This window comes from Aquarana catesbeiana, linkage group LG09 (assembly GCF_042186555.1).
Source record: "Aquarana catesbeiana isolate 2022-GZ linkage group LG09, ASM4218655v1, whole genome shotgun sequence".
Lineage (NCBI taxonomy): Eukaryota > Metazoa > Chordata > Amphibia > Anura > Ranidae > Aquarana > Aquarana catesbeiana.
The window spans coordinates 27,338,066-27,399,013 of record NC_133332.1 but is presented as its reverse complement, the minus strand read 5'-3'; the positions used below and the strand labels follow the sequence as shown (position 1 = coordinate 27,399,013).

General features: G+C 45.2%; 1 protein-coding gene across 1 annotated transcript; it reads right to left on the bottom strand.

The window, feature by feature from the left end:
• Window positions 1–6,250: 6,250 nt before the first annotated feature.
• LOC141107133 (carbohydrate sulfotransferase 6-like) lies at window positions 6,251–26,840 on the bottom strand. Its single transcript, XM_073597884.1, has 2 exons — window positions 26,789–26,840; window positions 6,251–9,029 (listed from the first exon to the last, which is right to left on the bottom strand). The coding sequence occupies exon 2, from the start codon at window positions 9,026–9,028 to the stop codon at window positions 7,895–7,897; it is 1,134 nt and encodes a 377-aa protein (XP_073453985.1). The 5' UTR covers window position 9,029; window positions 26,789–26,840; the 3' UTR covers window positions 6,251–7,894.
• Between the last annotated feature and the right edge of the window lie 34,108 nt (window positions 26,841–60,948).

Below are 60,948 nucleotides of genomic sequence, written 5' to 3'. Positions count from 1 at the left end.
GGAAGGGAAATTCCCTCCTGTAAGATTTATCCTGGCAAAAAGGGGTGTCCACGGAAGCGTTATCACCAAATCCTAGGTTCCATGACAACCCAAAATTTTCAAAATCCAATTGTCACAGGGGTAGAAAGCGAGGTGAACTCTTCTGAACAGGGGCACGGATCGCAAAACAAATGTTACCGGAGTGTTAACCCCTCCCTATGCTATCCAGAAAGCTTCAAAATTATTTTTGTTGGCTGAAGTTACACTTAAGGATCCTTTCACATGGGGCTGTCCGTTTTCACGGACTTTGCTCAGTAAGGATCCATCCATTGATCCCCACTGAGCCGGCGGATGACAGGTCCATCTCCCTTCACTGTGCAGAGATGGACCTGTCAGAGCTCGCTCTCCTCTATAAGGGATCGGATGAAAACATATCCGCCTGTCCGTTTCATCCTATTCGCCAGACGGATCGAAAATTGGGTTTCCATCCATCTGGATTTAGCGGATCGGATGTCAGCGGACATGTCTTCATTGACATCCATCGCCCCATAGAGGTACATGGAGCGTCCGTTCAGGTCCGCCTGAAAAACTGACAGGCGGACCTGAACGGTCTGCATGTGTGAAAGAGCCCTAAAAAAATGTGCAAATAAAGGTGAAATTACTGCGCTAAACCACTATAGTGTCAAAGTTAAAACAGAAAGCAGCTAACACTCAAACAAAGTCCAAATGAAATAAAAATATACAGTGTAGCGCTATAAACAAGGAAACATGAACTGTGATGTCCTGTGGAAAAGTAATAAATACACAAAAAAGTCCAATGTTCACTGAAGGGGACTGGAAAATAATAATTCAAAGATATGTCCATCCCATGCTTGATGGTAAATCTTCAATTGGACACAATACGAACACAAACAATATGCAAATAACTGTGCAATTGTTAAGAAATCCTCTGTGGGAAGAATAAGGTGGGTACTCTTACCGGATATGGTGGACCCACTTACCGTTTGGTAGCGGGTCAGTGTGGGTTATGTGGACCTAGTGCCACAGGGTTACAGTTGGTTAGAAGATGGTCACTCTATGAGGGATATTTCCACTCCTCATCCGTGTTGGTCAGGCCAGAGAACCCTGGTTCTTTATGAAGTAAAGAACTTCCACCCCCGGGGGGGGCCATCTAAAGGTTGTTGTTGCACACAAAAAGGACTCAATCGGACCGGGATAGAAACAAAAGCAAATGGAAGGACTCCATATGGTGTAGGTAAAAAAAAAACGGAAAGGCATTTATTATAAAAAGAACAGTACATCAAATCAATGAGTACAGATACTGGTGATCACAAAATGTATATAAAAATAGATAAAAAAAAAGCAATGTGGGGAGAAAGCATAGCGAGACCGCCGCGTTCCGTCCTCAAAGGCTTCTACTGGGACTGTAGAAGTCTTTGAGGACGAAACGTGTGGGGCTCGCCATGCTTTTTTTATGCTCAAATGCCTTTGTAAGGCTTGATTCACACCTATGCATTTTTAGTGCTTTTTGCATTTTGAAGATTTTCACTACAGTCTATTTAACATGGTTTCCTATGGAACATGTTCTGTAGTGCAAATCTGCAATATGCAAAAAGCACTAAAAATGCATAGGTGTGAATCAGGCCTAAGGGACTCTTGGGTTTGGGTCATCAAAAAGAGGAACCTACCACATTAGGCCACCCTTTTAGATCCTGATACAAGGAGACAATTCCTGATTTACTGCCACTATTCCAGAGGGAGCCGAAAATGAGTCACTTTGAAGAAGTGTAGCGTAACAATCTTTTTGCTATATTTCCAGATGTGACCAACATGGTGGCGACCAACTCTGCCTCCAATACTTTGATCCCTGAAAGGAGGAGCTGCATTGGCAGTGTCTGGATTAACACTGTGCTTCAAAGTTGTTTTTTAAACCACAGGGGCCAGACTTGGCTACAGGCAGCACCTGAACCACATGGTTGCTGACTACATCGGGTCCAAGGCTAATGCAGACACCCTCAGAAGTGAGGACCTCATGGGCTATTGGGCATTTAGGCTGGACCAACTTGCACAGTATGCACTGTGGATTCCGGTTTGCTCTGTGTGTTGTCTGAGAGGGTCTTCTTCAGCCTTGAAGGAGGTTTTGTTATGGGAAGGTAAAACCACCTATCCTCTGAGAGTGTGGACTGGCTCACTTTCATTGAAATGAACCAGTCTTGGAATACCAATGACTACAAAACCCTTGGAGTGAATGCTACAAAAAAACTTTTAAGCCTGATTCACCCCACTTAATGTTCACAATGTTTCCTAACAGGGTAAATCCTGCCTTCAGCCTAAGGCTGGGTTCACACTGGTGCGAATTGGATGCAGGTCTATGACCGGCTCTCTGTGGAGCCAGTTCACATATCTCCGCAGCGGCTCCAGTGCGATTTGCACAGAAACGCTGTTCGTCTTTTGGTCTGTTTCAGGTCCGAATTCAGCCAAAAATTCGGGCTGAAATTGGACCTGAAATGGTGAACGAGGACGCACCGGACCCCTGCTGTGAGCCGCATGCGGCTTAGATGTGAACCCAGCCTAAAAGTTTGCAGCACTCTGCACTCTGACACTAAATATTTATGGCTATTGCCTCTTAGATATACATTTAAGCCTTTGAAGTCTCTAAAAATATTGTGTACAATACAGTTTTTTTAAAGCAGAAGTAAACTCATTGATTTAACAGTTTCAAAAAAGATTCCCGGCATGTGTCCTGTACAATGTCTGCAGTCTCTGACCATCTCCTGTAGAATGTCTGCAGTCTCTGACCATCTCCTGTACTATGTGTGCAGTCTCTAAACCATCTCCCGCAGTATGTCTGCAGTCTCTGACCATCTCCTGTAGTATGTCTGCAGTCTCTAACCGTCTCCTGTAGTATGTCTGCAGTCTCTGACCATCTCCTGTAGTTTGTCTGCAGTCTCGAAACCATCTCCTGTAGTATGTTTGCATTCTCTGACCATCTCCCGCAGTATGTCTGCAGTCTCTGACTGTCTCCTGTAGTATGTCTGCATTCTCTGACCATCTCCTGCAGTATGTCTGCAGTCTCTGACCGTCTCCTGTACTATGTCTGCAGTCTCTGACCATCTCCTGTAGTATGTTTGCATTCTCTGACCATCTCCTGCAGTATGTCTGCAGTCTCTGACCATCTCCTGTAGTATGTCTGCAGTCACTGACCGTCTCCTGTACTATGTATGCAGTCTCTGACCATCTCCTGTAGTATGTTTGCATTCTCTGACCATCTCCTGCAGTATGTCTGCAGTCTCTGACCATCTCCTGTACCATGTCTGCAGTCTCTGACCATCTCCTGTAGTATGTCTGCAGTCTCTGACCGTCTCCTGTAGTATGTCAGCAGTCTCTGACTGTCTCCTGTACCACGTCTTCAGTCTCTGACCATCTCCTGTAGTATGTCTGCAGTCTCTGACTGTCTTCTGTACCATGTCTGCAGTCTCTGACCGTCTCCTGTAGTATGTCTGCAGTCTCTGACCATCTCCTGTAGTATGTCTTCAGTCTCTAACCGTCTCCTGTAGTATGTCTGCAGTCTCTGACCATCTCCTGTAGTTTGTCTGCAGTCTCGAAACCATCTCCTGTAGTATGTTTGCATTCTCTGACCATCTCCCGCAGTATGTCTGCAGTCTCTGACTGTCTCCTGTAGTATGTCTGCATTCTCTGACCATCTCCTGCAGTATGTCTGCAGTCTCTGACCGTCTCCTGTACTATGTCTGCAGTCTCTGACCATCTCCTGTAGTATGTTTGCATTCTCTGACCATCTCCTGCAGTATGTCTGCAGTCTCTGACCATCTCCTGTAGTATGTCTGCAGTCACTGACCGTCTCCTGTACTATGTATGCAGTCTCTGACCATCTCCTGTAGTATGTTTGCATTCTCTGACCATCTCCTGCAGTATGTCTGCAGTCTCTGACCATCTCCTGTACCATGTCTGCAGTCTCTGACCATCTCCTGTAGTATGTCTGCAGTCTCTGACCGTCTCCTGTAGTATGTCAGCAGTCTCTGACTGTCTCCTGTACCACGTCTTCAGTCTCTGACCATCTCCTGTAGTATGTCTGCAGTCTCTGACTGTCTTCTGTACCATGTCTGCAGTCTCTGACCGTCTCCTGTAGTATGTCTGCAGTCTCTGACCATCTCCTGTAGTATGTCTTCAGTCTCTCACCATCCCCTGTAGTATTTCTTCAGTCTCTGACCATCTCTTGTATCATGTCTGCAGTCTCTGACCATCGCCTATAGTATGTTTTCAGTCTCTGACCATCTCCTCTAGTATGTCTGCATTCTCTGACCATATCCTGTAGTATGTTTTCAGTCTCTGACCATCTCCTGTAGTATGTTTTCAGTCTCTGGCCATCTCCTGTAGTATGTTTTCAGTCTCTGACCATCTCTTCTGGGACATCTGCAGTCATTTACAGCTTTCTGTAGCATTATAGTCACTGGATATTATGTGTGGCCTCTTGGTGACATCAGGTTCCCTATATCAGGTAAGCTGACCACCACTTCTGTACTTTGGCCATAGTAAAAAGTAATAGGTGTGGACATAGAAAGCTGTATAGATCAAGTGTACTTATCTTTCCTGCACTCCCCACCACCCTAAGCAACCAATGTAATAAATCCTGCAGAGCATTGCACCCACGACCAGTGTGTCAAGGGTGCAATGCACATACTTTTGTAATGTATTCTCCCAGCCTCAGGTCTTTACAGAGGTACAAACCTGCTGTTATGGAGCTGCTGGAAATGCAGCTAAACTACGACTTGAAGAGGGAGGCGGGATCCCCAGCACGCTTTCCATAGACCCTGCCGTTGTGGGAGATGGGACAGATGAGATGGGTAGGGGGTTGCAATGAATGATCACGAACCATAATGACCAGCACCGCTATTGAAGCCCCCCGAAACTGCCGGGTTTGGGGATGTTGTAACTATGCAATCATGCTTCATGTTAGATGTAACATAAAAACATGGTTCAAAAAGTGGTCTTCACTTTTAATGCCGTTACTATAATGTCCTTCCTCTAACATAAAATTCCACTTATAGGTATTTGTGGGCACCTCCCAGGCAGGAACTTAGGTCTTGGTAAATGCTCAGGGGCCCACCAACAAAGCTGTATACTCATACAGCAAATTGGGGGATTGAACAATGGATTTGTAGGCGTTTAATGTCTGATGAGGCCATGCCAGTACAGACAAAGCAGATGGGGTGGCTTTTCTGTGTCTTTTGCAATCCTTATCAATGCCAATTGAAGAGATAGTGGGGCCAAAGCTGCTATATTGCTCAGGGCCCTATTCTACTTTAACCTATTTCCAGGTGTAGGTACGTTGTCTATGATCCCCTGTAAAGCCACTCACTCTAAACCTTGGGAGCTCCATGATGCTAAATGCCTACCAGGTTCATGGTTTCTTGTTTGGGCCCACCTCTTAACCCCTTATTACCTATAATATTGGCTCATCACTGTAATGGGAAACCTTACTAACTAGTAGTAGATACCACTTGCTGACTGCCGTTTGTAAATATGCAGCCTTTCAGTGAGTCGGTACATCAATCTCATTGCTGTAGCTGCAGCCATGAGCTTGGTGTCATTCTTTATAGCCGGTGATCGGCTCTTTAGTAAAAGTGATCCAGACAGCTCAATAGCCACCCAATCACTTTTATGGTACCAAGAAGAGCCACCCTCCTCCTGCCGCCACCTGCTGTAGTTCCTGGGCTCTCCCATTCTTCCAGGCAGCCTGGGACCATGGTAAATATGCAGGACAGCTTCACATAGAGGAGATGGAGGAACCTCAGTTCCCTGACCTCCTTTGTGACTAATGAAGCCAGAAGAGACGATAATTCCGCAAGCAGGACCTGTGCTTGATTAGCCATTTGTAGGGGAGATATTGGGGCCTATAAGACCCCTGATTACTCCATAAGAAAGTCCTTTTACCTGCCCAAAGTTATTGCAATAGGTGGCTTGTTAAGCCCCCTTGTGATAGCGTAAAAGTTGAAAAAAAAAAATGTTGAAAAATTTTAATAAATAAATACATTTTAATAAAATAAAAGAAATTTAAAAAAAATTAAAAGCACTGTGTCCCCCGGTGCTTACACCCAAATTAGGTACCCCTGCGAATGTCAGAGTAAGAACAATAATTCTAGGACCATAATTCAGGATCAACTCTACACTGATAACCACTAAAGGCTTTTAGAAATAAGAATTAAAACATTTATTTATCATTTTACAATAACAATCATAAAATAAAACACAGTTGTAGTTCACTCACATTCACCATCAGAACTGAGGGCCGCTGGCTGCTGCAGTGTCTGTGCCGCCATTTTAAAGCATCCTCTATGAAAAATTTTAGGAACCCTGCTTTGTCGCCATTTTTAGGGTGCACGCAATTTTGAATTTTGAACTGTCTGGCGTCTGTTTACTTGACGCAACATCCACTTTTATATTTTTACTAAACAATTGGGTATTATATTGTTTCTTTGTGCACTATAATTCATTCAGCCCTCCACCACACTGAACACGACTTTGAAATCGTGCAAGTTCATCTGAGCTCGCACGATTTCAAAGCCGCATTTCAGCGCGAGTTCGGGGGGCGAACCAATTGGGACGCTCCTATTGCCTGCAATAGGCTCCGATCGGACATGAAATTTTACCTGTCAAATCACATGTCAAAACGCACCGATGTGAACGGGGCTTAGTGTATTTTTCCTGAAAATTTGCATTTGATAATTTGCTGTTATGTTATCTTATGACATAAAAAATTGCAGCAATCACTAATTACTTCGTCAGGGCCTCTTCTTCTTGGGGGTTAAAAGTAACTTTTATATAAAAAAAAATGCTGATTTTAACATGTGTGAAAAATTAAAAAAATTGCCCAGGCAATAAGTGCTTAACTGCTTCCCGTATGCTGTACAGTGAAATGAGGAATGGGCAGGAGCACTCTCAACTGGGAGGACGTCATATGATGTCCTCCTATTCTTGCCACAAATGCAAGGCCAGGCGATCGGTGGTGGGTTGTGTCCCTTGGACATAGCGCATCACTGATCATCGTAAAGAGCCTATGATGTAGGCTCTTTAACATGTGATCAGCTGTGTCCAATCACAGCTGATCACAAAAGTAAACAGGAAATACCAGTTATCGGTAGTCCTCTCTCCACGCTGACAGCATGTGAACACAGGAGAGCCGGTAAGCGACATTCCTCAGCAGGGGCATCAGCACTAACAATCAGGGCACTTATGATCAGTGCACCCCCATTAGTGCCCACCAGTGCTGCCAATCAGTGCCCATCAGTGATGCCTGTCAGTGCCCCCTAATGAGTGCCACCTATCAGTGCTGCATATCAGTGCCCATTAGCGCTGCATATTAGTGTGCATCAGTGCAGCCTATCAGCGCACATCAGTGAAGGAGAAAAATTACTTATTTACAAAATTTTATAACAGAAACTAAAAAAAAACTTTTTTTTTTTTTTTTTTTTTTTTTACATTTTTGGTCTTTTTTTATTTGTGGGGTAAAACAATCCAGTGGTAATTAAATACCACCAAAAGAAAGCTCTATCTGTCTAAAAAAAAATGCAATTGTCATTCAAAGTGTGATAGCGCTGTAAGCTGAAAATTTGCCTGGGCAGGAAGAGGGTGAAAGTGCTCGGTAGACAAGTGGTTAACAAAAACTTCAGATTTACAAACATTGAAAACCGCTTTTAGAATGATACTAACATGTTAAAATGTATGCAATGTTTTAGCTAAGGCCCCAAAGCCAACTGAATTTTTCTCACTCAAGTCTTTGGGTACCATTGGACAAAAGCAATAATCAGAACATATCTAAGCAGGCTTCTTTTTTTGCATTCTGTGTAATACTTTTCTAGCCCACAAAAGGGCTGCATCTATTAGGTACACACAAATGCTAATTAATGTCTTTTAAATCTGTCATCACATTGAAGTTTAGATCACGCTGCTCTTTCATAGTCCTGACTGGTATGTATCCAAAAACTTCCATGGCCTTCTTACATTGTTCTTGAATTTCCAACGCTACATTGTGTTTGAGGCCACCTCTCCATTTTTGAATGACCTGTTTGGAAATTTCTACGAAGTTCATGAAGCTACCTTGTTTTGGTTGGCTTTGGTGAGTGGCATTGTACAACCATCTCTTAAGGCCTTCTGTAAGGCTGAGACCCGCAAATTTGTAAATCTTCTCAACCGTTGACAAGGGTTCACTTGCCAGATCTTCATACCTTACCAGCATATAAAATCCTGGCAAAGATATGTCCGCTTTTTTGCTAAACTCATTAATCGCAACCTGAGCCGTGCAGATATTGGCCATAACATTGGTGACATTGGGCGCATCTAGTTTGTTTTCCCAGTTTTCTGTGTCTCTGACCACTATGAGATCCTCATTACTTAAAAGGTTAAAGTTTAGCCTTGAAAAAGCCACAGCTCGAGGGTCTCTTACTAGGTGGAGAATCCTAAGGTCAAGCTTGTCATCCTGAAGCAGCGGAAGAAGAACACCAAGGTCTAATACTCGAACAGTTTTTAGTACTACATGTTTGTGGATTTTACAGGATTGGGTCATCTTTTCCAAGGGGACATAACCACAGCGTTGGAAACATGAGGGTCGATCATACTCTGCATCCATGGTAAAAGCTTTGCAGGCTGGTGGTGAACATAAAGCCCGACTCTCCGACCAAAAGGGAAGATCAGTTATGTATCGCCCATTTCTGGGAAGGTATTTGTGTAGAGGAGACATTTCACAGTTAAAAAGTGAGTGGAGAAGATCTCGTACAGGGGAGTGGAGAAGACTTGCATTACCCTGAGGAAATTTATTCCAAACCATCCTTGCTGGCTCATAGACATAGAAAACATTGGGGTGATGGTTAAATATCTGGCCAAGGAAAGAAGAGCCAGAGCGCCAAGATGTTAGGATGAGTATGTGGATTTGTTTCTCCTTTCTGTCATCCATGTTTGATCTCAGATATAAAAGCCAAGTGAACACAAGAACAGAACCAATCATAAGTTGATGGAGTCTGATCCGAAGGGCCATTCTATTAGAAATAAGAGAAGATGTTAAAAACACATTAAAATAAAATACAATTAGATTACTCTCCTGCACAGTTCCTCCAAAATCATACATCCCTAGCAAAAAAAAATTACTATAAATCGCTAAGCATGCATATGGTGAACGCTGCTAAGCTTTGCATACCGAATCATTGGCGTTCTAAAAATGCTCCGACAATCAGGGAATGGTTGGCAAGGGTCTCGAACATAAAAAAACATGGAAGGATTAATCCATATTTCTCAAGATAGCATGCACAAATTCACATTCACTTGGGCATGTTGAAACCATTTTTCAACATCTGACAGATACAGCCAATACGTTCCATAAAATGGTCCCGCAGAAGTGAACCCGGACCTCCTTAGTGAACTGGAGGATTTTGGGGCAGTTGGGGGGCGGGGTCACACGAGAATGTTCCACTAACTTCCCCTCTTCTCCCACGCCTCTCCGCCATCACACTCATACCTATGTCCCACCCCCCTCGCCCTCTCCCCCTTCCCCCCCTCCCCCCCATTCTTTTTTTTTTTTTTACTCAACCTATTTCTTTCTTTTTACTTTTTCATATTTGGTTTTACCCTATCCCTCTCTCTTTTGTTGGTCAATTGCCCTGGATTTGACTGAAACCTTCACAATACCTCTCACCCCTTCCCTCCCTATGTTTAGTCTGCTGTCAATATGTACGCTATCTCAGGTTACAATACGCTCACATTTCTGACCTGGAGCGAACGCCTAAGCTACCTCCCACGTTTGGCTCCCTGTAGTGGGGGGGGGGAATGAAAGGGAGACCCTTCACCTAACGATGCCATGTTTTATGCACAAGTTTGGTCCCTGGCAGATTCATCCCAGGTTGTTCTACTAAATTGTATCCTAAGACTGTAAACCCATTCTGTTGTTGAGAATGTGACTTTATTGACTCTCTTGTACTGTTTTCATATGTACACCATTTTCTTACAGAATAAAATAAAAAACTTTTATGGAAAAAAAAATAAAATACAATTAGCACACATATCAGTGGTCCCAAAACCCAACAAGAAACCCAACCAGAATCCTTCCTTGTGCTCAAGCTACAGGCCCATTTCGCTACTCAATACTGACCTTCCATTTGTCCCATATCATCCATCTTGATCAAGTGGGCTTTATGCATGGTAGAGAGGCTAGGGACAATACCAGAAGAGCACTTAATCTCATCCATTACTGCTCTACTTCCTCAACTCTCTTGCTCCTGTTGTCCACAGACAAAGCATTTGATAGGGTCAACTGGAGCTTCCTGACACTCGCACTACAACACATTGGAATAGGCAAAAGTATGCTACACTGAATGCCTTATACTCCCCCTGACTGTTTGTTTGAAAGTAAATAGGACCCTTTCCTCAAGATTCACTCTAGCAAACAGGATTCGGCAAGGCTGCCTGCTTTCCCCACTTATCTTTATATTATCCCTTGAACAGCTCCTTAGACACATACAGAAAAACCCAGATATTAACGGAGTGAATATCCACAGGACATTCGGACTATGCGGATGACATACACTTCTTTGAAACCAGCGATCCTCCATACTCTACTCAATTTCCCTCTGGTGCCAGTAATAGGTAGCTTTGCATCCCCTCCTGGATGTCAAGTACCTACATTTCATCCTTGCTTATCTTCCAACATCTTTTGGCTGATGGACACTAGACTTTAAAGGGCTCTTGGAAAACCACCCAAACTATCTAAACCAGGCTGGCAAGAATTCCAGCTCAGACATTTTCTTCTGGCTATACAACACAGGGGAGAGACACCTTCTGCACCCTCAACTTTTAAGCAATCCTGATCCTACCTCTCTGAGAAACAGCCTTTCATTAGACACAAATCATCCCAAACAGGAGGGGAAGAGAAGAAGCAAGGGCTTATAGAATGACAGAAACATGTCATTAATAAAGTAAAGTATAAACACTTTATTCTTAAATATAAAACATGGTAGTTAACTATGGTTACTAGTGCCGGACTTGCTCAAGAGTGTTATAGCTAGTCACAATGGACTGGCCAAACATTTACACATACATGTGGGACATATACAACATAAAACATATGTATCAAAAAATTGCGGACGCCAGGTATATTCGTATAGGTTGTACTCGCTCGGACAATGCCGAGTACTCAGCAAATGCTGTAAGAAGAACAATCAAGCACCAACCCCCTGGAGGCTCGAGCCATGGGGAAAGATGGGTAAGGGAAGGGAAGGAAAGAGGCCGGGGGTGCTGGTCAATCCAGGATCCCACAGAAAAACTATAGTTTGACCAATGACACGAAAGCAAGTAGTCCCTCAGAAAAACATCCAGCAAAGTCTAAGGTATCAATTACTTGAATAATGCTTTGTTATGAAAGTATCCTTATATGACAAAACCCCAATATGGAGTTAACCTGGCATCTTAAACTTACCTTAAGTAATTGTATTGTAACTGGGAAATGAGTGCTAGCAGGGTTGAAGGTTTTGCTCAGTGCACAGTGTGCCACATGTATGCAAAATTGGTGCAACAGCTCCAGGATGGATACCGCTGTGACAGATGTGAGCAGGTTGCCCTTCTGGAAGCTCGCATTAGAGATCTGGAGGAGCAAGTTGCAACACTGGGCAGAAAGGACAACCTTGAAGGGGGTCCTCTGCTCGCTGAGCAGGTGGTCAGTAGGGTTGATGTGGAGGGTGGAGGGGCAAGTCAGGATTATCAGATAGGAAGATGGGTTAATGTAGTTAGAGGGAGTGGAAGGGGCTCGCAGAAAAGGAAGGCCAGTCCTGTGTTTGTGCATCAAAACAAATTTGCCAAGTTGGGTGAAGATGTGGAGGTGGCAAACACAGAGGTGGCAGCCCTAGATGTCACTGCTACCCCTAACAGCCGGGAGAGCAGCCCATCTAGTAGAGGTGGGGAGGGGAGTGCAGGTAGGCCTAGACAGTTGATGGTTATAGGGGATTCTATAATCAGAAGGACTGATAGAATAATTTGTCGCCAGGATCGCCTCAACCGAATGGTTTGCTGTCTCCCTGGTGCTAGGGTTCGGCATGTGGTGGACCGGGTGGATAAATTACTGGGAGGGGCTGGGCATGACCCAGCTGTCTTGGTCCACGTTGGAACCAATGACAGTATACATGGAAGGTGGAGGCTCCTTAAGAATCAATTTAAAGAACTAGGCTGCAAGTTGAAGGGAAGGACCTCCAAGGTGATATTCTCTGAAATATTGCCTGTGCCATGCACAACACAGGAAAGGCAGTGGGTGATTAGAGAGCTGAATGCATGGCTCAAGACCTGGTGTAGGGAGGAGGGATTTGGGTTTCTAGAGCACTGGGCTGACTTTTCATTGGGGTGCAACCTATATGCTAAAGACGGTTTGCACTTGAATGGAAGGGGGTCTGCTGTGCTGGGGGAGAGGTTTATAGTAAGGCTGGAGGAGTATTTAAACTAGGATTGAGGGGGGAGGGTGAACTAGAATTACATCAAGAAGACAGGTCAGTTAGGGGTCAGACATTAATGGAGGGTGGAATGGGGACAGATGGGGGGAGGGTTATGGCAGGTGTCAAGAAATTTCCCATGTTGCAAACAGCCATTGGAAACTGTAGTGCCATTTGTACTACTAAAAAATATATGAAAAACACCAGACCAAAATGTAATAATGCATTAAAGTGTTTGTTCACCAATGCCAGAAGTCTGCCAAGCAAAATAGGTGAGTTGGAAGCTCTGGTGCATGAGGTGAACTATGATGTAATCGGTATTGCTGAAACTTGGCTTCAATCCTCACATGACTGGGCTATTAATATTCCTGTCTATGCACTCTTTCGGAGAGACAGGGTAAAAAGGAAAGGTGGTGGGGTCTGTCTCTACGTGAGAAGTGATCTCAAAGCAAGTGTGAAAGAGGACCTGATTGATGGAGAGTGTGATGAGTCTGAAGCATTATGGGTGGAACTGCATATAGATGGGCGTAGTTCAAAGTTAATCATTGGAGTTTGTTATAGACCACCCAATGTTAACGAGGAGGTGGAGACTCAGCTCCTTGCACAGATGGAAAGGGCTGCAAGGGCTGGGACAGTGATAATAATGGGAGATTTTAACTACCCAGAAATTGACTGGAGTAATGGCACTGCTGGGACAGTTAAAGGGCAAAAATTTATAAACCTAGTACAGGACAATTTTATGGTCCAGTTTATTGAGGCCCCAACTAGGAATGAAGCTCTGTTGGACCTGGTAATCTCAAACCATGCAGAGCTTATTACTAATGTGCAGATAAAGGAACACCTGGGTAGCAGTGACCATAACATGATTTCATTTGATGTTAGCTGTAAACAAGAAATACATAAGGGAAAGATAAAAACACTTAACTTCAAGAGAGCAAATTTTCCAAGGATGAGGGCTGCTCTCGAGGACTTAGACTGGGAGGGAATATTGGCAGTGATAAACACAGAACAGAAATGGGAATTCTTCAAAAAGACTGTTTGGGACCTCACTGCAAAGTATATTCCCATGGGCAATAAGTTTAAAAGGCTAAAAAGAAAACCTATGTGGCTCACGGTCAAAGTTAGAAAAGCTATAAACAATAAGAAAAGAGCTTTTAAAAAATATAAAAATGAAGGAACACTAGAGTTGTTTAAATGCTACAAAGAATTTAACAGAATATGTAAAAAGGAAATCAAGGGTGCAAAAATTCAAAATGAACGACAGATCGCAAAAAATAGTAGGACAAACCCCAAAAAATTCTTCAAATATATTAATAGTAAAAAGGTCATGTCTGAGCATGTAGGCCCTTTACAAAATAATCTAGAGTGGGTGACTGGGGACAAGGAGAAGGCTAATTTATTAAATACTTTCTTCAGCTCTGTGTATACAAAAGAGCATGGGGAAGCTCATGTCCATAATGGGGGTGGTATTGACACAGCCCCCAATGATCCACAATGGCTCAAAAGGGATATGGTCCAGAAATATTTAGACAGAATAAAAGTGGATAAAGCACCTGGACCTGATGGCATCCACCCACGGATCCTAAAAGAATTGAGCTCTGTAATTTCAAAGCCATTGTATCTAATTTTTAGGGACTCATTAATGACAGGAATGGTACCACTGGATTGGCGCAGGGCGAACGTGGTGCCTATATTTAAAAAGGGATCAAAGTCTTTACCAAGTAACTATAGACCTGTTAGTTTAACTTCTATAGTCGGGAAGATACTGGAGCGTCTAATAAAAGACCACATAGACGAGTTCTTGCTGGAAAAAAACATTTTAAGCAACAGACAGCATGGATTCATGAAAGACAGAAGTTGTCAGACAAACCTGATTTCTTTTTATGAAGAGGTAAGTAAAACCTTGGACAGAGGGGTGGCTGTGGACGTGGTTTACTTGGATTTTGCAAAAGCGTTCGATACAGTTCCGCACACACGGCTCATGTGTAAGCTAAAGTCTACAGGCTTGGAAATATCAGTTTGTAAATGGATAGAAAACTGGCTAAAAGACAGAATTCAGAGAGTAGTGGTTAATGATTCTTACTCTGAATGGTCTAAGGTTATCAGTGGTGTACCCCAAGGTTCAGTGCTGGGACCCTTACTCTTTAATATCTTTATAAATGGTATTGGGTCTGGGATCAAAAGTAACATTTCTGTCTTTGCAGATGACACCAAGCTATTGGATGTCTCCAATTTACAAGCCGACCTCAATGCACTGTCTAATTGGGCGACTATGTGGCAGATGAGGTTTAATGTTGAGAAATGTAAAGTTATGCACTTGGGGGCTAAGAATATGCATGCATCATACATTCTAGGGGGAGTACAACTGGGGGAATCCATAGTGGAGAAGGATCTGGGGGTTTTGGTAGATCATAAGCTCAATAATAGCATGCAATGCCAAGCTGCGGTTTCCAAAGCGAGCAAAGTTCTTTCTTGTATTAAGAGAGGTATGGACTCCAGAGAGAGAGATATCATTTTGCCCCTGTTCAAATCATTAGTAAGACCTCATCTGCAATATGCCGTTCAGTTTTGGGCACCAGTTCTCAAAAAGGATATCGGGGAACTGGAGAAAGTGCAGAGAAGGGCAACCAAACTGATAAGAGGCATGGGGGAGCTCAGCTATGAGGAAAGATTAGAGGAACTGAATTTGTTCACTCTTGAGAAGAGGAGAATAAGGGGGGATATGATCAACATGTTTAAATATATAAGGGGTCCATATAGTGAACTTGGTGTTGAGTTATTCACTTTACGGTCAACACAGAGGAGAAGGGGGCACTCTTTACGACTGGAGGAAAAGAGATTTCATCTCCAAATACGGAAAGGTTTCTTCACAGTAAGAGCTGTGAAAATGTGGAATAGACTCCCTCCAGAGGTGGTTCTGGCCAGCTCAGTAGATTGCTTTAAGAAAGGCCTGGATACTTTCCTAAATGTACATAATATAACTGGGTACTGACATTTATAGGTAAAGTTGATCCAGGGATAATCCGATTGCCTCTCTGGGATCAGGAAGGAATTTTTTCCCCTGCTGTAGCAAATTGGAGCATGCTCTGCTGGGGTTTTTTTGCCTTCCTCTGGATCAACTGTGGGTATAGTATTGGGTATATTGTTTTTTTGTTTTTTTTTGTTTTTTTATGGTTGGACTGGATGGACTTGTGTCTTTTTTCAACCTGACTAACTATGTAACTATGTAACTATGTAACAAGGTTAGTGAGTGCTTGATGGAAGTACGTAAATGATGCACACATCAATGTGTCACATCAATCGTACGCTACCGCTCCGGTTGGTAATTCAGATCAGATTAATATAACTAGTCCTCCTCAAGATAGCACAACTCGGAGTTATCTGTGTATCCTTGTGTCAAGAGATTTTTTTCCCCCCGATCAGGTGTCGTCTGAAGTATCAATGCTTAGATATCGACCCTTCACTGACTTCCCTCTGCCCATCAAGTGGGAGGATTTCCTATCTGTTTCCCAAGAGTTTTAATTAGCTTATGCCGCATTGACGCCCCCTCCAGAGAATTACGCTCCCTCCTATTTGACTGCAAGGCAGAGAGATCAAGGCCAAAAATTTCTCAAGAGCAACGGTATTATGTTCTATTTTTTGCTCATAAATCCTTGATTTTGTCACGATTGCAAAAAGCAAGATATATGCTACTCACTGGGTGGTTCAGGGTCCCTACAAAATTACAAAAAATGTTCCCAGAGGTATCTCCCAATTGTTGGAGATGTGGAAATGAAGAGGGCACCCTATTTGATATATATTATGGACATGCCCGGGGATCTGTTCTTTTTGTTCCTGAGTTTGTATCCTGTCCTTACTGACCAGAATTTGATTGACAACCCAGCAGCCTAACTTCTGGATTTAAGTACTTCCTTAAAGCAGAAATCCAAAAAATTTCTAATGATCCACCTCTAAAATGCAGAAAAATCTTATATATCCTCCAACTGGAAGTCACCCCTGACCCTGCCTATTAATCAATGGATAAATACGGTAAACGAGACCCAGAGTATGGAAGACCTCACCTTGTCGTTGCGCCACCAGGAAGAGTGCTTCCATAAGACATGGTTCTATTGGCTCTCTATAAAGACCTCTTATTGTAAGACCCTCATAGGCAACAGAATAGGAGACCTATGCAATGTTTAGCTACGTTTATTATGAACATTGCAAGTGATTTGAGGTAACGCCTCTTTGGGATGACAGTATGATGAAGCAGGTATTGGGCCGGGGAGAATTCAATATTTTCTGAGGTGACCAAAAGAATAGTGTTATGTACTAGTTTCAAAAATGTTTGGATTATCGGACATGACCACTATCCTCTACATCGCATCGCCAACATCTATTAGGAATTGATTTCGAAAATTTGTTAAGCAGCGCCGGGTTCTGTACCATCTCGAGAGGACTTTAAAACCACATTCTTGAGTGGCTACATTAAGGGACCCCCTGTGTATGTGAAAGCAGATAGATTCCCATTCAAGATCGGGGAATTTTACGTTAAGATCTTGTTCCCAAGCTAAACATGAGTTGCTAGAAAAAGCTGAGTAGTCTTTGAATATTGAGGAATACAATTCTGAAATGAGGTGTCTTTGGGGGATTTTTTGGGTACATAGTACTTCCAGGGTTGTTAGATTTTTTGCCCAGTGTTGGGAAGTTGCCTGTCTGGTGAAGAAGTGTTTTATTTGCATGTATGTCCACCTTGGGATAAGATAAGGATCTAGTTTGGTGTTGAGGTCATCCAGTGTTATGAAGGAGCCTCTGTGAAAAAGGTGACTTGCCAAGATATCTCTATGTGGCCAGTATTCATCCAGGAAGTTGTCATTTGTGCCTGGAGAGAAGTCTGGATTGGCCCGTAGTGGGGTAAGGGGGCCCAACCACGGGGTTGGATTAGAGATTTTTGATGAGGTGCGAAAAAATTCCAGTGTGGGGCCAATTAAGGGATGAGTTTTAGTCTGGAAGGAAATATGTTGTGGGTGTATCCATGGTAGGGATCTCAGGCATTGAGGAGTGACTTTGTGTTCTTGAGTAACCCAGTCCTTAACCATGTTATGTATGTACCAATCTACTACTCGGGCTAAATGGGTTGCCCAGTAGTATTGACGTAAGTCTGGGAGGCCAATTCCTCCTTTGTTTTTCAACTACAGTATTGCAGAAGATTAGAGTATTAGTTTTAGTCTAGTGAGTTTAATGACTTAACTTTCCAACATTCTAAGGTTAAACTTTAACAAGAGTATAAGGCTTCAAGTGGTGTTTGGCAACAGAACTTGGGGTCTACCTTACACTCAATAGTATCTAAATATGTCATTCATGACTGGTAAATAATTTCCAAACAGTAGGAAATTATACAAGATATACATCCTAGCATTATTTTAGCTATGGGGTAGAAAGATGAGGTTGAGAATGAAAAAAATCGATTGAAAGGTATTTGATATCTGGGGTTACCCTCATCAACTCCCCTTGTTCCCCCCCTTTTTTTCCCTCCCCCTGCTCCTTCTTCCTCTCTTCCCTTCTCCTTTAGATAAGAGAAGGGGGATGGTTTGAGTGAGGACTGCTCCCTTGTAAATGCCATGGGTTGACAAAATATGACGAAAACCAGTACAATCCTGAAGCAAAAACAGACCTCTTAATGATCAGAGTGATGAGGTTTTATTATGGGCGTTGCAAAACCTAATGAGGAGTATGCCCTCTATTGATAACAATTTTGTGTAGGTTGTAAAGAGTATATACTATGAGATCTTGATAATTAGGATCTAGGGTATGTTTCATTTTGACAGCATTGTCAATATTGAACAGTATAGCTGGCAGTTGTTTATCTAATTATGCATAGAGTTCGAGGAAAGGAAATGGGTAGACAAAATATACTTGCTGTGCATAGTGTGCATTCACTACGGACTACCTAGTGAATTGTGAAATCACTCCTGTGGGTCCTAAAGGGCTTCAGAGTTCTTCTTGGGTAAGTCATCTTCGTGCTTTGCTAGAAAGATAACTGGAAGTATAGGTTAGTGTCTGGTGTTAGCATATTATCTTGGAACAGTCATAGGCTATACCAGTTAAGAGATCTTTGTTGACTGTATATGCAGGGGTGAAAGGTGGAAGTCCTCCCCCTAATACAAGTAGGGTGGATTAAGATGAATGAATGAACTTTAGGTGTCCATGTGATCCCTTCTACGAGGTGGGGATAAGCCGGGGCTCCTGGGGGCCTCGTCTCTGCGATTTGGGGTATACGCAGAAGAATTAGAGTGGTTGCTGTGTCGTCAGCTTCGGTGTCTTTGTGCTCTTGAAGTGCAGTTGTTGGATACCTCGATCCAAGTTTCAGAGATGGAAAATTAACTGTACCAAGCCAGTACTTTGATTAGGAGAATGCCCAGCGAGTCGCAGAATGCTTGTAGGTCATCAGGTGTACGGAGGTTAGCTGTGTAATCCCTCCATGTGGCCTCAGACAAAAGGGGAACTTCCATCTGTATGGAATTCCTCTGGTGCAGAGTTGATCCAGCAGAGGGCGTAAGGCTCTTCTGTGTTGGAGAGTAATGGTGGATAGGTCCTGAAATAATTTGATTTCAGACCCGTTTAGGAGAACACAGTTACACTCTCTAACTTTTCTAAGTATTGCTTCTTTTAGTGGAGAATTCACTAGGCAGCGTATTATGTCCCTAGGGGGGTCACTTTCACATCCCCTGGGTCTTAGCGCTCTGCGTAATCTCTCCACCTCAATAGGGGAGTCTGCTGGCCTGTCCATTAAATCATCGAAGACACCTGGGACAGTTTGCTCAATATGCTGCTGATCTACCGTCCCTGGGAACCCTCTAATGTGAATTTTGTGACGGCGACCTCGATTATCGAGGTCTTCTAGGTGCCTGCGAATTTCTAGAATGTGTGAGAGGTTTGTGTCTGAGGTCCTTTGTATTTGCCTGATGGCGTCAGCATGGCGGGCGGGTAGCAGTCTGCTTGATTGTCCCCATCCGAGCTGCAATAGAATAAATATCTGTTCTTAAATCAGTAATTGCCGCCGATAAGGTTGCTTTGATGTCCGCTGCTACACCCTGTAAGTCTGTGAGGCATAAAGACTGTGTGACTGAGGTTGCTGTGCTTCCGATTTCCCGCTGAGCTGGTGTGGGTTTGCTTGCTATGCAAGGCTGCTCGATCCCTGAGGCCGCATGGCCGTCTCCTGAGGCCACGCGGAACATCACTGGTATGTTACCTGTGGATTGGGAGAATGGGTCTTTGAGGCTGCGGGAAGCAGGAATGATCGGAACGTTCTTCCCCATGTTTACGGTGCTAGTGTAGCTCATTTTGTCCCTGAAATGCTGTTTTGCAGCTCTGATGTGCAGGAGGATTCAGTTTCATGTGGCCATCATGGAACGGAGCTAGACCACTAGAAACTCTAAGAAATCAAGGATTTTGACCAACAAAGTGGAGGACAAGTGTCCTCCACTCAAACCGAAATACAGACGGAACTACACTAAACAAACAGGACAGTAACTTTGACTAGCTGTTAAGTTGACCAATCAAAAGTATAGGTGTGAAGGCTTAAGCCATAAGGCTTAAAGTGGATGTAAACCCAATGTCATCCTTTCTAAACTACTGCCATAGGGATTATCTATAAGGATATACATGCCTCCTGCATGTATCTTTACCTGTCAAATGTCTCCCCTCTGTCTGTTATTAGACCCGAAAAACTGCAGGTTCTGTGGGTGGGTCTGTTGTCTGGAGCTCGGTGGGTGGAGTCGTGATGTCAGTAGACTCCCCGCCCACCTCTACACTCCCCTTGTCAATATGCATTCTCTCCTTTGTATTACTAACACAACTTCTGCTATGATCTCTAACATCCAGTGAAAAGACAGGAAAGTAACCACATGACTTCAGCATGCCAAATCATGGTGAGGTGTGGAACAGCCAATCCTTGCAGAGCTGCTGAAGAAAGGAGTGGGGGAGGGAATTAAAAAATAATGCCTGTGTCTTAGGCTGTCACTCACAGCAAGGGGGAGTATTTGACAAAGTTTTTCTCAGTTTGTCAAGATTTTTCTCACTGAACAATAAAAGAGGATTGCTCAGAGATGGATTAATTCTGTGTGGCAAGACTGGGCTCAAATGATAGGAAATCTTATACTTTATAGTATGATATTAAAAAAAAAAAATAAATAAATAAATAAATTTCGGGTTTACATCCACTTTAAGGGAAAGGAAACCAGGACATACAATATAAGGCCAAAAAAAAAAAAAGTAGGAAACATTTCTGAAATCTAGAGGAGGTATCTTTCACTTATGTCATTAACCACTTCAGCCCCAGAAGATTTTACCCCCTTCCTGACCAGAGCACTTTTTGCGATACGGCACTGCGTCACTTTAACTGACAATTGTGCGGTTGCGCGACCTTGCATCCAAACAAAATTGATGTATTTTTTTCCCCACAAGTAGAGCTTTCTTTTGGTGGTATTTGATCACCTCTGCAGTTTTTATTTTTTGCGCTATAAACAAAAAAAGAGCGACAATTTTGAAAAAAATTCAATATTTTTTTACTTTTTGCTATAATAAATATCCCCAAAAATATATAAAAAAAGAATTTCTTTCTCAGTTTAGGCCGATATGTATTCTTTTGCATATTTTATATATAAAATAAATATATATAAAATCGCAATAAGCGCATGTTGATTGTTTTTTTTTTACAAAATAGGGGATAGATTTATGCCATTTTTATTATTCTTTTTTTTTTAAATTAGTAATGGCGCCGATCTTCGATTTTTATCGTGATTGAAACATTATGGCAGACACATCTGACACTTTTGATACTATTTTGGGACCATTGTCATTTATACAGTGATCAGTGCTATAAAAATGCACTGATTACTGTGCAAATGACATTGGCAGGGAAGGGGTTCAACACTAGGGGGCGATCAAGGGGTTAAGTGTGTCCTAGGGAGTGATTCTAACTGTAGGGGGGATTGTCTCACTAGAACATGACAGAGATCACTGCTCCCGATGACAGGGAGCAGTAGCTCCCTGTCATGTTGCTAAGCAGAATAGGGAAATGCCTTGTTTACATCCCCCCGTTCTGCCACTCCGTGACGTCCACGGGACCCGCGCACGCGCTCACAATGCCGCGATTTAAAGGGGACGTACCTGTACAACAGTTTGCCCAGCCGTGCCATTGTGCCGACGTACATCGTCGGGCGCTGGTCAGCAAGGGGTTAAAGAAACCTAATCTGAGTCTCTGAAGGCATGGTAAAACCTGAGCTTCATAACTGTCAGGATACAACCAACAAATTAACCCATAAGAAAAACAACAGGCAGCCTCCCACAAATGGAGGTAAGTCTTTATGTAGAGAGCTGAACAAAAAAGGTTGGGATCTTATGGCCTCTAGATCTGCCATAGGAGTAAAAAAAAGAATGTGTATGTCTACAAGGGACTGCTGTAAAAGTAGAGGAAGAATGAGGTCGATCCACCTCATCAACAACTCTCCGGTGGGGAAGGTGTACATTATGAGCACCACATTACGAGCACCAGACAAACCAACAGGGTCAATGACAGAGCCAGAAAGCGGTCTACCCTTGAAGGCAGAGTAAATTTTATGCTCTTTATGGGCCTCATTAGCTTCCCTGGAATGGAGCCAAAGCGTTATATGCATATGTATATGTAGGGCTACTCCCAAAGAAGCCGCTAAGTAGATGCCCAGGGTTCTTTCCTCAATAATTGCCCTGTAGCCAGGCACACAATTCTGATCACTCTTCAGATTTATTAACCAGTTTAGGTGTTGCTTTTTTTGGATACTTTAATAAAAACTTGAACTTGGATAGGTAGTGGGTAATTGTAGGAAACTCCAGTAACCTTTATAGACATTTGAGGACACTAAACTTTCTCTCAACACTGTGAACCAAGTCCTTGCGCAAGTAAATGATGGACTGAGCTTTGTAGTAGCAACCTGAAGAGATTAATCTTCCTCCTGGAAATCCAAGCAAAGTCGTTTCACTAGAAACTAAATAGACTGAGCTCTTCAGGACCAGCCAGCCATAATGTACCCTTTAAAAACTCTGACTTTAGCATAAGAAGGATGGTAGCAGCACACAGTCTCTGGGATCTCTCACACCAGTCTGTACTCACTAGTGTCCTTGCACTTATTGCCTCCTTCCAATAGCTTCCAGACACTTTCTCCCAGGGATATCAGACTAGATCCCCAAATGACAGCCTCTCAGTCAGCTTCAGCAAACTCTCAGAAAAGTAGGTTTCCAGCTAGCCCAAATGAGGCATCGATGAGCTGCAGACACATGGCAGAATTGCTTAGCAGGATTGCCTAGGGGCCAAACAGCCCCCCTAGGCTGTGATCCCCTCCTCAGGGAAAAAGACCTCTCTGCTCTCAGTCTCAGTATTTATATACAATCCTAGCAGCCATCTGGGCACATCCCCCCCAAGGATTGGCCAGGGCTGCATAAATATTCAGCTGCTGATTAGACTCTTCCTGCCCACTATGTTCCAGAACATTTCTGGGCAATCAGGGGGAAGCAGTTAGTCTTACAACAACTGAACACAGAGTAGACCAGAACAATCAAACACACTACACTGATTACAGTGAGCCAGAATGAAATTTGCCTAGCAATGAAAAAAAGCTCCCCTGCATACAGTGGCCAGAAGTAAATTAGCCTAACCTAGCACCTATCTAGGAAGGTGCTGCATATGGACCACTGGTTTATGCTGGCAGCAAGCTTAATAGCTTGTAGGAGACTACCACGGCTAGAATGCAAAGCTTTCAAAAGTTCCAGGGTCTTCCATGACCATAGTTTTTACTCAGAAAGTAAGGTTTCAGAGGCTGGGTCACACCACAGAAATGAAGGTTTGGAAAGCACCACAATACAGAGCTACACAGTACCCAAAGGGGACTTACCAGGTTCATCTTCACCATGACCTATAGTTTTATGTACAAAGCAAGTTTTCAGAAACTGGCTGAGGCTATGCTATGATTTGGGACCTGGAGAATGCTTTGCAGCCTATACAGTACATTATGGGCTAGAAAGCACAACTGGCAGAGCTGCATTCTGTGAAATCACCAGGCACCAGCCAGCAGGACAAGGTCTGCGGCTGTGTTTGAGTATCTTTTATCGTTTTAATTTTTGTAAGTGAAACAAGACTTTTTCAATAAATGCCTAATTTTACATACTGCACTATGAAGTTTCTCCTTCCTTGATATCTTCATATGCCAGAGAGCATTTACAGCAGGATTATCGGTGGAGCTGGGAATATGAGAGATAACATTTCCATATCCAGGCGAAGTTAAAAATGAAATAAACCCTGATGGGCTTTACTTCCTCTTTTGCTAACTTCAAACCCTGCAAATTTAAAGCATATGACACTTACCTGCAAACAAAGTCCGCGCTGTCAACTGTGCAGGCCGCGTCCATCTTCACCCCTCTTCCTTCCCGGGGCCACGGCTCTGTAACTGGCCGAAGCTGCGGGACTTCACTCCCACGCATTCGCGCGTCAGTCACGGCACTTGCGAGTGAAGAAACGGCACGGAGGTCCATTTCTTCACAGCGCCAATTACATCATCGGCGCACTACAAGGGAAATTCCTAAATGGCGCATGTTTAGGAGATATTTCCATTACCTATAGGTAAGCCTTATTTTAGGCCTTCCTATAGGTAAAAGTCACACAAAAGGGTTTACAACCACTTTAATACTGCAACTAAAGGGAGCCCTCTTGTTGAAGCTGGAGGAGTGGAACATCGCAGGTGGTTTCAACCACAACTAAGCGGGTTTGATCCCTATCACCTGAGATCCATCCCTTCTGGTAAGACTGAGGCTTATGATTCCTTTTGTCTAATGCCCCGTACACACGGTCGGACATTGATCGGACATTCCGCCAACAAAATCCTAGGATTTTTTCCGAAGGATGTTGGCTCAAACTTGTCTTGCATACACACGGTCACACAAAGTTGTCGGAAAATCCAATCGTTCTAAACGCGGTGACGTAAAACACGTACGTCGGGACTATAAACGGGGCAGTAGCCAATAGCTTTCGTCTCTTAATTTATTCTGAGCATGCGTGGCACTTTGTGCGTCGGATTTGTGTACACACGATCGGAATTTCCGACAACGGATTTTGTTGTCGGAAAATTTTATAGCCTGCTCTCAAACTTTGTGTGTCGGAAATTCCGATGGAAAATGTGTGATGGAGCCCACACACGGTCAGAATTTCCGACAACAAGGTCCTATCACACATTTTCCGTCGGAAAATCCGACCGTGTGTACGGGGCATAAGAGATAACATTACAGAAAAACAACCTCCTAGGACACTAGCAAAATACTGCAACATGACCTTTAGGGGAGGTAATGCAGGGATTGGCTTAGCAGGTTTCTGTTTTGCCAGTGTCCAAAATATCTTGAAGGCAGCGACATATCCACTTGTCATAGAATCTGTTAGTGGAATTGGGGACAATGGAGGTTGAAAAGCAGATACAGTACCAAAATTAAAGCAGGTTATTAGCAAGGACTGTGTTTTGAAATCATGGAACAGCGGAGGTGACACAAGAGTTGTACGAGATAGGGCACGGCTTTGTCACCAGTGAAGATTTTAGGCAGAAAATAGTGTAATGCACTGATTAAATGTAAGGGATTATCATTCATGCATCAGATCTGTTTTTTTTTTGTTTTTTAACTTTTTTGTCTGAGTATAGATCTATATTTGTCCCAAGCATGTTGGAATCAACTTTTACTGTTAAATCACTCACTACTTCTGCTGGAAATCTGTTCCAAGTATCAACTACTCTTTTGGTAAAATAATACCTTCTAAGGTTGTATGAAGCTTGCATGAAGGTAAAAAACCTTCAGCTTTTACAACCACTTTAATGAACTACTGTATAATACATAGAAGGGTCAATGACCCACTAACTCGCACTTAAAGGAACTGCAGCAAGGTTAAATTGAACTAGAACAGACAATGGCGTCACTAGGGGGGGCAGAGGAGGCCCTGACCCCCCAACATTATGCTGTGCCCCACCATGTGCCTCCCCCCAATTAAAAAAAAAATTTGTTTTTTATTTTTTTTACAATGTCTTGCAATGTCTTTTTGTTTGCATTTGCCGCATCTTACTCGGGCCGCTGCTGGAGTAACACACTCTCTATTGCGAGGGAGAGCGTCCCCAGTCAGCTCCTGTGAGTGATTCCTCCCCCCTCCCTCTGCTCGCTGACACTGCATAATGCGAGCGATCACTCCACCATGGCCGCCCGATCTGCTCCTTCCCCTGCATCCTCATTGGCAGGGAGAAGAGCGAGTTGCAGGAAGAACTCCACCAGGACTGTCAGTTACTGAAAAAACAGACTGATTTCTCCCGTCCTTAGGATAGGAGAACCAGCCTGTAAATTCCAAGAAATGCCAGACCAGCGCCTGTCAATAGCAGGGTCAGGACAGCAAGAGGAGGCTGGGGAACCCCACAGTGGCAGAAGACCAGGGCCCGGTGGCAAGACAACCTTTGCAACCCTGATAGTTCTCCCACTGCTTTGGATCCTTATATTTCCTTGGTATGCTGGTGACATATATATCTTGTTTTCTGCCACCCTGGGGGGCCCCAATACAGTAGGAAGGGAGCTCACAGCAGAACATGTGAAAGGGCCTGTTGTGGGATCGTAGTAAAGGGCCCCGGGATATATATATATATATATATATATATATAATTGCATTTTATAGTTGCCCCTCTACTTTTGTCCATGTCCCCCCATGTGCCCCCCCTAAATATGAAAGCTGGAGATGCCACTGAGAACAGATGCAACTAGAGTCACTAGAATGACATCAACTATTACATAGCCGGCTGCTCCCAGCTAGAATTGTGTACTTTTTAAAAATTAAATCATTAATTTATATATCTAGCGAGATAAGAGATTTGTCATTTTTGTGGAAATTAGTTTTGCACAAATTGCCACTATTATATTTCAGTCCCACTTTACTGCTTGCTTGTTTTGATCCCATAGTTAAATAGCTAGTCTGGTAAAAAAAAAAAGTCTATCTAGTTTTGGCAATGGAAATAAATAAATTAAAAAGTAAATGTATAAAAAACAATGTATTCATATAAAAAGAATGTCCAAAGAGGATATGGCATTGCATATGGGGATTTTTTGGAAAATCTTGCTGAAGGTGAACTTTCACTTTAAAACGCATGCACCTGGAAGATTCATCTGCAGTGAATGTTGGTTGAACGTCAGATTCACTGCTTGAGAAATACGTCCCTTGTTGTGTATCTTCTACCGTTTAAAGAAATAAATGAATATAGAAATATACATTTTTTGTAACCATAAGGAGAAGAGACACGTCTTACCCCACTGCCGGTTTGTATAATCATCCTAGGACAGGTCTGTCTCCTCTGCTCTGGGAGTGTACCCGGATCTTCTTTCTGGTAACCTCCCATCTACCATATGTTGGTACAAAGTACAAACACTCAGTTTTGCTATGCTGAATTCAGAAACTGCAAGTAAGATAAGCACCGTGCTTTCCATTATGAGAATCATCCTTTGTTGTCCAGTTTGTCTGTCTGTAAATGTCCCAGCAGAACCAGTTTGCATGTTAGCATAGTTGCCAACTGTCCCGGATTTCCCGGGACATTCTCGGGACTTACACTCCATTCCCGAATTTTTTGTGTCCCGGGAAATGTCCCGAAAAATCCGGTTTTTGATTTTTCCCGCTGCTAGAGGTCTGCGGCCGGCGGAGACATTGTCTGGCTCTGCCAGGGACACCTGATGTGAGGGGGGGCTCTGCCGGGGACACCTGATGTGAGAGGGGGCTCTGCCAGGGACACCTGATGTGAGAGGGGGCTCTGCCAGGGACACCTGATGTGAGAGGGGGCTCTGCCAGGGACACCTGATGTGAGAGGGGGCTCTGCCAGGGACACCTGATGTGAGGGGGGGCTCTGCCGGGGACACCTGATGTGAGGGGGGCTCTGCCGGGGACACCTGATGTGAGAGGGGGCTCTGCCGGGGACACCTGATGTGAGGGGGGGCTCTGCCGGGGACACCTGATGTGAGAGGGGGCTCTGCCAGGGACACCTGATGTGAGAGGGGGCTCTGCCAGGGACACCTGATGTGAGAGGGGGCTCTGCCGGGGACACCTGATGTGAGGGGGGGCTCTGCCAGGGACACCTGATGTGAGGGGGGGCTCTGCCGGGGACACCTGATGTGAGAGGGGGCTCTGCCGGGGACACCTGATGTGAGGGGGGCTCTGCCGGGGACACCTGACGTGAGGGGAGGGCTCTGCCGGGGACACCTGATGTGAGGGGGGCTCCGCTGGGGGCACCTGGTGTGAGGGGGGCTCCGCTGGGGACTCCTGGTGTGAGGGGGGCTCCGCTGGGGACTCCTGGTGTGAGGGGGGCTCTGCTTCCTGTATGCCCTCTCTAAACAGACCAGGATAACCAGGGCTGCTCTACCCTGATCACCGTGGTCAAAGTGCGTCCCTCTGTGATAGGCTGCCCTGCTCAGCTCTCCTCTCTCCCCCCTCACCCCCTTCCTTCCTCCCTGTCATCTCCCTCTGTGTGTCTGTCTCTGCTCAGCCCCCCCCCCCCCCACCGCTATTATAAAAAAAAACTACAATTGTCACTGCCAGCCCCTCTATTAGAGTCTGGCATAGCACACTGTGTAAAGTATTTTAAAAAACGAGCAGTGTATATACCAAATTTCAGCTGTCTTCAGGCCGGTCACGTGATTTGTTGTGTGGTGTTCGTGGAAGAGCTACTGAGAGCCTTGTTACCGGCCACTCAATTCTCTCCATACTTTACAGTGGAGCGTGCCCATCGGATTCCTCCTGTCCCTGGACCGCCAGGATCTAATCCCCACACCCTGATGTTTTGGATACTCAACTTCAGAGACCGTGATGAGATCCTCAGGGCAGCTCGTAGGGCGGGTGAGTTAAAGCACCAGAATGCCAGTACACCCCTGTTACCCCCTTCTGTGTTATGTTAGGCAGACCCAGGGTGCAGTTTATGGGGGTGAGCTCAGGCGGCCTGGTCCTGGACTTATTCAAGCCTGGTCCCCTTCCCCCCTTCAGTTCAGTTCTATAACACGGTTCCCTATTTTTATATTGTTCACAGTAACCTAAGAAGTGTGCCCCTGCATAGATCAGGAGACTTGCTCATGTGCCAGCATTGTACATACCTGTCCCCTGGAGGACTACACTGTACCACTTAAGTTTACCGGGTGGATGTCTATACTACTGCTATGGGATGAACTACCTGTTTGTTCCCCTGACCTCGCAAGGAGACCTCTATGAGACCCAAACAGTGCTTCAGTCACTGGCGGAGAAGCACCTCGTGGAGCATTGCCACGCACAAGAGGCCCCCCCCGCATGCGATCCAGAGGGGTCCAGCTCGCCTCTTGCATGAGCCCTCAATTCACAGCCTGCGAGCTGAGTTGGGACTTAGGGATAGAAGCTCTTTCCAGTTTTAGGGGAATGAGCGTGGAAGGGGGTGGGGATGGTTGCCCCTTTTGTTTTTTCTGTTATATTTTAAGTTTTAGTTCCTTTTTGAGATGTAGTAATGTACTAACACCGCTTGTCTTGATTTTCCTGTGAGCATTGCACATATATTGCTCCTGTCTGTTCTGGGTCCTGACCTCACATCCACAGAGTAGCCCACGGCATAATCCTGTAATCTCACATTTGCTTCCCCCCATGTCTAATCTTAACATTATGTCCTGGAACACAAGGGATCTGAACTCAACGATTAAAAGGTCACTTGTGTTTCAGTTTATTAAGACACACAACCCCCATATATGCATACTCCAGGAAACCCACCTGGTAGGCAGCAAAACTCTAGCCCTTAAGAAACCATGGGTGGGTAGCCATTACCATTCTACCTACTCTACCTTTGTGAGGGGGTGAGTGTCATAGTGAATAAGTCACTGCCCTTTAAACTCCTGGATATGGTGTTGGACCCCGATGGCAGATATGTTATCGTAAATGCCCGGATACTCTCCCAGACATGGTCTATTGTAGGTCTATATCTACCCCCCCCCGGCTTCACTGACCATACTAAACAAAATAGCATCCAAGCTTGCAGAATTTGCAGTGGACCATATGGTATTGCTGGGAGACTTCAATATGGCCCTTAACCCGACCTTAGACAGGATGGCTGCTACCGCCTCCCATCACTCTGGGCTTCAGACACGGGCTAACACCTACGGGTTAACAGATGTGTGGCGTTGGAGGCCCCCTCAGACCCGTCCATACACTTGCCATTCCGCTACTCATAGATCCTTCTCCTGCATCGACTTGATCTTTGCGGGAGGGTCGGTCCTCCCCAGAGTTTGTAAGGTCAAAATCCTACCTAGAGGCATATCGGATCACGCTCCACTGCTTTTGATAATAAATGGCCAGGGCACCCCCACAAATAAACTATGGAGACTCTCCAGGTTCTGGGTCTCAGACGTGGACACTCGATTCAGGCCTGAGATGGAGGGGTATTGGGCGACCAACCCAGGTTCTTCGGCCCTCATGGTGGTCTGGGACGCCTTCAAGGCATCCTCGAGAGGGCACTACCGGGCCATAATAGCCAAAGTTAGGAAAGAGAGAAGGGCTGTTCTGACTAAAGCTGAGTTAGCTGCTAAGGCGCAGGAGACATTATATGTGCGCTTTAAGGACCCCCAACACCATACCCATCTGCAATCCCTGACCAGAGAGGCTCTCTCCCTTCGTACCTTGCTCACTCAAAAAAAAATGCTTGCTCAATCTCAACGAAAATTTGAGCAAGGGGAGAGGTTGGGCAAACTGTTGGCGTGGCTCTCCAGGGAACAATCCGGGGGGGAATCTCCTATGCACTCCAGAGGAAATCAGTGAGTGCTTCGTCGATTACTATAAAACACTCTACTCTTATAGGGTGGATTATGCTGACGACGAACTATCAAACTACCTGGCAGATGTTGACATCCCCATCCTGACGGACGAATATAGGGGGGTCCTAGATAAAGCCTTCACGGTCGAGGAAATATTAAAGGCACTCAAAACTATGCAGCCGGGCAAAACCCCTGGCCCGGATGGTATACCCATAGAATTTTACAAACAGTACCCGGACATTCTGACTGTTATGCCCTGTACATACGGTCGGATTTTCTGACAGAAAATGTGTGATAGGACCTTGTTGTCGGAAATTCCAACCGTGTGTAGGCTCCATCACACATTTTCCATCTGAATTTCTGACACACAAAGTTTGAGAGCAGGCTATAAAATTGCTATAAAAATTTTCCGACACAAATCCGACGGACAAAGTGCCACGCATGCTCAGAATAAATTAAGAGACAAAAGCTATTGGCTACTGCCCCGTTTATAGTCCCGGCGTACGTGTTTTACGTCACTGCATTTAGAACGATCAGATTTTCCGACAACTTTGTGTGACCGTGTGTATGCAAGACAAGTTTGAGCCAACATCCGTCGGAAAAAATCCATGGATTTTGTTGTCGGAATGTCCGATCAATGTCCGACCGTGTGTACAGGGCATTAGGCTTCACGACATGATGACCTGAGCGGCGGAACTATAATCCCTTCCAGATTCCATGGGTGAGGCAGTCATCGTAGTAATTCCCAAAGCTGGGAAGGACCCTTCCCTCTGCTCATCTTATTGCCCTATCTCCCTTATTAATGTCTACGCAAAAATACTGGGCAAATCCTGGCCAACCGACTCAATACAGTTATCACGGCGCTGGTCCAGCCTGACCAAACGGGATTTATGCCAGGTAGGGACACAGACATCAATATCAAAAGACTTTTTACCCATATAGCTAGAGCCGGTCATGAGTACGGGGGAGTGGTGGCCTCTCTAGATGCGGAAAAGGCCTTTGACTCAGTTGAGTGGAGATATTTATGGGCGGTCCTTTCCAAATTCGGTTTTGGTCCTAAATTTCAACTATGGATTAAGATGTTGTACGCCAATCCACAAGCCAGGGTGTACACGAATGCATGTCTATCAGAATCCTTTCTGCTGGCCCGAGGAACAAGGCGGGGCTGCCCTCTATCCCCGGGGCTTTTTGCCCTGGCGATGGAACCCCTGGCAGCCCTCATTCTATCAAACGGGGAGGTCAGGGGCATCTGAGTAGGGACTATAGAAGAAAAACTTTCCTTATATGCGGACAACGCCCTCCTTTACCTGGCCGGCGCGTCCTCATCCCTCCACAAAGCTCAATCCATATTCAATAAATTCTCAGGCATACGCATAAACTGGGACAAATTGGTTCTTTTCCCCCTTCATTACTCGACCCCCATACCTGGCACCCAGACGCAGCTCCAATGGGTTGATACTATGAAATACTTAGGGATCAGGGTAACCGGGGTGATAACAGACTATCCGAAGCATAACTTACAGCCCCTTATGACACAAGTCAACACTAAGTGTACTGCCAGGTGAGCCCTCCCCCTTACACCAGTTAGTAGGGTCAACTTAGTGAAAATGGTGTTCCTGGCTAAATTTCTTTATTTTTTTAGAAACACTCCAATACATCTACCCAAGAACTTTTTCGGCGATTGGAGGGGATGCTGCTGTCCTTTATCTGGGCGGGGAGACCCCCTCGGGTGGTAAGGCGCATTCTGTACCTTCCCCTTTCGAGCGGAGGACTGGCTCTCCCCAACTTTCTCCTCTATTATTGGGCTGCCATTCTTGTCACCGTGTGGGGTGGTTTTCTCAGCCCAGACTAAACCCAGCAATCAAATTGGAAGCGGCTATTCTGGGATCATACGCTGCCCTTAGCAATCTTGCCTTTAGAGGAAGACGGGCTTGCAGGGCTATAACTGTCCCTATGCAGACCACTGTGAGAGCCTGGCAGGAAGCTAGAGCAATTTACAAAAAGCCATTCCATATCTCTCCCCACATGCCCCTCTGGGGAAACCCATTGCTTCCCCATTTTTTCACCTTGAAGGACCCCTCACTATGGACACAGAAAGGGATCACAGCCATAAAGCATGTTATCAAGGACAAGAAACTAATGACATTCACTGACCTTAGGACCCTGTACGCTATACCCAAATTGTGGGAATTTCGCTACTGGCAGCTAAAGCATGCTTTTGGAGCCCAGTTCCCGGGAATCTTGACCTTGGAGTTGAACTCAGTGGAGCGTCTCTTGATTTCCAGTAACATGGGGAGGCCCCTCTCCTCTCCATATATTTGTATCTTACGGTGGCGTATGATATTAAGCCGACTCAATCCCTAGACAAGTGGAAAATAGACATTCCCACACTTGACGACGAACAATGGGAGGACTGTGTCACTATATATATACCTTCAATAATAGCAGCAAAGGATAGATTAATTCAGCTTAAATTTATTCATAGGGCCTAATGTACCCCACAGCTACTAGCCCGCATTTACCCCCAACGTGACCCGCTGTGCCCCAGGTGCAGCCAGGAGACTGGTTCGTTCTGGCACATGGTCTGGTGGTGCCTTAAACTTCAACCATATTGGAAAAAAGTAGCTGACACACTGACCGGAGTGTGTGGGACGCAGATTACTCTTGACCCCCTGACCCTCCTACTTAGCCATCTTGAAGAGGTGCAGGGTGACAGATATACCAAACTCTGTTTAACATTTTCCCTGTTCTATGCTAGGAGGGAAATCCTCCTCAAATGGAAGTCATCAGAACCCCTACAAAAGCCGTCCGGTGCCTTTCAGTGAATTCGGTGCTCCCCCTCTATAGACTTACATATCAGAGCAGGCAATGCCCAGCTAAATTTGAAAAGATCTGGTCGGGTTGGATTGAGTCTATGGTTGAATATGTTGGAGCCTGGACTCGAGGAGTGTGGTGGCTCCTGATGCCGTGGCTGTGTATTATTTAAAAGGAATTGGGCATTAGGACTCATGGATGTCATGCATTGTTGTACTCCGTTTGATGTTTGATTAACCCTAAATAGGCTCGGTTAAGATAACTGATGTGCTGATGCCGAAAACATAGTTCTCCGCTGTTTGTACCCTGTTTATTATGCTACCTAATGTATGTCTTTAATGATGTGATATTGTAATGCTGATTTGATTTCAAATAAACATCTCTGTTAAAAAAAGCACCAGAATGCCAACCTGCTATTCTTTCCTGATTACTCTCTAGAACAGTGGTTCTCAACCTGGGGATCGAATTATGATTTTTCAGGGGTCATCGAATCCTGGGCTGTTCCTGAAGCCCGCACCGCTCTCCCAGCCTTTTTGCGGCTGCCCAGCTGGGCTGTTCCTGGAGTCTGCGTCCACCCACTCAGCCTCTTTGCAGCCGCCCATTCAGTTCACGGCATAGCTGGGGGGCAGAGACTAGAGGTCAGCTGACTGGTGAGGAATGTGAAGTGGGAAAGGCTGGAGGAGACCCTATCTCCTGATTTTGGCATAGGTGTCACTGCTACGAGACACCACAAAGTCAGAGACACAGTGAAGCCGGAGACACAGTGAGTGAGTAACACTACCTGTGATTATAGTTGCCATTAAAAGCCCCCACTAAAGATCTCAGATCAGCAGATGACCTTGATCAAGAGCACCCAAGTTGGCTGATCAGAACTTCCCCCAGCACTGCCACTCATCCCATTCCCCCCACCAGCACTGCCACTCATGCCAACTCCCCGCCAGCACTGCCACTCATCCCAACTCCCCGCCAGCACTGCCACTCATCCCATTCCCCCCACCAGCACTGAAAATCATCCTAACTCCCCGCCAGCACTGCCAGTCATCCCAACTCCCCGCCAGCACTGCCACTCATCCCATTCCCCCCACCAGCACTGCCACTCATGCCAACTCCCTGCCAGCACTGCCACTCATGCCAACTCCCCGCCAGCACTGCCACTCATCCCATTCCCCCCACCAGCACTGCCAATCATCCTAACTCCCCGCCAGCACTGCCAGTCATCCCAACTCCCCGCCAGCACTGCCACTCATCCCATTCCCCCCACCAGCACTGGCAATCATCCTAACTCCCCGCCAGCACTGCCAGTCATCCCAACTCCCCGCCAGCACTGCCACTCATCCCAACTCCCCGCCAGCACTGCCACTCATCCCATTCCCCCCACCAGCACTGCCAATCATCCTAACTCCCCGCCAGCACTGCCAGTCATCCCAACTCCCCGCCAGCACTGCCACTCATCCCATTCCCCCCACCAGCACTGCCAATCATCCTAACTCCCCGCCAGCACTGCCATTCATCCCAACTCCCCGCCAGCACTGCCACTCATCCCATTCCCCCCACCAGCACTGCCACTCATGCCAACTCCCTGCCAGCACTGCCACTCATGCCAACTCCCCGCCAGCACTGCCACTCATCCCATTCCCCCCACCAGCACTGCCAATCATCCTAACTCCCCGCCAGCACTGCCAGTCATCCCAACTCCCCGCCAGCACTGCCACTCATCCCATTCCCCCCACCAGCACTGGCAATCATCCTAACTCCCCGCCAGCACTGCCAGTCATCCCAACTCCCCGCCAGCACTGCCACTCATCCCAACTCCCCGCCAGCACTGCCACTCATCCCATTCCCCCCACCAGCACTGCCAATCATCCTAACTCCCCGCCAGCACTGCCAGTCATCCCAACTCCCCGCCAGCACTGCCACTCATCCCATTCCCCCCACCAGCACTGCCAATCATCCTAACTCCCCGCCAGCACTGCCATTCATCCCAACTCCCCGCCAGCACTGCCACTCATCCCATTCCCCCCACCAGCACTGGCAATCATCCTAACTCCCCGCCAGCACTGCCAGTCATCCCAACTCCCCGCCAGCACTGCCACTCATCCCAACTCCCCGCCAGCACTGCCACTCATCCCAACTCCCCGCCAGCACTGCCACTTATCCCAACTCTCCGCCAGCACTGCCACTCAACCCATTCCCCCCAACCCCCAACAAGGAGTAAGAGAAGGAATAAAAATAGAGAATACGTGGAAGGGAGAGGAAAAGAGGGGGAGGAACAAAGAAAAAGGGAAAGAAAGAATAAGAGAAGCAACAAGAAAGAAGGCTAGAGAGAGGGATGGGGGGGGGGGACAAGAAATTAGGATAGAGAGAGATACATGGGAAAGGAGAACAAAGAGAAAGAGTGGTACATCCTAAAATGTACCATGAGGGGTTTTAATACTGTATGAGTGGAAGAGACTCAGGGAGCGCTAAATGTCCATGGGTTAGGGGCACAAATTACTTGTCTTGCCTTGGGTGCTGACAACCCTCGCTACGAAAATAATTTTACTTGTAGTCCCCTGTTCCTAAAAATGGGGCTATAATGTAAATTTAGTTTTTGGCTGAGCTGTAAACAGGTAAGATTGATTGTACATAGTTTATTTGGTTCTGTCCTGAATTTGACTGTGTTGTGCATTTCCCACTGTTGCCAGTAGGTGTCACTGGTACACAGTGCTGGGACAAGGCCATTTGGTGCCCAGGGTGAAGATGGCAAACTGCCCCCCGTTTTTAAGAAAGAATCAATGTCATTTCAAAACAAGAATGTACTTAAAACAATACAAATTCAATTAGGTTTAATGCGATAAAAACAGAGTTCACTCATACATTTTAATTATATGTATTTTTATTGGAGGCACTTGGAAATAATAATGCAAAAATTGTCGCTCTTTTTTTGTTTATAGCATAAAAACTAAAAACCGCAGAGGTGATCAAATTCCACCAAAAGAAAGCTCTATTTGTGGGAAAAAAAGGACATAAATTGTATTTGGGTACATCGTTGCAGGACTACGCAATTGTCAGTTAAAGCAGCGCAGCGTGGTATCGCAAAACATGGCCTGATCATAAAAAGGGGCAAAAGCTTCTGGAGCTGAAGTGGTTAACACATGCCTAAGAGTAAATCCCCCCCAGTATAATCTCACCCTCACCGTGTAAATCCCCCTAGTGTACTCCCTGCAGTGTAATCCCCCCCCCCCGTATAAATCCTCCAATGTAATCCCTTGCAGTGTATTCTCCCCTGCAGTAGGAGGTGAATTAGTGGAGCCAAGTGCCTTGTTCTGGGGCACTGGGCTCTGGGAAACCAGTGGTAATGGGGACCCCGAGCAGTGTTCAAGTGCCCAAATGGTTAGTCCACCCCTGCCCCCAGCCTGTCCTGATCACCCCCCCAGCTCTAATTTCATCTAATGACTGATCTAATTAAACTCATCATCAGAGTAGGTAGATATGTCTGTAGGCTTTACCTGTATGGGGTTACTGCAGCAGGTTTTGCACCATGGTGCCCAGGTCCTCAGTCTTGACAGCCTGGAGCAGCTCCTGGTTCTTCTTCATCCTGGGTACTAGAGAAGAAGGCAGATCCTGGCAGAGCCTGATTGGTCCTGACATCCCCAGCATCCTTCTCTGGAGAGGAGGAGGAGGACTTGGAGATTGATGGGACCCCGGGTCAGATGTGCTGCTGGGGCGGGAGAGCACACTCAGGAACACTCGGGAGCCGACCCAGGGAGGGAGGGGTGGAGCTGAGGTGCCGGGGGAGAAGCCATGAATACCTGGGGGCGAGCTCCTTACTCAGGTGCCGAGCTGGGGACAGAGGGGTAGAGCTGAGGCACTGGGATTGAGCCGGAGAAGGAGTCAGGAATACTCGGGAGTGAGCTCCATACTCGGAGCCAGAGTGGGAAGGGGCCAAGCCGAGGGAGGAGCCAGGAGTACTTGGAGGCGAGCTACAGAATTGGAGCTGGACGGGAAGAGGGGGGCGGAGGTGCTGGAGTAACACCTGGGGAGGAGCGAAATGACATCGAGCAGCCGGGAGGGGAAGGGAGAAGGATCATAATCGCCCATTGGTCTCCTGATCCCGCCTCCCTTCCTTAAGGGTTCTGATTAGCTGCACTGACTCTGAGTTTCATCCTGGCCGGGGCGGTGCCACTGCACACTCTGCACAGATGTTTATTATGGTCACTCCGTCCCTGCTCGGGAGATTTCATCTGGCGGAGAATAGAGAAGCCAGCAGCCATGGCTGCGCCCTAGGCGGCAGTGCCTAGTTCGCCTAGTGGTAGCGCCGGCCCTGAGGACACTTCACTGCACCCCCCCACCCCCTATAAATTGTACCGCCCAGGGCATCCACCCCTTCCCCCCCTGTACCGGCTCTGCTGGTACCACAGGACAGTGTGAGAATAACAACTAAGTTAAGCTGTAATGAATATTCTTTTTCCAGAAACAGCCCAGTAGGAGGTTCCTGCCGCTGTGCATTCTGGGAAGGGGTATTTATTGGACAGATGCCATGTGCTTTAATCAGTTCTCACCTCGTGGCCCTCCAGGCCTGAGGCTACGCTGTTGCAAGCTGTGCAAGTAGGCCCAGAAGTCTGTCTGGGACCTGTTAGTCTGGAGGTGGTCCTTAGGCTGTCTTGCCTGTTTGGAAGAACCCGAGCCAAGCTGAGGAGATCCAGGGGAGGACCCTTGCTGAAGAGAGCCAGGATGAAGGCTGGTCTCTCAGAAGGGTCTGGTGACTTACTTGGAGGATGCACCTACATCTAACTACCCTCACAGTACTGCCAGGTCGGCTTAAAGGTTCTGGTACTGTGAAGCTGTTCTACACTCTGATCAAGGTAATACATTTCTGGCTCCTAAGTCTGTGAGAGAGACCTATCCAGGCATCTACTGGCTGCTAAGTCTGTGAGAGAGGCTTATCCAAGACATCTTACTGGTTGCTAGGTCTGTGTGAGAGAGGCCTACCCAGATATTCAAAATCTGCTGAAAGAAAGCTGTGTTTTTGTCCTTTAATCTAAGAAGTCTGTAAGTGATCTTCTACAAAAGGGTATCTGCAACCTCTCCTCAACCTCTTTACTACTACTTCTTTCAAGTTCTTCATTAAAGCATTGAAAACTACCTAAAGTGACTGGCGCCTATATTGTTCTAACTTCCAATTATTGCCATGGACTCAGCCCTGGGGTGAATGTAAGTCCGCTCCCTGTATCTGGAGGTACCCTATTTGCTCCCAGTATACCCAGGGGGGTGCTACATACTGTTAGGGGTCCCCACAACTTGGAAAAGTTTATCAAGGGGTCACAGCACTAGAAAGGTTGACAACCACTGCTCTAGAGACACAAAAACTCCGCAGATCTTTTGATCAGATTAAAGTGGGGCTGCGGGCACGGAACATCAAGTATAGTGTCCTTTTTCCCGCCAAGCTGAGGGTCCAGGACGGGGAGACTGTTAAGTTTTTCACCACACCTTGGGACGCTGCTGCCTGGCTGGAGTCACTGCTTCCCCTCAGTTAACTGTCGGCTACCCATCCATCTCCAGTTACTTTGTTCTTTCTCTCCTAATTCAACTGTGGGACCTTCTGTGGAACACTGTTGGGTGCACCCTCTTAGCTGCACAATAGCCGGATCTAAACTCCAGAATCTTATGCACTAGATGTCTCAAGCATACTTTGGAGTCCTTTTCTTTTTCTGTTTTTTCTGATCACGGCTGCTGCAATGTATTGGTCTTTGACTATACCCTGCATATGGCGTTGGGGTCAGAATAGTAACGGTCTCTATGGCTACCTAACGCCTTTTAACTTCATTAATGTTAATGGGGTCATGTTACTCATACTTTGCCACCGGGTCTGATTATCTCACATAGGTATGAGGCTACTACTGGGTAGAACTTCGCAGAGAAACGGTGACTCTGACTAAACACCCATTGCTGCCCATAACCCTGTTGCATATTTTCCTTCACCCATATTTACTTGGTACCATGACCTTTTGCATCCCATGCGTCATCAGGGTATGGCTGTTACGCTCCTGCGTCCTGGCTCATAACTTACTGTGGGGCAACCAAGTCTGCAAAGATATAGGAATGCCAGGTTGGGAGCCACACTTACATAGTTACATGGTTACATATAGTTACATAGTAGGTGAGGTTGAAAAAAGACACAGTCCATCAAGTCCAACCTATGTGTGTGATTATGTGTCAGTATTGCATTATATATCCCTGTATGTTGTGGTCATTCAGGTGATTATCTAATAGTTTCTTGAAACTATCATTGCCCCCCACTGAGACCACCGCCTGTGGAAGGGAATTCCACATCCTTGCCGCTCTTACAGTAAAGAACCCTCTACGTAGTTTTATCCCTATTGTGGGGTCACCAGTACGGTATTTGTAAATTGAAATCATATCCCCTCTCAAGCGTCTCTTCTCCAGAGAGAATAAGTTCAGTGCTCGCATCCTTTTCTCATAACTAAGATCCTCCAGACCCTTTATTAGCTTTGTTGCCCTTCTTTGTACTCGCTCCATTTCCATTCCACACTGAACCACACTTGTGTTGCAAGTGAATGTTGTACGTTCAAAGGTTTATATGTAACTAAGCTATGTACCCCTGGGATCACCCAGGAGAACAACTATGCAATCTTAACCATTATCTCTGTTGCCCTGTTCGGTAACACCTCCTTGCTCTGAGTTCACGCCCTCTCTAAACATTGTTATAGTTGGGGGTTAGGGGATATTATGCATCACCAGTTTCTACCGGGGATGTGGGGTGGGAGGGATTGTTTTCTGCCGTTGAAGATATTGGGGGAATTTGTTACTTTTTTATTTCTGGAGTTGCTTTAATACTATTGGAGGCCTGTTGTCTCACATGTGCAATATTTCTGTAATACTCTATTGCTTGACATGGTACTGCTCTTAACAAGACCTGTCCGATTGAAGGGAGGAGCGGTTTGGGTTGGTTCTCTACCCCTGGGGTCCCGACTGGATGGAGTAGGGACATGCAGATCATGGCCATTTATCTACAATCAATAACTAACGTCTAATATATCCATCACCTCATGGAATGTTAGGGGTCTAAATTCAGTTACCAAAAGGTCCCTGGCTTTCAAATTTCTACAGAAATATAATCCTCACATATGCATCCTCCAAGAGAAATATTTGACAGGTTCCAGGATCCTTGGTCTCCGGAGGGCATGGGTGGGAGCCCACTATCATTCTATGTATTCAAATTATGCCAGGGGGTAAGCATTTTGATCCGTAGGTCCCTCCCACTCCAGATATTGGACATACGCACAGACCCTGGGGGTAGATACGTGATCATACACGCTCTACTGTATGCTGAACAGCTGGTGTTGGTGGGCCTATACTTATCTCCTCCGGCTAATGTACAACTTCTATATGATATCATGCAGATTGTGATAGGGCTATAATACTCAGGAGGTTTTTTTTGTTTGATGACTTTAACATGGTGCCTTCACAGGACCTGGACAGACTACACACAGTGGCCGGCCCTTCCTTAGACCCACCAATTTGGGCAGATACGTTTGCTCTGACGGACGTATGGTGGCACTTTCACCCAAATGACCGGGAATATACCTGTCACTCTTCCTCCTATCGAGCCCTGTCCCGTATAAATCTGGCTTATGCCTCCTCTGGTGCTTTACGCTGGACAAGGGAGGCAAAGCATTTACCCCGAGGAATCTCGGACCATGCCCCCCTCAATAATACTATCTCCCTAGCCAGGTCCCCTGGTCTGAAATTGTGGCGTCTGTCCAGGTTCTGGGCACTAGATGAAAGGATACTGGAATAAATGTTGGAAGCCACCTGTAATTTCTGGGTCTTAAATGGGGAATCTGCTGATGCCACGACTCTATGGGATAGGTTTAAATCCTGGATAAGGGGGGAATATATCTCCTACATCTCTTCTCTGCAAAGATAGGCCTCTCCCAATCTCCCAATGCCATCAATCACCTGACATGGCATAAGGCCCTATGGGAACTCTCCTTATATAATGTTGAACAAACCAAAAAATCTATGCTACATTCCAAGCAGAGAATATTTGAACATGGTAATAAAAATGGAAGACTTCTGGCTTGGTTGGCAAGAGGTCAGACAGCCTCCAAACACATAGCAAGCATTCAGGATGCTCAGGGGCAGCTGTTGTCCTCTCCCGAGGACATTAGCTCCAGATTCTTCAAATTCTTTCAGGAAGTTTATACCTCTAGGACCCAATTTTTCCCCCTCTGAACTGCAGGAATACTTGGGGAATATCCCTTTTCCTACTCTTTCAGATGACTATAGGACTCAACTTGACGAAGATATCTCCCTGGAGGAGGTTCAGGCTGCAATTGGGGGTCTACAGGGTGGTAAGACCCCGGGTGGACTACCTACAGAATTCTACTCCCAATATGTAGGTCTCCTTGCCCCTAGACTCACAACCCTCTTCTCTGGACTCGCGGAGGCTAATGTCTTGCTCGAGTCTATGGAAGAGGCAATCATTGTCCTGATCCCCAAACCCGATAAGGACCCCCGGGAATGCGCATCGTACAGACCCATTTCATTGCTCAATGTAGATGCTAAAATCTTGGCGAAAATACTGGCCACCCGTCTATCTTCGGTTATCTCCACATTGATCCATGTTGACCAGACCGGGTTTATGCCGGGCAAGGGCACAGATATAAATATTAGGCATCTCTACCTCAACCTGTACCTAATCCATAACAATCCTGAATCCCGGGTGATTGCCTCCCTGGATGCCGAGAAGGCATTTGATTCGGTGGAGTGGGAGTATCTTTGGAGGGTGCTGCAGCACTTAGGCTTCGGCCCTAACTTCCTGCGCTTTATACAATTACTTTACCAAGCGCCGAAGGCTAGGGTGCGCACCAATGATTGGATCTTGGACTCCTTCCCGCTACACAGAGGTACTCGCCAAGGGTGTCCCTTATATCCCAGTCTGTGTGCCCTGGCACTGGAGCCCCTGGCGATATTGGTCAGGGAGTCTCTAGAGGCTCGGGGGCTGCAGATTGGTAGTCTGGAAGAAAAAATATCCCTCTATGTGGATGACGCCCTACTCTACCTGAATGATCTGGTCCGCAGGCCCGTCGCTAACTACTGCCCTAGAGCTTTTTAATAAATTTGGAACCCTATTGGGTATCCGCATAAATTGGTCAAAATCGGCTTTTTTTTCCTCTAGACAACCAGGCCCCTACTACAGCCATCCCCACGCCATTGAAATGGGTCACAGAGTTTAAATACCTTGGAGTCAGGGTGGCTAGGGATACCGCCTAGTACTCTGTTCTCAATATACTCCCCCTACTCTGTGTCCTCAAAAAAAGGTGCCAATCCTGGTCCGGACTTCCGCTGAACCTACTGGGCCGTATCAACATCTTAAAGATGGTGATTCTACCTAAATCCAATTATCTTTTCCGGAACAGCCTGATTTGGATACCGGCATCTTTCTTTCTGGAATGTGGACAGATGTATCATTTCCTTCTTATGGAATGGGTCCATTCCAAGACTGGCGAAATCCGCACTGTATCTACCTACACACCTGGGGGGTGTAGTACTACGGCGTACTGGTGATTCGAGGTGAAATGTTCCAACGCTGCGGTCTGTGTGGAGGCGGCTCAGCTGGGCTCCTTGCAGGCACTACAAAACTTAGTATACAGGGGGGTAAGGGCATATGCAGACCTGCCTGCTCCAACAAGGGCTACGGTACAGGTGTGGATTGCGGCTTGACGCCGGTTCTTCCAGGCAGAGTGCTGGTCCCCGGTCCTGCCTCTCTGGGGGAACCCTAATCTGCCCCACTTTAGGTCGATTCCGGATCCCCAGGTATGATCAAGATTTGGTATCAAAGCATTGAGAGATATCATACCTGCAGGCACATTACTGACATTCTCCCAACTCTCCAGGACTCACAACCTACCTGGCTGGATGTATTTCCGGTATGCCCAACTTTGCCATGCGGCCAGGGTTCAGTTTCCTGCACCTCCACTTCTTCAATTAGAAGACCTCCTGTCCTTTGGTGATCTGGTGAAGCCTCTCTCTGCCCTATATAGTACCTTGCTTACCACAAATTCCCCAAAAATGGATAAGCTGTGGGATATGTGGAAAGCAGATATACCTGTTCTGGATAAGGAGGATTGGGTGGACTGCTTAGAACAAGGTCCCAAATTGGTAATCTCTGCAGGGGGCAAGCTAATACAAATCAAGTTTCTCCTCAGGGTATATTTTACTCAGGTGCACATGTCCAGAATATTTTCTGATAGGGATCCACACTGTCCCCAGTGTCGGACACACTTGGGTACCTATCTGCACATGTTTTGGGACTGTCCCGCTCTATCGACCTTCTGGTCGGGAATATTTGAACAATTAAAAGTTCTCCTTAAATTGTCTGTTCCCATGACACCTGAACTAGCTCTGCTGGGTATTCATGAGGACGAACAGAGATCTCACCATAGCAAACTGCTGATTTCATATCTTCTTTTCTATGCCAAAAAAGAAATCCTCTGTAAATGGACTTCCCCTGCTCCTCCTGCTTTGTCCTCCTGGGAAAGCAGAGTCAATGCTGCTCTGCCTCTCTATAAACTAACGTACATGTCTGTTCCATAAGATGACTGCATACTTACATATTGTACTGTATACTCTCCATCAATAAAGCACTCCTGATTGTTAAAAAAAAAACAAACACAAGAGGGCGCCTCTATCTAGGTGTAGCGATTTATTAAAAAGGCATAAAAGACAATACAAATGCACTCACTAGATAAAAGTAGATCAAGTCTTGTCATACACATATCATAGTTGCCAACAGTCCCGATTTTCCCGGGACAATCCCGATTTTGGGACCCTCATCCCGATCAGAGGCTGTCCCGAATTAGGATTTTCATCAGAAAAATCGGGAATGTTTGTTTTTTAATTTTTGGAGCTGCTGGCTCCAGCAAAATGGCCACCGGCGCCGCCGCTAGATCTTCCCCCTTGTGTTCAGTGGAGAGAGGAAGGGGGCTCGATCCGTGCAGAAAATGAATCGGCTTCTTTAGCTGCACGGATCGGCCCCTCCCCTCTCCACTGAACACACGGCGCCGGACGCTTCTGGAGTTCCTGGACGTGTGCTGGGGGCGTTATGGGAGGGGAGGGTCTGCACTGGCACTGATGGAGGGGGTGGTCTGCACTAATGAGGGGGTCTGCACTAATAGAGGGGGTTTGCACTGATAGAGGGGGGGTCTGCACTGATAGAGGAGGGAGTCTGCACTCATAGAGGGGGGTCTGCACTGATAGAGGGGGGGTCTGCACTGTGGGGGGTCTGCACTGATGGGGGGGTCTGCACTGAGGGGGGTCTGCACTGATAGAGGGGGGTCTGCACTGAGGGGGCCTACACTGATAGAGGGGGTCTTCACTGATAGAGGGGGGTCTTCACTGATAGAGGGGGGTCTGCACTGATAGAGGGGGGGTCTACACTGAGGGGGGCCTGCACTGATAGAGGGGGGTCTGCACTGATGGAGGGGGGTCTGCACTGTGGGGGTCTACACTGATGGAGGGGGGTCTGCACTGAGGGGGTCTATACTGATAGATGGGGGACCGCACTGAGGGGGGTCTGTATTGAGGGAGAGGGGTTTGTACTGAGGGGGTCTATACTGATGAGGGGGGTCTAAACTGATGGAGGGGGTCTGTACTTAGTGGGGGGGTCTGTACTGAGGGAGGAGGATCTATACTGCTGGAGGGGCAGTGGGGCAGTGGGGGGGTCTTTACTGAGGTAGGGGGGTCTGTACTGAAGGGGGACCACAGTTGGTGGAGGGGGGGACACCAATTTTTTTCCGCACCTGGTGACACCAGCTGTAGTGACGCCACTGGCTCTTGTCTCTGCAGCAATTTAACTTTAATATACAGGAGGGGGGTTAACTATATACACGAGGAGGGGGGTTAACTATATACAGGAGGAGGGGGGTAACTATATACAGGAGGGAGGGTTAGCTCTATACAGGAGGAGGGGTTAGCTATATACAGGAGGAGGGGTGTTAACTATATACAGGAGGAGGGGGGTTAGCTATATACAGGAGGAGGAGGGGTTAACTATATACAGGAGGAGGGGGGGCTAGCTATATACAGGAGGAGGGGGGTTAACTATATACGGAAGGGGGAGGGTTACCTATATACAGGAGGGGGAGGGTTAACTATATACAGGAGGGGGGTTAACTATATACAGGAGGGGGGAGGGTTAACTATGTACAGGAGAGGGGAGGGTTAACTATATACAGGAGTGGGGGTTAACTATTTAAAGGAGGGGGTTAACTATTTACAGGAGGGGTGTTAACTATGTACAGGAGCGTTTACTATGTACAGTGGGGATACTATGTACTAGGGGGGTAACTATGCACAGGGGGGTAACTATGTGGAGGAGGGAAAATATGTACAGGGGGGTAACTATGGCTCTGCCTGGGACACTGATTTATGGACTGAGGCTGGGAACACTGGTGTAAAAACTGACTCTGCTGGTGGCACCTGATGCAAGGAGGGACTCTGCTGGGGGCACCTGATGCAAGGAGGGACTCTGCTGGGGGCACCTGATACAAGGAGGGAATCTGCTGGGGGCACCTGATGCAAGGAGGGACTCTGCCGGGGGCACCCGATACAAGGACAGACTCTGCTGGGGACACCTGATGCAAGGACGGACTCTGCTGGGGACACCTGATGCAAGGACAGACTCTGCTGGGGGCACCTGATGCAAGGAAGGACTGCTGGTGGCAGGCGACGTGGCTAGTGACACGCTCAGGGATCCCACTGATTCGGCATTATGGTGAGTTGAATGATTTCATTTTATATTACAATGTTATAATAGAAATAATGCACTTCAATCATCCTGACACCATAACAATCATGGTGCCGGGATGATTGAAGCGCTAACACCAGGTGTTTGGAGTATCTTTATCTGCTGATTGTTAAACTTTCTAGAATACACATATTTCTATTGTTGTGTAGGATCTGGGCCTGCTGTCCCTCTATTCCTCTCTCCCCCTTTCCCTCTCCATCCCTCATTCATCTCAGACTCTAACCACACCCCCTTTGAGCCACGCTCATTTAAGCCACACCCACTATTTCACATAAACCACACCCACTTTTCGCGCGCCACAGGTTTCTTTTTTATTGCTATGCCACGCCTACAAACACATGCCCCACCCCCTAATTATTAGACGGCTCCACCTACAGCCAAAAAAGTGTCCCACAAATTTTTTTTGCAATGTTGACAACTATGCCATATAGACCTCTATAGAATCACCGTGAGGCTGCAGAACTCAGCAGGCATGTGGCTGGTTGAAGCAGAGGTCTTGAAGGAAGTGCAGCTGTCAGACTTCAGGCTGGAACCTAAGGATCAACAGCTTCCAGAAATGGCAAGATGGCTGCGGCTCCAAACAGCACCTCTCTCGGCTGGGTGAAGACAGGAAGTGGAGGGGATGTGGCTATATGTTTCAGGGCAGGCAGGAGGGCCCCTTTATCAAACCATAGAACCAAGTCCTATGGTTTGATAAAGAAGAGAGAAGAATGGGGTTATCATCTGTAATAATCGTATATATTGCTGGTTGTGCTCCTGCCACTAAATGACAGATCCCCAGCTACTGTTTCTGTTATTCTGTCATTAGTCGGCAGCAGTGGGGGGCTTTACATACACTCCCATCTGCTACAACTGTTGGCTGCCAGGTGGAGGCAGTTTGATGACTGTAGATCCACAGGATGGCTTCCGTGCACGGCTGAGCTCCTCTGTCCCACCTGGAGACCCAGAACAGGTGCTGACAGGTAGAGAGGAGGGAGGCCAGCGAACGTCCATTCACTGATCTTCTACATAATAGGAAGCTGGAAGCAGCATGCGTTACATCACTTTAGGCTGTCACTTTCCTGGCTGCAGAGTGATCTGCACTCCATTATCTTCAATGTAGGGCAGGTGAGACATCAGAGGTAGATAGACCCCTGATGCCTCCTTAAAGAGAACCTGTCATAGCAAAATAGTATCACAAAGGGACTTTTGGACCCCTATATGATATATGAAGATAAATATATGAAATGAAATATATGAAGATAAAAAAAGGGTAAAAGTTTAAAGTTACCCCCATGCACTTAGCCCCCTCATAAACCAAAAAAAAAAAAAAAAAAAAAAAAAAAAGAACTCCCTGCTCCCATATAAACCCATATAAATTATTTTATTAACACGTGTACAAAAAAAAAAATGAAAAAATGGCTCTAGCAGCATTTCTCGGTGTTTCATAGCAAATTGGAACTGATGAACGAAGATTCATACGAAAATTCTCGTACGACAAAGGCTTGTTTTTGTTGTTTATTGTTTCGCAGTCTTTCTTTTCTGATTTTACTTGTACGAAAGCGGTACACATTAAGAAAATTGTTCATTCTGTTCCCGTACGAGAAAAATTATAGACTTTGTCCTTTCGGGAATTTCGTACGAAAAGTCGGAATCAGCTGTTGAAAGTTGTCTACACACCATACGAAAATTGTACGAAAATTCTTTGGACGAAAATGTTTGCCCAATTTTCTTATAGTATGTACAAGACTTAAGTCTCTATATCTGTATATATACAGTATCTCACAAAAGTAAGTACACCCCTCACATTTTTGTAAATATTTTAATATATATTTTCATGTGACAACACTGAAGAAATTACACTTTGCTACAATGTAAAGTAGTGAGTGTAAAGCTTGTATAACAGTGTAAATTTGCTGTCCCCTCAAAATAACTCAACACACTGCCATTAATGTCTAAACTGCTGGCAACCAAGATGAGTACACCCCTGAGTGAAAATGTCCAAATTGGGCCAAAGTGTCAATATTTTGTGTGACCACCATTATTTTCCAGCACTGCCTTAACCCTCCTGAGCATGGAGTTCACCAGAGCTTCACAGGTTGCCACTGGAGTCCTCTTCTACTCCTCCATGACGACATCACAGAGCTGGTGGACGTTAGAGACCTTGCGCTCCTCCACCTTCCGTTTGAGGATGCCCCACAGATGCTCAATAGGGTTTACATGTGAAGACTTGCTTGGCCAGTCCACCTTTACCCTCAGCTTCTTTAGCAAGGCAGTGGTCATCTTGGAGGTGTGTTTGAGGTTGTTATCATGTTGGAATACTGCCCTGAAGCCCAGTCTCTGATGGGAGGGGACCGTGCTCTGCTTCAGTATGTCACAGTACATGTTGGCATTCATGCAGCCCCAGACCATGACACTCCCACCACCATGCTTGACTGTAGGCAAGACAAACTTGTCTTTGTACTCCTCACCTGGTTGCCCCCACACGCTTGTCACCATCTGAACCAAATAAATGTATCTTGGTCTCATCAGACCACAGGACATGGTTCCAGTAATCCAGTAATCATTATGCCCTGTACACACGATCGGACATTGATCGGACATTCTGACGACAAAATCCATCGTTTTTTTTCGCCGGATGTTGGCTCAAATTTGTCTTGCACATGGTCGCACAAAGTTGTCAGAAAATCCGATCGTTCTGAACGCGGTGACGTAAAACACGTACGTCGGGACTATAAACGGGTCAATAGCCAATATCTTTCGTCTCTTAATTTATTCTGAGCATGCATGCCACTTTGTCCGTTGGATTTGTCTACACACGATCGGAATTTAAAGGATCGGATTTTGTTGTCAGAAAATTTGATAGCTTGCTCTCAAACTTTGTGTGTCGGAAATTCCGATGGAAAAAGAACACATATTCCGTTGGAAAGTCCGACCGTGTGTACAGGGCATAAGTCTGCTTGTCTTCAGCAAACTGTTTGTGGGCTTTCTTGTGCATCATCTTTAGAAGAGGCTTCCTTCTGTGACAACAGCCATGCAGACCAATTTGATGCAGTGTGCGACGTATGGTCTGAGCACTGACAGGCTGACCCCCCCACCCCTTCAACCTCTGCAGCGATGCTGGCAGCACTCATATGTCTATTTCCCAAAGACAACCTCTGGATATGACGCTGAGCACGTGCAATCAACTTCTTTGGTGGACCATGGCGAGACCTGTTCTGAGTGGAACCTGTCCTGTTAAACCACTGTATGGTCTTGGCCACCATGCTGCAGCTCAGTTTCAGGGTCTTGGCAATCTTCTTATAGCCTAGGCCATCTTTATGTAGAGCAACAATTGTTTTTTTCAGATCCTCAGAGAGTTCTTTGCCATGAGGTGCCATGTTGAACTTCCAGTGACCAGTATGAGACAGTGAGAGCGATAACACCAAATTTAACACACCTGCTCCCCATTCACACACCTGAGACCTTGTAACATTAACGAGTCACATGACTCCGGGGAGGGAAAAAGGCTAATTGGGCTCAATTTGGACATTTTCACTTAGGGGTGTACTCACTTTTGTTGCCAGCGGTTTAGACATTAATGGCTGTGTGTTGAGTTATTTTGAGAGGACAGGAAATTTACACTGTTATACAAGCTGTACACTCACTACTTTACATTGTAGCAAAGTGTCATTTCTTCAGTGTTGTCACATGAAAAGATAGAATAAAATATGTACAAAAATATGAGGGGTGTACGCACTTTTGTGATATACTGTGTGTGTAATGTGTATATATATATATATATATATATATATATATATATATATATATATATATTATATGTATATATATATGTATATGTGTGTGCATATGTGTATTCATAATGTATGGAGGTTCTGAGTAATTTTCTAGCAAAAAAATGATGATTTTTACATGTAGGGGAGAAATGCTAGAATTGGCCTGGGTGGGAAGTTGTTAATAACAAAAGAAAACATGTACAAAAGCACAATGCGATCTCTTTTAAACAAACCTGTCATACGGTCTGAAGGACACAGTTTATTTTATATGTACTATGATTGTTCACAAGCATGGGAGTTCAGGATGTGGGCGTTATAAGAATTAACAATGGGTTCAGCTGCTACTGGATAGGACAGGTGTGAACATTTCATAGGTGAGAGCATGCTGAGATTATCCATTACCTGTGCAGGTACCCGTTAGATCAGGAATGTACCTCTTCCTTTGTGTTTCCACTTCACAGATCAGTACCTGGTGTGTGGTTTAGGGACATAAATTGCACTGTTTGTTTTTGCCATCAGTTGGTGACGGTTCCCAGGTCATCACACCTCCATTAGGAAGAACTCCAGGCTTCCTATTACATTTACTTTATTTTGCCAAAAAGTCAGAACTCCTCATCCGCAACATTTTTGATTCAGAGGCTCCTAGGGAAAGCATCACGATGCACCAAATCCAACCAAAATTTTTTTTTTTATTTGGACAGAGCAGGGATGGCTTAGAACAGTCTTTCTCAAATTGCTCTTCAGAGAGCACCACATGTGTGAATGAGCCCCTAATTATTTAATATATAAATATATACATTTTTAAAAATATTTTTTACAATTTTTTTAATTTTATTTTTTACATTAAAAAAAAAGATCACTGTCACTAGAGTTGCAATAGCATAATGACACTGCACTGTTCTAGTGACAGTGATTGATGGCAGATGGCTTTGATCTATTTATTTTTATTTTTTTTACTTTTTCAGTGTATATTACAGTACCCAGCTCTATACTGCACACTCTCTGCCCTCTCTCTCTGTCATTAGCTGTGAGAGGAGACTCTTCACAGGTTGCAGCATCACAGCCTGTGTTTACATGTGTGATCACTGTGATTGGTCACAGTGATCACATGGTACAGGGCCAACCACACCGGTCCCCAGATCTGTGATTCACTGTGTTCGGTGGACCAATTGGTTAAAATCATTGCTTCCCGCCAAACTGAATTTCACACACTTTGAGGAGGCACCAGGAAAGGCAAATATAAGCAGATTAAACTTCAGCTTTAAATATATTAAACTTATCTTTTGAAATTGGGTTGACATATTTTTGAAGGTTTTTTTTTAAAAGGAATTAAAAATAAACAATCCCTTAATTGTCCACTGAATGTTTTTTTAACGACTTCAATATCAGTTACTTTCACCCTCTTCTTGCCCAGGCCAATCTTCAGCTTTCAGCGTTGTCACACTTTGAATAACAATTCTGCGGTCATGCAACACTGTACCCACATGACATTTTTATTAGGTTTTTTTTTACCACACAAATAGAGCTTTCTTTTGGTTGTATTTAATCACTGCTGGGTTTTTTTATTTTTTGCTACATTAACAAAAAAGACTGAAAATTGAAAAAAAAAAAAAAAAGTTTATCTGTTATAAAGTTGTGCAAATAAATAATCTTTCTTCATAAATTTAGACCAAAATTTATTCTGCTACATTTCTTTGGTAAAAATAACCCAAATCGGTGTATATTATTTAGTCTGTAGGAAAGTTATAGAGTCCACAAACTATGGTATATATCTGAAGATTAATCAATCCTGATGTACTCTTTCATTTCTTGAGGCCCTAAAATACAAGGACAGTACAAATATCCCCCAAATGACCCCTTTTTGGAAAGTAGACAGTCCAAGGTATTTAGTAAGAGGCATGGCGAGTTTCCATTTTTTTGTCACAAGTTTTTGGAAAATAGTTTTTTTCACTTTTTTTTTTTAACATACTGTCACCAGTGCAGTATAGCATCATCATATAACTGGTGTGGCGGTGATCAAAGACACTGACTGGTGACATTATGTAAAAAAAAAAAAAAGTTAATCTTTTTTTTCTTTTTTATTATGATTTTTTTTTTACATACTGTGACCAGTGTTACCATAGTAAAGCTGTAATACTCTGGGGAGGTGATCAGGATTTATTTATTTTTTTTTTAAACATTATGATTGCTTATACCAGTGAATTTCACTGGTATAAGCAACCATTTTTTTTTCTGAATGAAATCGATTCTTTCAGTGTTTACTTGGTCACAGCTAATCACATGGTACAGATGGCCCTGTCTGTACCATGTGATCACTGTGACAATTATCTGCTGTGTCCGGTGGATAGATCGCGCCACAGCACAGCCCATGGGGAGCGTGCGAGACGCTATCCTTGGAGGACTTCATATAATGTCAATCCACAATAAGAGAGCCACCCCCCCACCAGACACACCGGATGACAGATCAGTGTACCGACCGCTGCCGTTACCATGTGATCGCTGTGGCCAATCACTGCAGATCACATGACAATTGTTCACAATGAATAGCTTCCATTCATGCCATTCATTTTATACTATTGTGTTGATCTCTGTGATTAGCCAGTGATCACATGGTACAGACAGGGCCAATCACAGCCCATCTGTACCATGTGATTAGCTGGGGCCAAGGGGTTGAAACTGAAAATACTGCATGTGGCCAATAGATGGGGTTAAGTATTACAGTGAATGCCTTTGATACTTAGCACCATCTAGTGTCCATTTCTGGTTTAAATCAAGGAAAAAGATTCATCCAGCACTGGAAATAGGCTAATAAGCTGAGCATATAGAGAGGAGAGGGATTAGAACATCTCTGTCATTTGTGTGACAATCCCTTGCCTATTAGCCTGGAAAATGAACAATACCGTTTTTTTAACATTCGTGTCCCATTGACTTCAGTGGGGTTTGGATTCTGCACCTGAATTATATTCACGTTCTGAACTGATCCAAGGTACATATGGCCCATCCCTACTGTGATTATTTGTTACTGTAATTATATTTGACCTTTTTTTTTACTAGATAGGTGGTAATTATTGTATAATAAATTGCTCATGGGGTTGTTTTACAAACTACTTTGAATAACTGCCAACACACAGGTAAAAAAACAATTTATTATCAATTCAAAATGGGCCCCAATGTACGAGTTTCCTAAAATACACCTCCTGCTGATTTCAGAGAAGCATCTATGACTTTGCATGGCAAGATAGAGCAGTGTATTTACTATGGTTGCTTTTCTAATTGTGATTTATTAGCATATTGATAAGAGGGGAAAGGGGGCGCTAGGGAAGTCAAATATAAACAGATTAAACTTCAGATTTAAATACATTGAAAAATACTTTTGAAATGACATCAGGATGTGAAAGGTTACATAACATTTTAGTGTATGGATTCATATATACTGGAGAGTTTGTAAAGAAATTAAAAGTATTGGTATTTTCTGTTTTAAATCAATAAAAAACATTCCTCCAGCACAGGAAATAACCTAATAAACTGAGCATAGAGTGGAGAGGGATTAGAACCCCTGTCAGGTTTTCATTGCTGTCCGTGTCCCCATTAGGGAGATTCACCCTCTCCATTTGTCCTGTTTATCACTATCAGCAAGAGTGAAAAAAAATCTCAAATTTGTGGTTTGTCACCAAAACAGTAATAGAGAGGAAATCTTCCAATGGGGACACTAGTTCTGGTGGCAACCAGGGATTCCCTCACTTTGGAGGGATTTCTTCTCATTTCCTGTTTTGGCTATGAGACAGGAAGTGAAGGGATATCACCTCTATGGGACCCAGGTAGCAAAAAACCCTACTCTATCCAAAATGAAAGAAAAAAGTAATTGCGCCCCCCCCCCTTTGCTATAGCACAAATAACCACATTTTTTGGGAAGCTGAGTTAAATTCCATTTGCTATATCCAGGCCTGATTACTGATTACTGCCAGACCTGTTGAATCAAGAAATCAGTTAAAGTGGAGGTCCACCCTAAAAACAGTAATAGCATTAAAATTCATAAAAATAAAAAAAAAAAAAAATGTTTTAAACTTACCTGAAACCCCTGTTGCTAGGCAGTCTTCCTAATCTGCCTATTCCTATTTCGCGGCACTTCCTCCTCCTTCGGTGAGCGGCCCCGTTGCTTTATGGGAACTGTGTGTGTCCCAGGAGACGACGGGGTTATTCACAAAGCGCCGCACGACTTGCGCATGCACAGTAGGAAACAGGTAGTGAAGCCGCAAGGCTCCACTACCTGTTTCCCTTAGTTAGGATGGAGGCGCCATCGGCCGATCCGATGGACGGATTGGCCTCGGGGGGGCCGACATCGCGGGCTCCCTGGACAGGTAAGTGTCCTTAATAAAAGTCAGCAGCTACAGTGTTTGTAGCTGCTGACTTTTAAAAAATAAATAAATAGCGGCCGGTACCCCCCTTTAAATAGAAGCTGTCTGACAAAGTAAAGCATGCTAAAAGATCTCAAAAAGCAACACATCATGCTGTGATCTAAAGAAATTGAGAAAACAAAATAAATGAGAAACAATATAATTGACATGTATCAGCCCTGGAAAGAGAGTTACAAAACCATTTCTAAGGCATTGGGACCCCAGCGAACCACGTTGAGAGCCATTATCCACAAATGGAGAAAACTTGGAACAGTGGTGAAATTTCCCAGTGGTGGTCGGCCTCCCAAAATTACTCTAAGAGCACAACGACGACTCATCCAGAAGGTCATAAAAGAACCCAGAACAACATCGAAAGAACTGTAGGCCTCACTTGCCTCCGGTAAGATCAGTGTTCATGATTCAACAATAGGAAAGACTGGGCAAACATGGCGTGCATGGGAGAGTTCCAAGGCCAAAGCCACTGCTGACCCAAAAGAACACAAAGTCTCGTCTCACATCTTGATTATTCCCAAGACTTTTGGGCAAACATTGTGTGGACTGATGAGACAAAAGTTGAAGTTTTTTTAAAGATCTGCGTCCCGTTACATCTAGCATAAATCAAACACAACATTTCATTAAAAAAAATCATACCAACTGAAGTAACTAAGATACAATAAATATTATGTATCTATATATTAATTTGTCTAATCTCTATAGTTAATTAGTCTGTTAAAACTCTGACCACTGTTGATATCACAATAATGCAAGGTTAGCTATGAAACCAAACACACGGTTTATAAGTAATAAAGTCTTTATAAGAAAGCTAACATGAAATACTAGAGAAAGATATTACAAACACAGACCAACAATCAGAACATATACTACAAGAACATCAAGGATACTTATCACAAGGCTCTCTGCAGGGCTTTGTTTCTTCCAGCTATGCTCAGATGACCAAGAGAGGGCCAGAGCCATGAGGCATCGGCCCAAGCCATGATCCAAAGGGGAAAAGGGGCTATTTCTCTTCCTTGCTCAGTCTTTTATACTTCGATCATACACCATTCAAACCCAACCCCATTGCCATCCCATCTAGACTTTTGATGAATCACAGTATTTATGGGGCAGTCCTTCTCAACAGTACTGTCTTCCCTGCTGTACTTTGGCATTGTCCATGTCAATCTTTAGGTGCCTGTTGATCTATTGATCTTTGTCACCCACCATCATCAATCATCCTGTCAGCCATGGCCCCTTTCAAGTTTGCGTTATAGCAATAGACGGTCCGGAGCCAAGAGCTGAGAAACGACATTCCAGACCCCCCCAGGAAAGCAAATGCTTGGTTGTATCAACCAGAAAGAAACCCTTTTAAAACCATGGAATTGCAAGGATTAGCCTGTGTGATCTTTGGGAATAGGAAACTGATATGTAACGGATTTATGACAGATCCAATTCAAACTCTGGATAATAAATATGATGCTAGACCATGTTGCTATCCAACATATGCCGCTTTGCGCCTAAAGGGCGCATACCACCCTTCTTCAGAGACGGCTCCCATTGAACAGTCCATAAATGTCTTAACGCGTGTCATTTCCCATCCTGTGTTTTCGAACCAGTACCTATGGAACAGTCCTTAACTGTATTACTGTGTTGCATTTTTCAACAGGAACATCTCCTATGGAACAGTCCATAACTCTCTTACTGTGTTGCGGTTTTTCCAACATGTGCTTCAGAAACAGCTCCTATGGAACAGTCCATAATGGTCTTACCGTGTTGCTCTTCCCAACACATCCTGATGTGAGGGGGGGCTCCGCTGGGGACTCCTGATGTGAGGGGGGCTCTGCTGGGGACTCCTGATGTGAGGGGGGCTCCGCTGGGGACTCCTGGTGTGAGGGGGGACTCCGCTGGGGATTCCTGGTGTGAGGGGGGCTCCGCTGGGGACTCCTGGTGTGAGGGGGGCTCCAATTGGGACTCCTGGTGTGAGGGGGGACTCCGCTGGGGATTCCTGGTGTGAGGGGGGCTCCGCTGGGGACTCCTGGTGTGAGGGGGGCTCCGCTGGGGACTCCTGGTGTGAGGGGGGGCTCCGCTAGGGACTCCTGGTGTGAGGGGGGCTCCGCTGGGGACTCCTGGTGTGAGGGGGGCTCCGCTGGGGACATCTGATGTAAGGGGGGCTCCGCTGGGGACATCTGATGTAAGGGGGGCTCCGCTGGGGGCACCTGATGCAAGGACAGATTCTGCTGGTGGCAGGCACCGTGGCAGGTGACACGCTCAGGGATCCCACTGATTCAGCATTATGGTGAGTTGAATGATTTCATTTAATATTACAATGTAATAATAGAAATAATGCACTTCAATCATCCTGACACCATAACAACCATGGTGCCAGGATGATTGAAGTGCTAACACCAGGTGTTTGGAGTATCTTTATCTGCTGATTGTTAAACTTTCTAGAATACATATATTTCCATTGTTGTGTAGCATCTAGGGCTGCTGTCCCTCCATCCCTCTCCCCCCCTCATTCATCTCAGACTTGAACCACACCCCCTTTGAGCCACGCCCCATTAAGACACGCCCACTATTTCGCATAAACCACGCCGACTTTTTGCTTTTCCCCTTTGTTACGCCCACAAATGCATGCCCCCGCCCCTAATTAAAACAAGACTCCACCTACAGCCAAAAAAGTGTCCCTAAAATTTTTTTTTTCGATGTTGGCAACTATGTCCTTCAGGCCCCATTCACACCTCAGCGTTTTTCAATTATTCTCTATGGAAACAGTTCACATCTCCACTATGAGTCGCCTCAAGAGAAATGCCTGAGGCTCAAAAAAGTTCTGGAGCTTTCTTTGTTGCTCGAATCGGGCAAATTTTAGGGTTTTTGGCATGTTTTGATTTCCATAGAAATTAATAGAAATGCGCCCGTGCTTCTTTGAGTCTTGTACCTCTGTCACCACATTCAGGTGTGCTTGGAGAGCCGCAAGGGAAGCCCTCTCATCAACTCGGCCTCCAACCAAGGTACGTGACACCCTAACCCCTAATCCTACTCCTAACCTTAACTTTCACCCCTTACCCTAACGAAAACAAATAATAATACATGAATAACAATAATTTTTTAAAAAAATGAAAGCTAATGACAACGCTAAAAAAGCTGAAATACCTAGCAACAAATGATGCAACAGATGTTAGTTTTCTCTATTTGGTAATAAAAAAAATGCCAAAACTCAAAAACGCTGCATAGAAATGCGCAAGTGGCGCACAAAAACGTGCCAAAATCACACATAAAAACGCACCAAGAAATGCCAGAAAAACTCTCAAAAAGACACTGCTCAGATGTGAGTGCAGCCTTATAACCACTTGCCTACTGGGTACTTTTACCCCCTTCCTGCCCAGGCCAATTTTCAGCTTTCAGCGCTGTCACACTTTGAATGACAATTGCGCAGTCATGCAACACTGTACCCATATGAAACTTTTAGCATTTTGTTCACACAAATAGAGCTTTCTTTTGGTGATATTTAATCACCACTGGGGTTTTTATTTTTGCTAAATAAACAAAAAAAGACCGAAAATAGTGTTTTTCTTCTTTTCGGTTATCAAAATTTGCAAATAAATAATCTTCATAAATTTGGGTCAAAATGTATTCTGCTACTTTGCTTTAGTGATCATAACCTATGCTCACCTCCAGGACTTTTCCCCAGTCTCTCCTATCCTATAGAACTCCCTACCCCAATCTATCCAACTATCTCCTACTCTGTTTGCTTTTAGACAATCCCTGAAAACCCTTCCCTTCAGAGAAGCCTATTCTACCCCCACCTATCCCCCCAATTTTTATTTTCTCCATCAGATCATTCCCCACTGTTATTACCTTTTGGATCACATGACCCTTCCTCCTAGATTGTAAGCTCTAGGGAGCTCCTGTATTGAATATTGTTACTGTACTGTCTGCCCTAATTTTGTAAAGCGCTGTGCAAAATGTTGGAGCTATATAAATCCTGTATAATAATAATAATAATAATAATAATAAAATCAGTATATATTATTTAGTCTGTAGGAAAGTTATAGAGTCCACAAATTATATCTGGAAAATCGATCAGCCCTGATGTACTAACGGCCTATCTCATTTCTTGAGGCCCGAAAATACCAGGACAGCTCCATAACACCCCAAATGACCCCTTTTTGGAAAGTAGACAGTCCAAGGTATTTGGTAAGAGGCATGGTGGTTTTTTTGAAGTTGTAATTTTTGTCACAATTATTTGGAAAATAAAGAAATTAAAAAAAAAACATTTTTTCATTTTTTTTTTTTTTTATATATTGTCACCAGTGCAGTGCAGCATTATCATATAACTGGTGTGGAGGTGATAAGGGACACTGACTGGTCACAGTAGACATTGTGATTTCTTATACCAGTGAATTTCATTGGTATAAGCAATCATTTTTACTGAATGAAACTGGTTCATTCAGTGTCTTTTGTTATGATTAGCTGCGATTGGCCAAAGCTAATCACATGGTACAGATGGGCTGTGATCGGCCCTGTCTGTACCATGTGATCACTGTGACCAATCACAGCTAGCAACACAATTGTATACAATGGATGGCATGAAAGGACATTCATGGTTTACAATTGTCATGTGATCTGCTGTGATTCGTCAGAAAGATCACATAGTACTCGCAGAGGGCCGATACAGTGATCAGTCATTGGCTGTGTCCAGTGGACAGATTGTGCTGCTGCACAGCCCCACGAGAGGTACGTTCTGGGATGACATCATATAACATCCTCCCAGAACAACAGTGCTCCCGCACGGCCATCATTGTGCTATGGGCTGGTCGGGAAGGTCTTAAATATGCCCCAAGAATGGCATCTTTTTTTTGGTACTTCAAAGATTTTGGTATCAAGATTTAAGTACCCCCCATAAAAACTTGACCCGGGTAACTCATTATGGTCCCTTTGAACACCTCACATACTGTTGTTCTCCTGTCTATCTTTAATTGTTTTTCACAAATGTATCTGATTTTTCATTGTATAAAACAAACCTGCTGTGTTTGTGTCTGCACAGTTTGGACCAGTGTTCCTCAACCAGGGTTCTGAAGATCGCCAAGGTTGCTCCTTGCAACTTTTGCCCCTCAGATAAGTAACCACTGACACCAATTATCTTTTCAGCTATCTATACAGGGGGCATTCTTCCTAATGACCACAAGTGTAAGGAGCATTCTTCCCACTGACCACCACACCAATGTACTGTGAGCTGTACATATAGTAATTATTAGTAGGGGTTGCCTGAGACCAAAAAGTTATTTCAAGGTCAAGAAAGGCTGGTCTGGACTATTCCATCTGGATACATGTTAAACTACCACCTCCGTGCTGGTATCTCTGGGACAGTATGCTTTTGTATTCAATGTAACGGAACAGCTGCCTTGTCTTCAGTCTACTCACAAAACTGCCCCACTGCTGGTCAGCTTTTTGGAAGTGTCTCTGAGATGATACACTTGAATTTTGTATTGTAGCAAAATACCTGCCCTGTTTGTGTTCCTCATTTTAGCCTATTCTACCTGGTCACATCCACGTACTGTCCTAGTGTTGGTCAATTCTTTTTCCCAAACCATGCCTAATAGCCAGAGGCTAACTAGAACCTCCAGGGCTCTGGTGCAAGAAACCATGAAGAGCCCCCCTGGCCCCATGTTGGCGCCCTTCTCACTGATCCTGGGGCCCTTTACTACCATCGTGGGACCCTTTATTATGGTCCCGGAGTAGACCCCCTTCCTGTTGTCTTGGAGTCCCTCCACGGTGGTGTAACACCAGGGCTCAGTCGCAAGTGCGACTTTTGTGACCCCGGTAGTTCCGCCACTGGTGTCAATAGTTTATTTTATTATTTTATTTTTTTAATCATTTTTTACCATTTTATTTAATTCATTAAACTTTTTTTTTACAATTTTATTTGCTATTATTTAAAAAAAAAATTCAGAACCCTCGTTGGGGGGCTTTGGTGAAATATCTGGGGTCTAAACAGACCTATGAGACAGAGAAAGGAGAATGAGGACACCCTAATCTCCATCTCTGCAGCCTCAGCAGCACAGAATGAATGAACAGGAATAGCTCTGTACAGAGCTTCCTGATAATTCCCCGCTCTCCATCCTGACAGATCCCCCACAGATGGCGGGAGGTGGGAGGGGGAAACAAGGCAGCGCTGTGGGTGCAATGGGTGACTAGGGAAGCACACAGGGGCCCAAGGCAGCAGGACAGGGATAGGGAGGCCAAGGGGGGAGGCATGTAGAGCAACCGATGCCCTCCATTTCCTTCCTGCAACTGCTGAATGTCTGCAGAAGGGAGAGGAGGAGAAGCTGGCATCCAGCGGCTGCATGGAGCTATCGGTTCCTTTACATACCGCCGCCACCCGATGCCCCCCATCCAGGTATACAGGGGGACCAGATGTGCAATGGCGACCCCTACAACCCCTGTACATACGCCCCTGCTATTAGCTATAATGCTGATATTTTGGAAAAATTGGGTATACATGCATACAACCAGGGGATTGCAGCATGGCTAGGTTCTGACATATGCCAGTCAGGGGAGCATGTGCTAATAGCACCGAGGCAAGACATGTTGCTCTTTTGCAGATGTGCAGGGGTGCCGTTAATTCCCTACCCCCACACATCAGAAAATGTGCAGATTTTGGGTGCCTGAAACTGCATGGTATTACATCAAAAAAGGGTCAGGGACTTTTTCCCCATGTTTCCTTCAGGTACAGGAAATGCCCACACAAACGCAACATGCAGCACCTGCATATGTGTGAACTTATAGTGGTTGAAAAACCCTTACATATGGCCAGTAAAGTGACTGGCCTCAGGTGGTACACAGAAATAAAACAAATCCTCCTAAATAAGTTGTACCTGTTTATCTGC

Coding starts and splice junctions, on each gene's coding strand:
- LOC141107133 (XM_073597884.1), bottom strand. CDS start 9,028: ATGGCCCTTCGGATCAGACTCCATCAACTTATGATTGGTTCTGTTCTT.